The following is a 71681-nucleotide window of genomic DNA, read 5'->3' as shown; positions in this document are numbered from 1 at the left end:
TTCGGCTTCTCCCATCAGGGGTCGCCACAGCGAACAAGTCGCATGGTAAACTTGGCAATGTTTTACGCCGGATGCCCTTCCTGACGCAACCTTCTCAAACCGGGCTTGGAACCGGCACAGAGGTAGAGAAGGGAACAGGGAGCAGCCCGGAGTCAAACCCTGGTGTCACGGACGGAAGGCGCCGCAAACCAGCACGAGCTAAACCGGCTCCCACGAGCTAAACCGGCTCATATTTTACTTTAACAAGAGGGGTTATTAATCTTCATACAAACCAAAGGTATGTCTGAATAAACCCCTTTTGTAATTGAGGCCAAACTTTATTCATTTCAACCATGATTGAAAATCTTTGGTGTTGGACCGGACGGAAAAGGAAAGGAGGGAAGAAGAGAGAGGGATGTCAGGGGGGGGGGGGGTGATAGTGAGAGGGGGGGGTAAGACCAAGAAGCAGCATAGAGCAGACAGGTTTACTGGTTGTTTATCGTTACGGTACAGTTCAAATGTAGTACAAAAAGGGCGGGGCCTGTTCACACACACTCAAATATTATCAACACACCTGCTAGCTGCAAAAAATGTTCACATGTCAACATGTACACAAAACAGATAGTGTTCACGAACGCATACCTATGCCTTTAAACCAACTAGTATGAAATCTTTCATTCATTCAATCATGCAAACTATAAGTGCAAAGGTGAGCTAACACCTGTGCTCAGGTGAGTGTTTATGTTCTTCTAAAATAGATGGTGGAATGTGAAAAGAAGGAGGAGGAGCGCCCAGCCACCCCCACACCCAGACCCCCGCCGCAGCAGCAGCGGCAGCCGGAATTCCCCCAACGCCACACAGGAACAGGCAGGGAACAGCCGCCCCCCGGGCGACCAAGACCGCCACCCAGGCCAGGGCCAGCAGGACCGCAGAGGCCCCCAGAGCCAGAGAGCAGGGAGGCGCGGAGGGAAAGAGAGCGCCGCCCCAGCCCAGCCAGGAAAGCAGCCCCCCCGCCGAAAGAGCCCAACGCAGGGCCCCACCGGAGAAAGACGCCCACAGCCCCAGACGAGCACCCCACCACCACCCAGGAGTTCCGGGCATCCCCCCGCCCCAACCCCAGGTACGAGCCAGGACCCCCCAAGGGAGACCCGCTCCGCACTCCAGGCAGCCACCCACCCGGCCCACGGTTGGTCCAGGGAGGAGCAAGGCAGGGGCCCGCCGCCCCCGCCCAGGAGGGGGGAACCCTGGGGAAAAAAGGGTGGCCTACAAAGGGTGTTATAAATATGGCCGACCAGGCTCGGCCATGTTGGAAGTTTGGCGGGGCCCAGCGCTCAGGGGCAAGGACCAGGACCCACCCCCAGGGACACGAACACCCCCGGCTCAGGTGTAATATGAACCCCCCCCACCGTGCGGAGAGAGCACCGCCGGGCCCAGGGAGCCGGCACCCAAGGGACACGGCCGCCATCGCCAAGGGGCCCGCACCCCCCACCAGGGAAGGGGTAGGGGACAGATGGACCCAGGTCCCACCTTCCTTGCAAAATGTGTGTGCGTGTATGTGTGTTTGAGAGGGTGTGTGTGTGCATGTGTGTGTGTTTATGTTGGAATGTATATATTGAGGGGGGAGGGGTGTGTGTACTAAGGGGGGTGCAGTTAAAATTGGCGAGTAGGGCACTAAGGGGACATCTCCTGATTACTCACAGTGATGTCCCCTCACCCTCCCCACCAAGGGGCCCTAAATGTCTAAGGTGCGGTTAAAATTGGCGGGTAGGGTGCCAGGAGGACATCTGCTGCTTGCTTGCAGTGATGTCCAAGCACCCCCCCTACCAAGGACCCTACATGTCTAAGGTGCAAATAAAACCGAAAGAGGGGGGGCCCACTCCATACGGCAACTTGGAAAAAATAATTTTTTTTTTGATTAAATTGGCTCAATTCAAAGTCTAAAAGACTTAACAACTTTGATGAGACACTATTTAATGGAGTTTTCAAAATAAAAGCTGTTTTTAGGAGTGTGTTTAGAGAAGTCAATATCTGCAGAAACAATGATCATGGTTTGTTATTTTTGTCTCATTTGTGTATTAAAAAAACAAACTGAAAAAGGAATAAGTTCCAATCTTACAGCAGGATTCTTAATGCTCCTCAACACAGGAAACACAGCCTCTAAAGCAGATCTCTGAAGGCTTTTCCTAAGACCTCCATGGTCCTTAAACTTCACATGATCAAATCTTTTCAAAATAAACTTTAAGAGAGCAGCTTTTTTTGTCTTTTGACCTAATTTTAGACTAAAACAGAAGAACTTAAATAAAAATGAAAAGAAAACTAGTCGACCAAGTCCATAAAAACTGTCCGTATTGAAAAAAATGAGGATGTTACTGTAGAGATCCATCCGTCCGTCCGTCCGTCCGTCCGTCCCCTGTTTCTGTACAGGGCCATGGGGTTGTTGGACCCTATCCCGGCTCCTCTCAAGGAAAAGGCGTGGTCCAGATGTGATCAGGTGACTTCAACTGGTTACCTTCAGTTACAGTAGCTCCGCCTCCTTACAGCCGATAGGCCACCCTATCGTCTCCCAGACACGATAGAGTATTTTACTCCAGCTCTGTTCTTGTCTTTATCTTTTGCGGATTTTCATTATATTCATTATATAGAAACGTTTTTCTATTTGAATTGTTCTAAAACTAATCACCTTGAACATTTTCAACAAATTTGAAACTCCACCTTGGGATTTCAAGCTATCGCCTCCTAGCTCCTTGAACATCATCAGGAAGCCATCTGGAAGTTTGTAGATTTTGAACGGCGTCAGTGTGGCGAGCTCGTAAAAGTGGCGTTTCCCTGTTGCTCGCACATTTTTTACAGGAATATTGCGAAAATATAATTCTTAATATTGTTTGCTCAAGCTGAATGAGACGATATGACATACAATACAAACATATGAGAAGTGTGGACGTGGTTAACAGAAAACCTTGTTGCTAAGGAAATCCCAAAATTTGCTTTTGCGGATTCTTCTAAAAATTACATCGAGCCGTTCGTCACCCCCAGGGGACCAAAAAATGAAATAGTTGCTATGGAGATAAAGGCAACAGAAAACCCCCATATTTAAAATAGTGTTTGTTCTTTTTCATGAATTTGCCCCATGCAGCTCTGAACAAGGTGGCAGAGGCAAAAGGGTAAACCGAGAGGCATGTAGCACCCGCTCGGCCAGTAAGAGCGCCTGTGGGCCTCACAACACTGTTCGCTGCTTACATTTGACTTCTCTATTGATACTTGGGGTCTCCATGTTGGCCCAGAGGGAGACGAAAGAAGAGGTAGTGATGGAGGTATAGGTGGTTAGATGTTTTCTAAAGGCTGGAAGACAAAGAGGGTCTCCATGTTGGCCTCTGAACAGTTCAGATGTGGTGTTGTGAAGAACAGCAGCCCTTTTTCTCCCTGCAGAAGTGCTACGGTGGTCAAACGGATTGAATCTGCTGATTTCCTGTTCTCATTTTAACCTTTTTTTGCCGTCTGCTTCGCATCCAGATCCCGCAGAGTCAGAAGGTTCCACACTTTTGTCAACTTCCTGGTGAGATCAGCTTTACTGTATTAAGCTCTGAGAGAAGACCAATACTTCCCTCTACTCTTTATTCCACAGTTCATCAGACTCTGGATAAGAGGTTGTTCATCTGAAAACTGGATCAAGTAAATATTCTGCCGTTTTTCAGAAGCTGCACTGACTTCTCTGTTCCTCTTGACCTCCTCAGCTGTTCAATGCAGCTGCAGTCCCACGTCTCTGACACCTTCCCATCCTCCACATGGAACCAAAACACTCAGAGTGCTTCATCTGCACTTCTTGCTTTGTTTCTTTTTCCCTTCAAAGGTCTTCTCTGCCAGGACTTTCCCAGATACAAGAGTCTGCAGACTGTAACCGATATGAACCTTTCTCCCCCGCTCTGTCTTTTGGCCAGCACAGTCTACGCCAACATTTTCCTTTCTCTCATCCAGCATTCCTTCTTTCTCTTCTCTCAGCAGCACAACTTTTCCGTTGGACATCAGCTGACTGTCAAACCCACCCAGCTCTCCAGCCTCTCCTTGCGGTCCCACTGTTAACTTTAAACCATTTTCACAAACTTTGCCGAATTTGTCCCTTACCCCTACGACTTCTACCCACCCCTCCAATTGTAGGGGCATTTTGAGGGGTAGGGTCATCCGAAATAACCAAGAGCTTGGGATGCCGAGCCCTCCGCCGCGAGGTTGTTCCGCGTCTCGCAGAGAAACGCTTTTCTTCCCGTGGGCGTGCTATGATGACCAGAAATTCACATTTAAATGGAGGTAGTGACCTTCTGTTTTAGCGTGACCTCTTTGAAGTTATTTTAAAAAAATGTCAGGCATTTCCAGGTGCTAGCTCAGCGGTAACGTAGCTGACTGGCGACTGTTGATGACATCATCGAGCGGGAGTAACGTCCGAATTCGAAGACGCTATTTTTCAGTTATTTTCCATATCTCTAGGACCACATGTAGGGGTAGGAAGAGGTCTTGGATTTGTTTCTGGCTGTTTTACTTCACTCTGTCTATGCAAACAAAGAAAAAAATATTGAACTTTGTGGTTTCATGAATAATAAAATATAAGAAACATCCAGAACAGCTGACAGGAAGAGCTGAAAGAGTCAACAGTCCTGGAGTTCAGCCACGTGGAACGTCGTTGTCATCATGGTTCTCGAAAACATGCTCAAACTGGGATTTAAAAATGAGCTTGTTTGCATTTGTAAATGAACCCTGCAGGTGAAACCGGGCCAGCATCGGTGCTCCGTCTTTGGCTTTTCTAAATCTGGGTGCTCAAACATTCCCATGCCATCCCAGGCTACTGGATGGGTGGTCTCAGCTGGAGGCCAAACCCGACAGTACGCCACTGTGCTTCTCTGTGACCCTTTATTAGACTCCATCCCTCTCCTGGTCATTGTGAGGATGTGAAGAAATAAGTGAATACATTTGGATTTGGACCTCCCCTTGCAGTGACGCCATCCCGGGCTCCGGCGGGGCCTCCGTGTTTTCTGACACACGTGTAAGCAAATGTTTGTTTACCTCGCGGTGTCACTTCTGCTCCACAGCAGGACACTTCCCCTTCGCTGCTGAATCTGTGAGGCTTTGCAGGGATGGAGGGAACGACACGGGTTCCTGTAAGCGCATGAACCCTCAGAAGGGTGACGGTGTTTTGGTGGGGAGGATGGCTTGCGGCCAGAGGAGCTGCTCCTGCGCCCTCTACCCTGCTCTGCTGAGAAGAAATGTGCCGTTGTGCAGCTGGACCCGAGCGCAGAACCGCGGTCCAACACAACGTGGAAGTGCCAAGAAGCTGAATGCTGGAAACTGGATGTCAGAGCTCTGCTGATGCCTCCTCAGCGTGCGCCGCAGCCAAAAGTTTCTCCTGCCTGACGTTACTGTTGGTGACAGCGAAAGGCCTGAAACGCTCCTCCTCCTCTGCAGAAAAGGAAAAAGTCATTCTGGTTCATCCAGGTCAGAAGGGAACGTTTCTGTCATAAACCAACATGTCTCCAGTCTTTCTCATCCGATTTTCTCCGTGTCAGTAGCAGCCGGTAAACATCCTGATCCTAAAGAAAAAAACACATTTAAAGGAAATCTTAGAGTTTTAGAAAAGAAAAACAAGAATAAAAACTAGAAGGTCTGAAATGACCTTTTTTTCATTGTACTTCTAAAAGTCAGCCGACTTTTTACTTTTTTACCTTCAAGTAAGAAATTACTTGAAAAATTAATATTTTTGTTGACTTATAACCAAGACGGGAGGTTCGGGGGGGGGGGGGGGGGGTACTCTTTGACTCGAGGGCCACAATGGTTTCCAAAACCTGACAGACCAGGAGCAGATGCATGGAGTCCACCCCACTTGAGAAAGAAATAACATTGCAATCTGGATGAAAATATAATATATGTACGTTAAAACAGAACATTTTAGAGGTTTTGTTTAAAAATGGGAGGCTTTTGTTTGCATTTTAGTCCCAATTTCACCAATGAGTTGATGTCTGTAAGTGGAAACGTCAGAAAATGTCAGAAAAACAACAATGTGTATGTCGTCCATCATCTATGGGGAGACACCAGAATTAGAGAGAAAATAAAACATTAAAAAAGGATTATCAATATTTTTCATTCCAGTTTTGGCGGGCCAGATTAAATAGATTAACATATGGAGCCCAGGGTTAGTTTGCACACCTCTGCCCATGACTTAATTAAAATGTAAAACATGTCAAAACCACCCGCACATTCTACATTAAACACACCAAACGTCCGGTGTTGGAGTGATATTTGCTGAAAAATATACAAAACAAATATTGATCCAATAATTACGTTTCAAAAAAGAACAATAAAATTAATAAGTGCAGTCATTATTTTGTGAATCCACAAATGCAGTATTATAAAGAGTTCAAAATTTGTGGATATTTTGCACATAAAAATGCTGGGAATGTTTTTTTGTGCCTTGAACGTGGAGCCATTTTTTAAAAGAAGAGAAAAACATCATAATTTCAGTTTTATGTTTGAATCGTGCAGAATAAGAGCAAATGTGACATGGAGACATCCTTCATTTCCTATTTCTTTCTTTATTTTTCCACATTGCACAAGATGCTTTGCAAGAGAAACGAAAGGGAACAGAATGAAGGAGACTTCATTTAACCCTTGTTCTATGCTAGGCACTTTAACATTGGGAGTTGGGTCATCTAGACCCACTAGACAGTGCTCTGAACCTTTTTTCTTCAATGATTTGTGATCTTCACTGGTGTCCATGGATTGCATGAAATCTTTCCACCTTTATCCACCTTTGTCATGGTAGGGAGAACACGTCAATGGAAGGGGGAGGGTCATCTAAGATAGCACAAGGGTTATGTAATTTAAAGTAAGTACATGCACATACACACAGTATACACATACATTTAATTGTTACATACAAAAGAGATAAAAAGATTCAAATAAGAAGAAGAAGTACTGTATCTAAACGTACATTTCAGCTCTGTGACCTTTAGGTTTATTTGTCTGTTGTTTACTTCATGCTATTTGTTCAGAACGACCCTGACGGAGGGGATTTTGTGTCTTTTTTCTGAGTTTCTAGGTTGTACCTTTAGTTCAGCTACACAGTTCTTTGTTATATTTTTGAAGGAAGTTTTTTTGGTTTCTTTAAATGTTTGTTTTTGAATGTTTCATATGTGACTCCTTGAATTGAAACACGTTTCTTTTGTTTTTGTTTGGAGTTTTTGGCAAAGAGAAAAATCTTGCATCCTTTCAAACTATAAGTATTTTTCTTTTCTTTTTTTTTTTTAAATCGTCCTTTTGTTTTTGGAACAAAACTGGTTTGGATAGAGATCTTTTTTTTGGAAAGATCTTTGGTGTGGATGGAGATCCTTAATTAGTTATTAGTGTAAAACAATTTAGGTTAACATTAAAATATCAGAGAATTGGTCAATACTTGTGAAGATTAGTTATATACTAGTGTCATTTATGTACATATGTGTGTTTATGTGTATGCATATGAATATCTATCTATCTGTCTGTCTGGAACAAAGAGCTGGTGATGATTGCGAAAGCAAGACTTCTGGCTTCAGAGGCGGACTAGTGGCGGTCTATAACAGCTGGAGAAAAACAACAACGTGCAGCTTCTGCAGGCATTTTAATTGCTGGAACCCAGAGCCAAGTTAAAAATGTCTCTGCTGGCTTCTAGCATGAGAGGGACGGACAAAAGGGTTCTGTCTTTCATGATGAATTCGTTTAAAGAAAGATTTTGAAATTGAGACAAAGATGTCAAAAACTCTTCTGCTATTTGCAAAAAAGTATCTGGGAAAGAATGAAAGACTTTTCTAATCCTGCTGCGACTCTTTACCTCAATACCTCATACCATGTTTAGTCTTATTCTGTACATGTTTGTACACTAGATTATTGTTCTTCTTATTATTTTTCTTGGCTGTTTATACCATGGGTTGATAGGGAGGGGAACATCGTATATCATGTGTATACAACATATTTGACAATAAAGATGACTTGAATTGGCTAAATTAACCATTCAAGACTTTTGTTTTTTACTCTCGTCTGCTCATGTCTTGGGAAACCGAACAAGCACTGACTGTAGTGCAAAAGTCTGAGAACTCATCCTTCACAATGAGGGATTTGTTCTATCTCGCTGTTTAAGTCTCAGTCCCAGCTGTCCTGCAGTCGTATCACATGGATTTTTCCTTTTTTCAACCCCCCCAAAGCCCTTGGAATGCACAAGGAACCCGTTGGTGCTGCTCAGGCGATAAATGGACGCCACTTGGGTGCAGTCTGACTTTTGGAATTCAGGAAATTAGACAATCAGATTGTAGTTTGTGTGGACATCCTGCAGGCACTTACATAGCACGTGCACACCACATGCGCGGTCAGTGAGGGGCCACTCACACCGTATGCCGCGGGTTTTCAGGTTGTCCGGGCTCGTGGAGGGTCGTAGAGAGCAGCAGCTGCGTCTTGCACTTCCCTTGAAGCTCATGCAGGCACCTTAAGAGATGCCTTGAAAATGGAACGTACCATTGTCGCGCGTATGGTTAGAGTATCTTCATGCATTTCATGCTATCGTACGCTGTTCTTACACCACACTGTAGTTGTTGGTACTGTGCGATTACTGGCTCCTTGCTAATCGCACACAGACGCTGCACACATGCACGTCATAATAAAGCTGTGACTAAAGCAGTGCGTCGTGAGGACACGTACAACAGCATCCTCCATAGGTCATATGTGAGTGAAACATCCGTTATCTTTACAAATGCTTCATGATACACTTACCCCACGCACAACAATGGTACATTCCACTTTCATGATGTCCCTGGATGTGGCTGTATGAGCCTCAAGGGAACTGCAAGACACGCCTGCGCTCCTCATATGTTGAAGCCGCTCCTTTCTACGACCCTCAACAGGCCCGGACGATCCACAAACCAGCAGAGCCCCTGACTGAGACTTAAGGGGTTAATCTCGCAAAAACAGCGAAATATTAATGTAATTTTTATGTGCCACAGTTTGCAATCAGGCTAAAAGATCCTGCATTTCACACGTCTTTGGTCGTAAATGGTAACTAAAAACATTTTCATTTAAAGTTCGGTCCTTTTCTTTTGTATGTTCTCTCCTCATGTGGGTTTTCTCCAGCTTCCTCTGAAAACATGCTCCACCGGTTTATTGTGGAATCTAATGCGTGTTGATGCTTGAGGGACTGGCAAGCCATCCAGCATTTACCCGACTTTGCTCAACAGTAGCTGGGATAGGCTCCAGCAACTCCATGACCCTAAAAGGGAAAAAAAGCTAGTTTATTTTTTATTTTTTATTTTTAAAAAATTTTTTTTAACTTGTCCTGTCCAACAGCTGGGCAGGCAGATGAGAAGTGGGGGCCTCTTGTGTTGGACATATTTTACTTTAACAATAGGGGTTATGAATCTTCATACAAACCAGAAGTATGTCTGAATAAACCCCTTTTGTAATTGAGGCCAAACTTTATTAATCTCAACCATGTTTGAAAATCTTTGGTGTTGGACCGGACGGAAAAAGAAAGATGGGAAGAAGAGAGAGGGATGTTAGAGAGAGGGGGGGGGGTAGGAGGGTGATAATAGGAGGGGAGGGGGGGGGTAAGACCATGAAGCAGCATAAAGCAACAAGTTTACTGGTTGTTTATCATTACGGTAAGGTTCAAATGTAGTACAAAAAGGGCGGGGCCCGTCCACACACACACACTGAAATGTTATCAACACACCTGCTAGCTGCAAAAATGTCCAGATGTCAACATGCACACAAAACAGATAGTGTTCACGAACGCATACCTATGCCTTTAAACCAACTAGTGTGAAATCTTTCATTCATTCTATCATGCAAACTATTAGTGCAAAGGTGAGCTAACACCTGTGCTCAGGTGAGTGTTTATGTTCTTCTAAAATGGACGGAGGAATGTGAAAAGAATTTTTATGTGCCACAGTTTGCAATCAGGCTAAAAGATCCTGCATTTCACACGTCTTTGGTCGTAAATGGTAACTAAAAACATTTTCATTTAAAGTTCGGTCCTTTTCTTTTGTATGTTCTCTCCTCATGTGGGTTTTCTCCAGCTTCCTCTGAAAACATGCTTCACCGGTTTATTGTGGAATCTAATGCGTGTTGCTGCGTGAGGGACTGGCAAGCCATCCAGCATTTACCCGACTTTGCTCAACAGTAGCTGGGATAGGCTCCAGCAACTCCATGACCCCAAAAGGGAAAAAAGCTAGTTTAGAAAATAGATGAATGGATGGATTTTCCATTTCAGTGGGAACACTAAACAGTCCCTACTGATCTTTCTGTCAGTTGGATCTCCTCTACACAGGATAACATCTATCATCACACATTTGAGCTTTTTCCAGATACAAACCCTCAGAGGTTCAGGCCACAAAGAGGCGTCTGGAAACACAAAGACGCAGAATCTCCGTCCTCAGCAGCACTGAACAAAGTGGATTTAATGCTATCACGGCTTCAGATACTCGAAATGGTTTTCTCAACTTCTTTTTACCTTTCAGTCTGCAGTTTTGTTAAAACCTCTTATCTCAGGGCCCACTTCCTCTGTGATTTATCCACAGAGATCCATCCTGGCGCTCCTGACCACCATGACAGCTGATCAGTTGGTGGAGGTGAAGATACGAGTCCTTTAATGTTTCTGCTTCAGCAGCTTTGAGGGAAAATCTGAGGACAGTTGTGACATAAAGGCCGTGTCGCACAGCCACCACGTACATTTTTGCGCATATTGCACGGATGAAAATTGGTCGAACATGAACATTTGTGGAAAAAGTGAGAAAAGTTGTGGTCTTTATGTGAAATTTTCACAGATGTATCATGAATGAACCACGTTAAAACTATGGAAGAAGTAAGGATACACCAAACCAAAGAACCCATCAACATGTAGGACATGAACTGTGCGTGATCACTGCGCTGTTAGTGTGAAATACATCAGGGATTTCTGCATCAATTAAGTAACTTGAAGGTTATAACGTTGAAAGTGGTTTAAAAATCGTAGAAAGCCACAAATTTGCGTATGCGTCTCGCAAAAACCACGCACAACTGCGTGTGATTTACATAATAATTGTGTATAAAATAAACAGCTTAATTCTGCCAAATGGACCTAATGGACCAAAAATGTTGAATGTTGAATGTATCTAAACGTACATGTTGAATGCTGCTGTTTTGGCATAAAAATCATTTGTGCGTACGCCTGGGTCAGAGCTTGCGTGAAGGACCGCACATTTTCCCGTCAAGTTTGCTTTTTATAAATCTCAACTATTGCGTAGAGAGTGGCGTACCCCTTCTTTTGTGCATACGCAACGTTTATAAATGAGGCCCCTGGGGGCCTCATTTATAAAACTTTGCGTAGGATTTGCGTCAGAAGTGGCGTACGGATGAAACATAGGATGTGCGTACGCACAGAAATATTCGGAGTTATAAAACCGTGCGCACGCACATCCTACGCATCTTTCCCTTAATAAATCACAACCAATTCTAAATGCTGCGCAGCTTTTGCAGCCTCATGACACGCCCATAGTTTCCCATAAATAGTCCGTGAAACGCCCACAAATGAATATTCATTGATTGCGAAACCATGGCAAACACGGAGAGAAAAATCAAAAAAACGTAACTTCACTCAATGTGAAGTAGAAGTTATCGTTGGCGAGGTGGAAAAGAGGAGAATAATGTTGTTTGGAGGGCACAGTGTGGGCATTACTAATGCCAAAAAGGCACGTGAGTGGCAGACGGCGGCAGACGACGAAAATGCTGCAGCCTCACAACCTCAGACCGTGGCCGAAATAAAAAAGAAAAGGTCGGACATCAAAGTCAAGGCAAAAAAACGTCTAGCGCTGACACCCCCCCCCCCCCCCACGCACACACCCGTGTCTGCCACGGGTGTGGGGGGGGGGGGGACACCGGAGCTGACCCCTCCTGATGAGAGACTGGCGGCAATAATTGGGGAATCCCTTTTAAGGGGAGTGGTGACTGAGGCGCAGGGGGACACCGACGCGCCAGATGCACCGGGTGACACACCCCCAAAAGCCCGCAGAGGAAGTCGGAACCGGCTCATAAGCCACTCGTCCTCGTTTGCCAACAAGTCTCCTTGCTGTCTAAAGATGCGTTCACTCCGAATTCTTCCATTTGCCACATCTTCTAAGAGCGCAAGGTCAGCCATTGTGCGTCATTACGCATTGTGATGGGGCATTTTATTTCCCTCCATTTAATTACATCTGACAAGCTACAGATGTCGGGAATAATCGACGTGGAAATGGGAAATTGATCAGCGCAAATGTAATTTCTTGTTGCTTTCTGAATGGTCGAGACATACGCCATACATTGTTTCATCAAGAATAAGCAAACTAAAGGCATATGCATGAATACCATAATTCTGTAGCTTATGAAGAAATGTTTTACTATGAAAACAACTTTCCCCAGTGGACAATTAATTAATACGTTTGTCTGTCTGTCTGTCTGTCTGTCTAATTGCACCTATGTCTGCTCCGCCAGACGGACACATTGAGGAGAATATCAGTTTTGTACATTATTTCGTTCTGTTAACTATATTATTTATGAGGATGAATTGCACAACATGCCAATATTGCAGAACATATTTCACTTTTCTTTTTGGAAATATGTGTTCATTTGAATTTCTGTTGTAATTTTCGTTTGATTTTTTTTGTTTGTTTCACTGCTGATTGATCAAACGGGTGTTGGTGTAGCTGTTAATTGTAAGACTTGCTTTGTGAAGTCGTCATGTTATTTCTGAGAGGCAGTATTGTCATTTTCACTTTCACGTGTTTCTTCCATCTGCCGACGGTGTCGCCGTTTCTCATTTCACCCGTTTTTGTGCGTACGCCTGGGTCAGAGCTTGCGTGAAGGACCGCACATTTTCCCGTCAAGTTTGCTTTTTATAAATCTCAACTATTGCGTAGAGAGTGGCGTACGCCTTCTTTTGTGCGTACGCAACGTTTATAAATGAGGCCCCAGGGGCCTCATTTATAAAACTTTGCGTAGGATTTGCGTCATAAGTGGCGCACGGATGAAACATAGGACGTGCGTACGCACAGAAATATTCGGAGTTATAAAACCGTGCGCACGCACATCCTACGCATCTTTCCCTTTATAAATCACAACCGATTCTAAATGCAGCGCAGCTTTTGCGGCTACATGACACGCCCATAGTTGCCCATAAATAGTCCGTGAAACGCCCACATATTAATATTCATGGCTTGCTAAATCATGGCAAACACAGAGGGGAAATCAAAAAAACGTAACTTCACTCAATGTGAAGTAGAAGTTATCGTTGGCGAGGTGGAAAAGAGGAGAAAAGTGTTGTTTGGAGGGCACAGTGTGGGCATTACTAATGCCAAAAAGGCACGTGAGCGGCAAATGGTGGCAGACGCCGAAAATGCTGTAGCCTCACAACCTCGGACGTGGCCGAAATAAAAAAGAAATGAAAGAAATGATCGGACATCAAAGTCGAGGCAAAAAAACGTCTAGCGCTGCATTGGCAGAGTGTGTCCGCCACGGGGGGGGGGGGGGGGGGGGGGCTTGCCCCTCTTGATGAGAAACTGGCCGCTATTATTGGGGAATCCCTATTAAGTCCCCCTTATCGGCGTCCTCCTCCGCCTCAGTCACCTGACTGAGACGGAGGGGACGCCGACGCGCCAGGGTCAGGGTGACACAGGTAAGAGAAATAATTCAAATGAACGCAGTCAAGTCACATGTATGCAGGCTACACAATTACAGATTATTAATATAGAACAATTTTATTTTAGTTGCTGGGTGTTCCAGCGGGGCCAGTGGTTACGATGCTGCAGCTGAGCAGCCGTCTGGCCCCAGCGTCTCCACGGCACGCGGCTCTCAACCCTCCAGCAGTGGGCGTGTCCTCACCGATGCAGTCCTTGAAATGCAGAGGGAAGTCAGTAGTTCAATCAGAGAGGTGGCCAAGGAGTTGGGCGAAATCAAGATCGCCCTGACTGAAATAAACTGCACGATGAGGGAATTCTTAAATAAATAATATTTTCCACACCTCTTTTTCTTTATAAGCGACGCATCACTTCCAAACGCTGGCGCACAGCAGCAGCATTTGGCTCAAATGCGTGGGGATGGGGTTCAGGGTCGGGGCCAACACAGCAATCAGCGCCAGGGGGTAGAGGCACGTTTTTAAGCTGTGCCACATTGTGTAGCACAGCACATGCCAGCACGATTTGGCACACACTGTCACTTTCACGTGTTTCTTCCATCTGCCAACGGTGTCGCCATTTCTCATTTCACCCGTTTTTGTGCGTACGCCTGGGTCAGAGCTTGCGTGGAGGACCGCACATTTTCCCGTCAAGTTTGCTTTTTATAAATCTCAACTATTGCGTAGAGAGAGGCGTACGCCTTCTTTTGTGCGTACGCAACGTTTATAAATGAGGCCCCTGGTCTCCAGGCAGTTAGAGGAGTCTGGATGAATCTTTCCCATTTGGTTTCCATTTTTAGTTGTTTCAGACATGTGCCGGAAGTCAGGAACGTGTCAGCATCTTTCCAAAGGTAAACGATGAATCTTTAAGGAGAGCATGGAAAGTTTGATTCCACATGTCATCAGCCTTCAGATGCACGCCGAGTCTGCTGTCATGCTTTACTGCGTCTTCAGTGAGATGAAGAAGAATGGAAAATGGAAATGACTTTGTCAAATTATTTCATCAAACAGCGTCTGAGGGAACATTTAGCAACATGTTGCTTTCTTCTCAAGTCAGCTAGAGGCTTTTCTGCAATCGTGAACCGCCGGCGGCCTGCCACCTCTGTGTTGGTGTCATGATGCTGAAAGAGCAGCTTCTGCTAATTCAGACCAATCAACAGATCCCATTATTCATGGTTGGAAATGAGCCTTTATTAAAACTTCTATAGTTTGAAAACTGTACAATCTCAGGGGATAAACACAGAAGCAGAAATGGATCACAGATCTCCAATCCTCCACAGCACGCAGTGCCCCGTCATCTGCTGAAAACGTTTATTTTAGTGACATTTATCCGCAATAAAAACATTAACAGACGAAGAAGCAAAGCTGCAGAACGCAGCTCCTCCCTGCAGTCAGTTCCAGCTGCTTTAAGGGTTTTAACAGCAAGGTCGACCCCGGGGTCATCATACCCCACCGCCACTTCAACAGCTCTCTTCTCTGGCGCTCCAGGGAACCTCAAACCTCTTCCAGGCCGGATTCCTTCTCGATTTTCCAGCTCGACTCCGGAGCTTTGCAGGTTCTCTCTGATTTATGGCCGGTCCTCCTGAGTGCTGAAGAGATGGATCCCATCTAGCAGCCAGCAGGGAGGAAAAGTACCGTCTGATCCTGTATGTGGGAGCAGTACTGCGTTGGCACTTAAGGACAAAGGCAGATCATTCATTATGGAGCGGTACAGAGTCCCCTGGTTCAGGCTTGGACCAGGAACCGGACCTCTTTGGTCGGCAAATCCCAAAACTGCGAACATGTGGAATACAACACATCACACAAATGAAATGAGAACATGAAAAAATGAAGCAGGGGGCGGCCACTCCACAGGTGGAGGTGTCACCTTTCTTCCACAATCTTCCTACCGATCAGCCAAACAAAAGCTGAATGGGGCGAAGGCAGAACAGAGGCGTACGCCTGCGTTCATCTGTACATACAAACACACATGTGGGAAAGCATCGCTTGTGGCTCATAGTGCCAAGAAGGAATGGCTGCACAAAGACCTGAACAGAGCTGGGATATGAAAGCAACAGAAGGAACAGAAGCCTTTATAAATATATTAAACACCATTTTCACACAGAGTTCTGGTCGTTCGTCAAATAAAACTAAACTGAACACATTTCTACTAAATGTAGTGGTTTTAGCATGACATCAAGTCAAGGAGAAATTAAAGTTACTTAACATTTTACCCACATTTTTCCACTCTATGCAAAAAAAACAAAAAATCTCAACGGCTGGCATAAAAAACAGCTGATTCTAAAAAAAGCTGAGCTAATGAGTCGTAATTTCAGACACTTCCAAGCAGTTTTGTCCAACGTCAGACGCAATTGTGCAGTAAGCTGATCCACTGAGGACATCCCCATCCACAGTCACCAAGGAGCAGCTTTTCATGCAGGATTTGACTTTTAGGCAAACATGTCAGTCATGAAAACAATGAAAGTCTGATAAAAACTTCCTCTGAGGTGCCGCCCGTCATCCTCAATGTTTGCAGGTTCTTTCAGGCTTATCGCTTCAGCAAACAGTCAAAAAAAGACCTTGGGACACATCCATGCTGAGGATGGGGAGGAAGGGGGGGGGGGGGGGCAGAAAACCCAGCTTTTCTGAAAACCCACTCCGATGCAAATGGTGTCTTTAACGTGTTCCTGTAGCATTTTTCTGAAGATGGAGAGCACATACTAAGAAATTTGAGTTTAAAATCACATTGCTGAGTATTTCTTTATTTAGATCTTTGTGAATCAGGAGCAGATGAAAAAAGATCGTAGAAAAAAAAAAAAAGCTGGGCGGCCCATAAGCTCCCTGCTCTGAGCTCTCAGCAACAGCGAGGGGAAGAGGGGGCGGGGTTGCCCGCAGCTCAGAGGTGAATTTCTAACGAATTGCCTAAACACCTCATAATTGAAAGACCTTTGGATAAAAAAGAACTTTGGAAATGGATCAGCAGACGATCGGAGTGGGACTTTAAACACACAATCCTGTTGCTTGGACAGCCAGCTCCTGCTTTTCATGACCATCAGGAACAAGCAGAGAGGTGGACCCCAGCTTGACCCCCGTTGACCCAACAGGACATCTTTAAGGGGGAAAATAAGCCTCCCATTTCTCCTTAAAGAACTCTTCGGCTCGCCTCTTCTTTTGGTCACTTTTGTGTTTTTGCACAGACGTTCATGTTCACTGCTCTACCATCAAAAAGTGCAGATTCTTTTAGTGACACGAGTCTAAAGTCTAATCATGAACCCAAACTGGATTACATTCAGACACACTGTTAGCCAAGTCTGTTTTTAAATTAACCTCTTCTTCTAAACTAAGACAAAAACTGGAAAAATTCTGGCAAAGTAATTCTGATTAACATTCAGAAATAAATGGGAACATTTTCTTGCTTTCGTTGATGTCCCACCTTCAAATAGTGCTTCAAAAAAGACTTTATTGAGCAAAAAAAATTTAAAACCTAAGGAAATCTGATTCTTTGGGGAAAATGTTGCACTTTTTTACAAAACCCTTCCTGTTGTCATGTGCTGCAGAGGGTGGATCACATAATTTAAAAAGAGTCTTTACACAAAGGCGCTCCCCTCCTCCCTACATAAGAACAGAAGGTCGTCGTCATCTCCCAGGGCAGCAGGTGAAGTGTGAGTGGTTGACGTGGAGCCGATGGAGGCTGAAGCTTCACAGAAGAACAAGCAGAGCCTGCTTTTAAACACAGATGTGAAGGCCGAACTCCAACGTGGGACTGTGTCAGGACAGGAAGCAGTCTGCAGAGTCCAGTGGAGAAGACCTCCGACCGCTCAGCTTTGGCTGCAGTGTCTGCGTCCGCCAGAACCTCAGCGCCCCATCACAAAGGCCCCGGACTGCTGTGACAGTTGAGATGTTTGCTGTGCTCGTTGTCTCGGAGCTGCAGGCTGGGCTTCCTCTCCAGCTCCTCCGAGTCCGTCTTGGCGCCGCACGCCGGGCGCTCCTTGAAGAAGTCCGACACAAAGACGACCTGCAGAAGGAGAGGAGAGTATGAGAGACACGAGAGCTGACCGCAGTTCAGACACCGGAGACGGGAAGGATCTGGTGGTTCCATTTGTGTGGAGGGCCGAGCGCACAGCTGTTGGGGGACAAAGGCGTCAGCGGGGAACACACACAGAGAGCGAGGCTGTAAAACGGCCTGCCCCCCCCGGGAGGGTCTCTGTGCTGAAGGCCAGAGCCAATCCACATGGAGAAACCCAGCTGGAGGAAAACTGGATGCTTGAAGACCAGATGGAAAAGTAATGAAAAGTTCAGACTCCCAAAGCTAAATCTAAAAGTAAATAAAGCTAAGAGGAAGACTAAAAGAAAGCACCTTCATAAGTGATTGTTCTGCTTTGAAGATCCCAGACGTCCGGATTTCTAATCTGTATATAATTAGTGGTGCTGAGACAGACGCACTCATATTTGCTTTCCCAAGGACTCCAAAACCACAGAGTTTTTGAAGTTGAGATGTCATCAGGTACAAGAAGAGGTTTTGAGCCACTTTGGGCTTAGGAAAAGGCGTTGGGAGGATCTACCAACTGCTCCGTGGTGGGAGTTTTTAACTGTTGCAGCGTTTCCTCGGAGACTCACATTGAGCACGGCAACGAGAGCTCCCTGCAGCAGCCCCAGCAGCGCGTCGCTCCAGTGATGGTGGTAATCCGAGACTCGGGTGTAACCCACATAAACCGCGAAGACCACCAGGAAGAACTGGATGGTGGGCCGGACGAGTCTGGCCCTCTTCGCCACGAGTCTGGCCTGCACGTACAGCTGTGGAGGGAGGAAGAGGAGGAGGAGGAGAGGAGATGATCACACTACCAACCGCCATACGGTGTGGAAAAAACATGCACCCGAATGCTAAAGGTCAATGTTTGGCATCTGTTTTTTAAAGTCCCACTCCCATCCTCTTTTGATCCAGTTTTCCCATGTGCATGAAAATGAAACTTAAAGGGTAATAATTGGCAAAAAAAAGAAAAAAAAGAAAGAAAGAAAGAAATGATCAAAGTTGACCATAAATAAAATTAAAACACCACAATAACAAAAAAGATATTTTTGTGAAAAATGCCAGAGCCGGGTATCGAACCAGCGAGCTTCTGCTCCAAGGATTCCCCATTTATTTCAATGGAGGCAGAAATCCTGGAATATCTGGAAAAGTTCAAGGATTTGAAGAACTAAAAGTCATAGCTGGAAAAAGCGGAAAGAGCTGAACATTTGGATAGTGGAATGGTTCAAATAGCTGAATAATTGTAGAAGGAGTTAAGCACAAAAAACGGTGGAAGATAATAAAGAAAGAGAAACAGGAAAACAATGACTGAAGGATTTATAGCATCCAACCAACGAACTCCTTCCGCTCTGTAGAAACTATGTCCTAGAGAACGACACGGGTTTTTAGATTTTGGCTAAATCATAATAATGATAATTCAAAGACCACTGGGAACGCTTTGAAAATAGATCAGAAGATGATCGGAGCGGGACTTTAAACGCTGAAAACTTTCCTGGAAACCAAAACAAACCGAACGGCTGCTCAAAATAGACTCAACATTTAATTTCCTCTGAGGCTGAAAAAAGCCGACGCTCATGTGCGTCTCATGAAACAGGACAAGAACAACAAAGCGACACAAACAGAGAAGGTGAGAGCAGATCTAAAGGCACCGGCAGGCTGTCGTGTGACGGCGTGGAGAAGCTCGCTTTCACCGTGTTGGGAGGGTGCACTTACTGCGAGGAAGACCATGCAGTACATTCCAAACGAAGAGTGACCGGAGTAGAAGGACAGTCTGGAGATAAAGCAGACAAAGTTGGTGATTCAGTGGCGTCGTTGTCATCTCACATGAAGGGAAATCCCCAAAAGATGACTTCCTCTTTGTTTTCCAAATCTAGGTTCTCTAAACTGACAACCAAATCCCCAAATACTAGATTTGTTTTATTTACCTCAATGCCTGGATATATTATCTTCTGATTTATTCTAAAGATAAAAATATTTGTTTTTGCAGGATATTTTATCTTTGCTCCATTTTAAGCCGCAGTCTGCAGAAACGGGGAGCGAGTTTAAAAGCTACTGTATTGTTTTCTTTTAACGCATGTATTCTATCCATTATCAGAATGAAATTGGATGCTCGCTGCCTCTTATTTTTTGGTTTTTTGCTCAGACTGCATGCAGGAACGGTCCCCACCTGGCCTCCGTGACCTTGTGCAGCTCGCCAGTGCAGTTGACCACCTGCATGTTTGCCCCGCACTGCTTTGGGGAGCACACGGTCATGAAGTGAGGCCGCGGGCGGCCGATCGTGTACTTGGCGATGTCCGTCAGCGACTGGCTTGCCACTGCGCCGAACAGAAAGGTGCCCACCACCTTGTAGACCGCAGCCACATACTGGTTGAAGTCGGAATTTGAGTAAATCCTTCGGATGTAGACCAGATAAGCTTCACCAGACGAGATCTGAGGAAAATTATTTTTAGAATCCACAAAAAAAAAGGAAAAATTAAAGCTGGGGTTCAGACGATGCTGTAAACGTACAATGATGACAGAGCAGGGAATGGTGACAGCCGCCAGGATGCCGCGGGGGATGGTTTCGGGTTTGACGGGGTACTTGATGCTCTCGTCGTTGCAGAAAATGTCCCTCATATACGGCTTCTTACGGATGTTCAGAATAATGGAGGGCAGCGCCACTGGAAAGAAAAACACAAGAGAGCAACTGGATTAGTGACACTTTAACGTCAAATACTTGGTTAAAACTGAATGATGACATCACATCCTGCCCTGGGAACTCTAAAGAAAGCCGAGTTGTTTCCCTTCTCTCTGGACTTTGGCTTCTAAACTCACATTGATGGAAACAACCCACAAAAAACAGGAAAAGAAAATGCATTAAACGGTTAAACGTCAGGGGCAGGAATGCACGGCAAGAAAAATAAACCGGGGGAAAAGTTCTTGGATCGGCCCGTCTGTAAAAGGAAAACAGAATTGCACACAAAATGATGAGTTACACACACCAACCCAACACAACACAACACACACACACATGCAGGGAAAACTCTCACACTCGTTCAAGACATCAGTAGCTTACCATTTTCAAGTGTTAATGAATAAAGGAAATGTGGCGGGATGGTATGACAACTATAATAAAATAAAATACATTTTTAGGATGAAAACATGTTCTCTCTGCTTAGATCCATGGAGAAATTATATGAAAATTATAATTATTCCCCCAAAACTTTCTAGATTTTGATTGGTTATTATAAAAAATGACTCGCTGCAAGGACAAAGTGGTTTTCTTCTCAGATTAGTGCTCTTTCCCTGTTTTTAGGCCACCTCCTTTAGCTGTGTACAGTCTGCTTCTGTGTCTCAAAGGAGGCGGAGCTTCCTCCAGCTCTTGATGGATGGTTATGAAAAAAATAAAATAAAAGTGTCAGTCGAAGAATTGGCCGGCGCAAAGGAGAAACCTTCATTTCTGCCGTTCAACACAGCAGAGTGAATAATTAAACCGCTGAAAAGAAGAGGTGCAGACTGAGGAATGTGCTCTCCACCCTCATGACTCCAACCGAGGCAGTTTCAGAGTCGCAACGGAAACTCCAGGCAGCCAGAGTCGAACACACGTTAAAAACGGGAAAACCTGGGAGCGTGCTCTATGTGGCTACGTCTCATGTCATATGAGGGTCTCCAGCTGACAAATATCACTCAACTGGAGAGGAGATCCAAACTTGATGGACATGATGATGGACGTTCAGACCAACTTAAAAAAATGTGGCATAAAAAGTAGAGAAGAAAAATGGTTTAAGTTAAACCAGACTTAAAGGGCTTTAAATATTGTCTTTGTTGGGGACTTTGAATGGGTTTTAATGACTATTTCTCACTTCTAAGATGCCATCTAATCTAGAAGCATACAACAGGAAACCAGGACTTTGTCATTCGTGGAAACAGGTTTTTGGGTAGAACTCGGCTTCGTAAACAATCATTGAGCGTAAAAGCTTTGTTTATATTAAAACACGTCTCTCTTGTGACGTGGAAATGACAGACCGGCTTATTTGAGCCTGAACAGGCCGTGTCACACAGACATTACATTTTCCACGTAGGACATTTCTGTCTTTTGTGATACATGTGTGATCTCCATAATTCAGAAGTGTTTTGTCATTCGTTGATGTGCGCAGATGTCCGTCGAGGGTTATTACATGAATTCGGCTGTAGGTTGTTAAAAAATTTTGGGTTAAAATTACGGAGTTTATGCAAATTTGATGTCTAATTTTCATGAACCACCCATGTTTAACTTTTATATCGCGTATGCGGCGCACATATCATGTATAAATGATCATCTAAACAGCACAATAATCATGTTCTACATTGATTTATGTGTTCTTTGAGTATTTTATTCTTCCTTTCTTTGGTTTTAACGTGGTTCATTTATGCTACATCTATGAACATTTCATGTGCAGACCACAACTGTTCTCACTTTTTCCATGTACATTCATGTATGACCAATTTTCATCCGCGCACCATGCGTATGAAATGTACGTAGTGGCTGTGCGACACGGCCTTAAGGAGTAAAAAAACAATCAAAATGTTTCTCTAACTTGACTTTTATTAACAGGATTATTCAATCTGAACCTGTTGGAAGCTTTTACTGTGTTCACGTGATGTTTTCTGTCCCACAGCTGTCCTAGACTGCAAGAACCAAATTGTTTTCACACTTCTTCGAGCCTAAGCTTTGGTCCCGCTACGTACTGAGAAAACTCAGAAAAACTCACAAGCACCGGTAGACGAAAAAAACAAAAAGATGACATCACGACTTGAGAAACCGGCAAAAAAAAAGGAATGGGGACAAATTTTCCAATGGGCCTCCAAAACTAGTTCACAATCCATTCAACAAGTTTTGAAGTTATTATGGGATGGCCCGAGGATCCACGGCTTAGCGACAAGTTTTTTTAGCAAAGTGTGAAACGTGGCAATTTTCCAATTTTCCTACAATAATAAAACAAAATGCCACACACACACCATAAGGTTAAGTCTACTACCGCAACTGAAGTCTTACTGACCTTTGACCTTGGGAAATCTCAATTTTTTTTTTAAACGCCCTATAAGACCCACCTACAATTTTAAATGCCACATAGGGATTTTGATCTCTCACTTCCTATCCTCGAGCATCATGGGAAGCTACTTTAAAAAAATTGTTGAAATTAGAAGTCGCAGATTTTAGCAAGCTTGGAAAAGTGGCGTCTCCCTGTCGCTCGCAAGTTTTTTTTTACCATAATATTGATAAAACTTATTACATGAATCGTTGGCTCAAGCTGAACAAAATGACAAAACGATCATATTAGGAATGTGGGCGTGGTTAACAAAAAACCTCTGTTGCCATGGAAATGCAAAAGGTTACTTTTGCTGATTCTTCTAAACATTGCATAGATCTATTCGTCACCCTCAGGCGACCAAGATATAGCATGGTTGCTATGGACACGTATGTAACACTGTTTACTTCCGCATTGGTGTTCGGATGACAGGTTCATGACGTAATGAGACTTAGGGGTTCTGTGAATGAAAAGGAGAATAAAGGCTGCAGCGGTTCTCTACACCCAAACGTGTCTCTGAGCTCCTTATTTTACAGATGAAACTCCACTTTACAGACACCGAACCCCGGAAAGCTGACTACAATGACAATAATCTGATTTTGAGTCGCCAAAAGGTTCAGAATCTCTTTGTTTTAAACCTATAATAATCCGGAAATAAAGTTTCACAAAAGGCTCCACATATTTCATCTTCAAGCTAGGCTCCGATAAAAAGACAACTTCTGCGTTTTCTCCTTGTTAATCTATGACTTTTTTCTTGCAAAATTACGAGTTTTTATCTCCTAAATTTACGAGATAAAATCTCGTAATTTTACTTTTTTTGTTTTTTCCGTCGTAACATGCAGCTCTGACCAAGGTGGCCGGGGCAGAAGGATTTTTTTTACCCAGGTTGCTAACTCAGTCCTTCAGCTTTTTCAAAATCTAATCTTTGTAACGGGAACAAAAATTAAAAGACTACTGTAGAAAATTCACAAACAATAAAAGTAAGAAAAGCCTCCTGAGAGGATCTGATGTATCCAGACATGAGTTGGTGCCACGGCAGCCGCACACTTGCTGTTCACTCACGCCTTGAAACTAAGACTCTTCTTGGTTCTGTGCAGAAGGAACGCAGTAAAAAAACAGCAGAAGCTTTGTGCTTTCAGGAGAACGGACAACAGAGACATAACACCTTCAGGCGATGCAGACGGTCGGTGCTTCCTCACAGAAACTCGCTGTTCTCTTTCCAAACAGCAGCTGAACAGCACAAAGCCGGTCTGCACCTGAGGACGGCACCATTGTTTGGACATGGAACGGCCATGGCCGCCGTGCTGAGGTCGTGATGTGCCGGCTCCAGATGTTGGAACGATAACCACGAAGCCCAGTTTTCATCTGCACTCGAACTTGAACATAGTTTGCAGACCATTTGCTATTTTATTTAATTTTTTTGTTTAAATGCAAACCCTGACATATTCTTGTTGTCTCAACTTTTAGGGAGTAAGGTTTCAGTTTCTTTAAAAACAGATGAAAACATCTGAAATTTTTCATAATTTATGGAAATTTATAAAAGAAAACCCATCGCTAAAAAAGTAATTTCTGCTTTGGTGCAAGTATTTCACAATAAGGCACAAATGTGGGGAAATTTTCATCAGAATCCAGATATTTTCTCTAAAAACCAGATTCCTGCTCCTTAAAAACACAAACATCCGCCCTCCAACGGGAGCCTGAGGGAGATGTTTGGGCGGCAGACGGTCCATCTGCATCCTGCTGCTGATAACGAAGCAGCAGTTTGTCTTGTTTTAGTCAGAGGATCACAATCAGAGAGGAAAATACCAAAGATAGTGTTCTCTGCACTGTCCCTGAATACAACTTCTCCAGGGCAGATTTACAAATGTTTTTTTTATTTATTTCAAGTTGTGAGCACAACAGGTTCTGGCACAATCTAAAGTTTAAAGTTGTACAGTGAAGAAAAAATAAAAGTTGCTTTTTTTTAAATGTAGTTGTCAGTTTGAGCGCTGCAGATTTTCCTGGTGACATCTTTTCATTTAAATGCATGTATCTGCTGTGATTTTAGAAAAGATGAGATGATGTGACTGATGACCGTTTTTCTAGTGTTTTTCATCTGCTTCCATTAAAGTCCCGCTCCAATAAAAATGGTGCTTTTACCATGAAATTGAGGAACTTTGATGATGCAGGACTTTTATCAGAAGATTAAGCTTAAAACTGCATTTCTGGGTATACCTTTATCCAAATTGTTGTGAATCAGGAGCAGATGGACAAAAAAAATGTCGTTTGAAAAAGCTTGTAGGTGTGAGGTAGAAGCTAGTAGCTCCGCTCCATTCTGACGCATCCGCTTGCAGACAAATAGATCCATGAACGGCTTTGTTTTTGGGGAGGCTGTAAGCTAGTGGGAGAGTGTAAAGAAATGGATTCTGGGAAGGGAGCAGGCTCACTCGGCACAAACAGTCCCGCCCACAACTGAATTCCTGCCGCTCTGCAGAAACGATGTCCTAGAAAACGGCTAAAATGACAGAATTACACTCAAAAGACCGCTGAGAACGCTTTGAAAATAGATCAAAAGATGATCTGAGTGTGTTTTTAAGTCCTGTACAGATTTGATTTACCTTCCTTAGCGTCGTCTATAATATCAGCAAATAAGAACTGCCCCAATAAACAAGGAGAACAGCTTCAGCTGAGCTCCGACAGACGGATCTCTGACCAGATAAAGTCAAACTGATCATCATTAACCATCATTACATTAGCAATTGTCAACCTTTGTTGCCTGAAACGGCTTCAAGTATTTGTGCCACATTATAATGGCTGTTGTGCTTTATGAATAGTCACTTTGGTTTGGCCAAATGTGGATTTTGTCTGTTTGCCATAAAGTGTTTAGATTGAGGCAAAACATCTGGCTCGAGACGGCTCCTTAAATGTGAATGACACCGAATGACGGAAAGACTGTAGGGACCGATTTTCCAGACAGGATTAAAAGTGTGTGCGCATGCTCCCGTGTTTCATGACTGAGGATCATTTCTTCTGCGAGAAACAAGCAGCCAGTCTCCTGGAAAGCAGACAGACTCGGCTCACAGACGTAAATAGAGCCGGCGGCACACAGAAAAGGGCCTGCGGGACTCCAGGAGACAATCCCACAACCCAAACGCTGCTAAAAGGGTCTCTGGGACACCTGCTTTGACGGAGTGAAGGAGGGAAAGCAGGTTCCTCTGCCAGTCAGAGCACTTTGATGGGAAACTCTTTGAAGGGACCGAGTCCGTCCATCCCAGGTTCAGGAAAAGCTGTGGTCCCTCAAAGAAAGCCTGAATTATTCTGGTTTAGTTGACTGTAAACAAGCTTTTATGCTCTCTGGCATCAGAGCTGGACGCCGCTTAGGGCTGAGCATCACTACTTAAATACTCAACCGATTGGATTCAATAGTTCACCGTTTGCTCAAAACTCTACTTATTCTGTTCCGCAGTAGTCCTGGACTCCAAAGACCGGATTGTTTTCACGCTTTTTCCTTTTTTTTTTTTTTTTTTTTAACTTGTCCTGTCCAACAGCTAGGCAGACAGATGAGAGCTGAGGGCCTCTTGGGTTGGACATATTTTACTTTAACAAGAGGGGTTATTAATCTTCAGACAAACGCTTTTTCCTTTTTAATGCCCCCTTTGATTGCTCCACCACGAAGACAGCAAAAACAGAATCTTAAAAGGTAAAAGTCACTTTCTAAAAGAAAAAAGAAAAAAAAAAAAATCACATTTTTTGTCTAGGAAGAAAAATAATCTTTTTAAGAAAGTTGTTCAATAGCAAAATAATCTTTGTTTGAGAATCCTTTTAAAAAAAAAAATCTTGGTAAAACATTTTTTTTTTTTTTACCTAACTGGTCGAATTTTTGCTTATTTAAAACATATTTTTAAGTTTTTTTTTGCAGTGTACTCAAAAATCAAAAAAATTGCACACCCCTGCCAGTTAAAAAAATGAATTTTGGACATAATAAATGAACCCCCCCCCCCCCCCCCCATCCCCCATGATAACAGTACAATGGGAGAAACTGGCAAAAACAATAAATGGGGCCAAATTCTCCTGTGGGGCTCATTTATTTTTCTCTCTTCAAATTCCACAACTGAAACCAAAACCCAGATGTTGGTGATGTCCATAGGAAGTTTTGAAATTATTATGGGATGGCAACAGGACCTATGGCAAGGTGGCCATTTTGTGGCAAAGTATGAAATATGGCGATTTTCACATTTTTGCACAACATGGGAAAAAGAACACTTTTGTTCAATCGATCTTCACACAATTGCACACACATACCACCAGTTACAACCACACCTTAAGTTTTATTGATGTTTGACCTCAGGAAGAAGCTGCCATCTTCAATTTAAAAAAGAAAATCCCCTTTAGTACCAGCTACAAATTTAACTGCTGGGATTTCGATCTATCGTCCCCTAACTCCTCGAGCATCATTGGAAGGCTACTTGGGAGAAAATGTTTGAAATGCGAGCTCGCAAAAGTGGTGTTTCCCTGTTGCCTCACACATTGTTTTTTGGTTGTTTCCATCGAGACGACTGTTGTTGTGATTTTGGGCTATACAAATAAAATTTAATTGAAAATGGATTTAATTAGAATAATGTTAAAAACTTAATACATGAATCCCTGGCTAATGTTGAATGAGATGATATGATATACGATATGAGAATTTTAGTAATGTGGGGGTGGTTGACATAAAACCTCTGTTGCCAAGGAAATCCAAAAATGTACTTTTCCCGATTCTTGTAAAAATTATATTGACCTGTCCGTCACCCTCAGGTGACCAAAAATAAAATGGTTGCTATGGAGATTGACCAACAGAAAAGCTGCCATTTTGAAAAAACAGGGGCGGAGAGAGAGGGTGGGCCTGGTTTGTGCCTGCGGGCCATAGAACGTCGCTCGTGGCTTAAATCTTTATTTGGGTTTTTAATTCAAATCAATTTTATTTGGTTATGAAACCATTTTTGCATAACATCAATAATTCTTACATTAAAAACAATTGTAAGACATTTTAGCCTGAAGAAAAAAAAAAGGACAGGGATTCACTTAAAACTACAATCCATTCATGGATTTTATTTTCTGAGATCGACTGGATTTCCGGTAATTGATTTAAACCCATCCCAAAAACTAATAATCGTTTCCTGCAGCTTTTGTTTCTCCAACGTTCTGCTGCAGGGTTCTTGTCTAGGCGTCTCTGTCTTGTGAATGTAGAGGCCTGAGTGGTGAGGCTTTCTTTAGATGGCTGATGTGTGATTACGCAGGACCATGTGGACCACAGCCCCACTGACCGTGGGTTTGTCACATCCTCTTTCCATTTATATTTCGCTCCGTCTCCGCCTCTTTCCCATTCTTTTTTTCCGGCGCTGTCTGCCCACCCCGCTTGCTTTTCCATCCCCCAGAGATGCGCATCCTGAACGGAGCTGCAGTGTTTGTCTGGAAGCGACTCCAGTGATTTCTTTGACACGGCGAGCAACACCTGCAGAACCGCACAGACACACAAGGACTTCCCTGAATGTAAAACAAAACATACAGTCTGAGTTTTCAGTCTGCATACTTTAACAGTCCTAAACCTCTTTTGCCCACTGCTGCCCTGCTTGGTCTTCTCTTCAGGGTCACAGCTGGAACATTTGCCCCTCCATCTACCTTCATTCACTCTTGTTTCCTGTCTTTTCAGCACTAAGGTCACACAGCCAGGATCAACTTCCCTGAAATTTCCTGGGTTTTCTGCTGATCTCTATCTTCTGGCAGCAGATCTCGTTTCCTCTCATGCCTCAGCATTCATTCAGCGTTCAGCCCCAATCTTCCAGTTTCCACTTGTTTTTTTCTCTGGTTTCTGTTGTTGGTCATCAGCTGATGTTGCAAATCTTTAGAGAGCAGCTTTCAGCAACAAAACAAAACAAAGTAAAATAAAAAAAATTAAAAAAAAAAATCCCCCTCTCTGGTCGTCTCATCTCAGACTAGGCTGACTAATGTGGAAGGAATGTGCTGAGTCTACAGCTTCCGTCGCCGCTGGCTTCTGGAATTCCGACTGAAACGAGGAACGCCCAGCTCCACTGGTCCCCACCAAATCCTCCAAATCCTGCTGCGGCCAGGGGCCCATTCTCTCGTTCTAATCCCACTGTTCCTCTCCGTTCATCCCTCACGCATGCCGAGCTTGAAGCAGAGCAGAAGGAGGCGGCCTGGAAGGTGAGGCTGAGCCAGCTGAATGTGGGCAGACCATCAGAGAGTCTGGGTTCAGGGGGGATCAAAAAGACCACACCGCTCAGAATGTCAACCTGGAAGAGAAAAACTCCAATATTTTCTTTAAAGGTTAAATGAACTTCCTGAAGACTTTCTTCTAAACCCACTGTGGCTCATTATCATTTTGAGCAATCAGATCAGATATTGGGATCTGTAGGTTTATTTTATAACTATTGACTACTCAGTAAACTAAGTCCTGTTATCTGACAGACTTCAAATTCTCATCCTTTTTCAAAGATTCTTTTAATAAAAGTGATGCCGTCAAGTGGTTCTTTAAGAGCTGAGCTAAATTTTTGTTCTGTTTGATATAAATTGTCCTGACGGGACAGAGATTTGAACTATATAAGATTGAAAAAAGTTCTGAATGTTTCAGTCAAAAATCATTTCACACTCAGCTGTTTGATTTGTTCTTCTGTCTGTTTTCCCTAAATAGTCAGCATTGATTGGGCTAAACTCTGGTGTGGACCATTGACTGTATAGGAGAACTGGAATGAGTGACTCCTCCCCCTGGTGTCCCAAACAGGAAGTACCTGCTGGCTCCAAGAAGTTAAAATCCCATAGACTTCTATAGAGAAATAAACAACTGTTACTCAGTCATTCTATTGGTCAGAATAAACATTCTTGCTCCAATACATTTTTTTTGTTCTTGATAATCCACACCTTTTTCATGATTTTCTTTTTTGTTTAATGTATTCATAAAAAAACAATCAGATGCCTCAATAGAAGTAGGTGGAGCCTGCTGGACCCCAAGTCTGATGTTCAAAACGTTAGAATTTCATGTAAGGGTGTGACCTTCCAACAATCTCACTCCTGATTGGTGGGAGTGGTTGCCATACAAACGTTGACCAACTCGGACCAATCACTTTGTACTGACAACATCTGGCTCCAACATGGCGGTGTCTATTTTGTGAAAAAATGGCGACTGAATTGAAACTGGAAGTCATTTTCTATGACTAAGGTCACACTCACTCGCTCCAGTTCTCTGATACAGTCAATTGTTTGGACTAATGTAGTTTATGTCCCTTAGTTTGGCCCGCCCCTGATCAGAACATACACCGATGGTTTGAATAATGCTTCTGGACCAGATCGAAGGGGCATTGGAGCAGCTAAACAGCCCCAGTGGTGACATCACGCTGGTCTCATGGACTTTTAGTTAAACCATCATTTTTGCTGGAGCTTTAGGGGAGAGCTGCCTTCTTCTTTCAGATCTTTTTCTCCTGTTTCTTTCAATTTCTGATGTGAGATTCTGTTCCGAGGCTTGTGCTGAATAGAGAAGAAGCATTTCCACAGTTTTTTAGGGGCGAAGTGGAAAATATTTACGTACGAAACTTCGGTGCACGGCTGTCCTACGCCACTTAGTTAGGAAATGGTTCGGACTTTGCTGTGAGTTTCGACAGTTCATTCAAAATGTGGCTGGTTGACAGAGATTTACACTCGGAGAGAGTTTGAAGACAATTTGGAGACTGTTTGGAGACAGATTGGAGACAGTTGGAAGACAGATTAGTGACAGATTGGAGACAATTTGGAGACAGATTGGAGACAGTTGGAAGACAGATTGGAGACAGTTGGAAGACAGATTGGAGACACTTGGAAGACAGATTGGAGACAGTTGGAGACAGATTGGAAGACAGATTGGAGACAGTTGGAAGACAGATTGGAGACAATTTGGAGACAGATTGGAGACAGTTGGAAGACAGATTGGAGACAGTTTGGAGACAGTTGGAAGACAGATTGGAGACAGCTTGGAAGACAGTTTGGAGACAGTTGGAAGACAGTTTGGAGACAGTTGGAAGAAAGATTGGAGACAGTTGGAAGACAGATTGGAGACAGTTGGAAGACAGATTGGAGACAGTTGGAGACAGATTGGAGACAGTTTGGAGACAGTTGGAAGACAGATTGGAGACAGCTTGGAAGACAGATTGTAAACAGTTGGAAGACAGATTGGAGACAGATGGAAAACAGATGGAAGACAGATTGGAGACAGTTGGAGACAGATTGGAGACAGTTTGGAGACAGATTGTAAACAGTTGGAAGACAGATTGGAGACAGATGGAAGACAGATTGGAGACAGTTGGAGACAGTTGGAAGACAGATTGGAGACAGCTTGGAAGACAGATTGTAAACAGTTGGAAGACAGATTGGAGACAGATGGAAGACAGATTGGAGACAGTTGGAGACAGATTGGAGACAGTTTGGAGACAGTTGGAAGACAGATTGGAGACAGCTTGGAAGACAGATTGTAAACAGTTGGAAGACAGATTGGAGACAGATGGAAGACAGATTGGAGACAGTTGGAGACAGATTGGAGACAGTTTGGAGACAGTTGGAAGACAGATTGGAGACAGCTTGGAAGACAGATTGTAAACAGTTGGAAGACAGATTGGAGACAGATGGAAGACAGATGGAAGACAGATGGAAGACAGATTGGAGACAGTTGGAGACAGATTGGAGACAGTTTGGAGACAGTTTGAAGCGGTTTGCACAGTGAATCAATTGGAAGAAAGGCTCCAATGCTTTATGAAGCTTCAAGTAACCATCACTATTTTCAGTGGCCAGGAACTAAGAATTTATGTTTTTAACTTTTATTTTGTTGACTTTGAGGGAAGTCTGATTCCTGTTTTATACTGCAGGCATGTTTTTTGTTGCATTGGCCTTGGCTAACCCTACATTTTGGATGCTCTTAAATTTTGATAATACACCTAAGTTGTTTTTTATCTTCTGCTCTTTATTCTTTATTATTTTGCACATCTTTGTTGCTTTCATGACGTAGTCAAGTGCAAGGGTAACAACCAAACAAGAAAAACTCTGGTCTAAGATGTACATGAAGCAATCAAGTCAACCTTAGCTGCTGTGCTGCACAAAGGCAGAAGCAGTTTTTTAAGGATATCAACTTTAACCCAACTTTACTCCACCTTTCAGGTCAAACTGCAAACTTTTTTACGATCCTTTTCTTTCACCGGCTGTTCCAGCCGAATTAAATGACCATGGTTGGCATAAACCTAAAGGTTTACAGGACATCTATCATCGGAGGTCACACCCATAAATCTGTTGTTTCTACAAACTATAAATTAGTTATGTTAAACTCAATATTTTTATTGACTACAGATACTTCTAATCATTTACTGAGTCAGTTGCACCACAAACACATCTTTACTACACATTAACACAAGTTTAATTATTTATCTTTTTTTACAGGGTAAGGTAATTTCACCAAGCCAGTTATTTTCCCTTAACTCTCTTTCCCTCTCCCTCTCTTACCCTTAGCTCAAAAGATTGATAGAGGAATCCCGCAAACAACACTAACAAAGACAAAAAAGTTGTCCCATCTTTTTTTTTTTTAGAAGACCTGTAAAGGCTTATTTTGCAGGGTGTGGTGGTTATAACCCCCCCCCCACACACACACACACACACACAAGAAGATAAAGTGTCATAAAACATGGATGGTGAAATGTTCAGTCAGTGCAATCCTCCACCTCTCCCTCGAGTCCGCTCATCTATGTCACAATCTTCCTACGTTGTACCCAAAGCTCCACCCGTGAGGACAGCACCTGCTTGTTATAAAGGATTCAGTCTCCATGACAGAGCTCCGAGCGGGGATACAATTCCCATGATCCACCTTCTCTGAGTTCAATCAATCTTCCCAACTGAGCGTGGGAGGCGGAGCTCCCTGGAGACGCAGCAGCATGGCAACACCAGCAAAGCACAGGCCTTTACTCCAACAATGCACGAACAGGAGGAGAGTGATCCCAGCGGCTCCTCAACAGTTTGACGACCTGGGAGAAAATGATTGTTCCTGTGATGCGTTTGGAGAGGAATAAGCAGACCCTCTGGCCACTTCACCAACCCATACCCGAGGCGTTCTGGAGATTGCAACGCCTCAATGTTGCATCAAGTCTTAATGGATTATGGTGTTGGTTTAACAAAGAAACGAACAAACCTTGAGCTGCAGGCAACTTCACATGCAATTTAATCAGTTTGCAGAAGAAAAAAAAAGGTTTGCCAAGATGGAAGCAAAAGCGATAGAGCGAGCGCACCTCCCTTCATCAGGACTGTTTCTACTCAAACTACCTTTTCTATAAAACAGTGAAGATTTGGTTTTCAACCTGCCTCACTGCCCCTATGTGCCCATGAGCCTCGCATCTGCCCTCTGGGTCAACGCCCTCGCCTGTCTTTGCAGAGTACCAACTTACAGACACCTGAAAAGTATTGGGAGTAAGAAATGAGAACTGAGGGATCAGAAAGAATAAACCTTTCAAAACAATCAGCAGAGAAACAAAAAGATTTGGACCAACATTTTTGCAAAAGATTTAGAATTTCATATTTTTTGGAGTTTAATGGTGTATTTCGACTGGAAAAGTCTGTTGGTCCAGAGTGCAATACTTTGCGTTTGGTCTGTGTTCAGACCGCCTTTCAACCGGACATTTCTGTTTTGAGACAAAGCTTGTAAACAAAAGCACGAGCCTAAAGATCTCTTCATTCATTGGCCAGGAATTACCAGGGCGGGGCAAAGCAACATGACAAAGAACAATGGAAGTCCTACGCTTTGCAGTCCTTATCAGGACAGTTCACTTATTCAAACGTTATATTTCGTTGATCTATTTTGCACGTCTGTATCAATGCCAGGTACAACACTTTTTACTCGCTCTTTTTTGTCCGGTGGAGGTTTGCTGCAAGGTGGTTACTGAGGTGATGGCTAAGAAGGTACGCTGATTATTGTTAATGACATATAGATTGTCAGAAAAATGGTGTAAGAAGCAATATGTTCGTCACGATGAGTTTGCACTCATCTGATCAAATTTCAATAAGTTGTTGTGTCTCATCGTCATGGTTGCTTCCTTCCTACTCTATTTACATTCCATAATGCCCGGCTACGGTGGCCGTTTTGGTCCGGTTGTTCCGCTCCGAGCACAGAGCCTATTCAGACTGAGGAGACTCAGAGCGAACCGAAGCTCAATCCGATTGGAAACGAACCGAGACCACCTCGAGATCGCTCCCAGATTTTTGGAGGAAGGTAGCTTAAAGCAAACCAAATGTGTCCAGTCTGAATACAGCCTGAGTCCAGTTTTTTGTGTGCATGGTTTGGTCAGGGGTGCGACTTCTACTGAGGAGTAGGGATGGGTACCAAGCCCCGGTGTTGACCGAGCTCCAGGGCAACATTCTTCAAGACCGCAGTATCGGTAAAATCTGACCTCAACGAAGAAGTCGCATTTGTTTTTGTGTCCCACAAGATATAAACGTTATCTGCCATGTTTAACTCACCAAGTCAGTCAAATTTCCTTTAATTAAAGATGATATTAATTTAGCTATCTTCGCTGAAGAGGAGAGGTCTGTCTGGTTATTTGTGTGCACCGGGGGCGGGGCTGTTGTTCAGACAGTATGCGGCGCGCACATACATGAACGCTAGCAATGAGATACAATGGCGAAAGGGCTAAACGGTCCAAAATGCTGCGGCTCTCCGTGGTTTAGTAAAATAACTATCGTGTTCTTCCTCAGATTGTCGTGGTGCCTTTAACCCCGTCAGAGCAGAGCAAGAGGGCAGGATGAAGAGAGCAGCATGAGCACGCGGAGGGGGCGTGTCTGCAGCTGTGACCGCTGTGAACAGTCAGTGGTGATCTCGTAGGGGACACATGAACGCTGCCCCAAAAAAAAAAAAACCCTTTATCCCCCTAGACTAAAACTACCCATTTCCACGTAAAATTAATTAAATTTGCGTCAGGGCGCCCCCACTATCCTGTCACCTTGCTGCTATGATGCGCTGTCTGTGTAGAACACGCTGGAGGGGGGGTGGCACCCAGGGGGAAACAACGAACAGGTAGAGAGGAGGGGGCGGGGCTTAGACTCACCGCTTATGATTCCAGACAAACTAACAGCTGCTTCATAATAAAAAAATAGTTGTCATCCAGGAAATCAATATAATTTATTGGGTTTACTGGATTTAAAGAAAAAAATAAATAGAAAGGAGTCTGCATCAAAGTGAATCATCTTCTTCATCTTAACTCTGGGTGTTTGACAGATGGAAAAGTCTATTCAAGGTTGTGGAAAATGGACAAAAGATCAAGGGAAACATCACGCTGTTAAAGAATCAAAATAACTACCGTACATTAAATAATTAAAATAAATATCCTGACAGCATTTTGAATCAATGCAAGCACTAAATGAACTATCGCGATATATTAGCAAAAAACATTTTTACTAACACGTCTAGTGTTGCGGCTCCCTGTGCTTTCATCTCAGTGGGAAACTGATCCAAATGTCTCTTTGAGAGGTTCAGGTTGCAGACCCCTGGTCTAGCACATCCATGTGCATTCCAGGTTTGTATTGTAACATTATCATGTATAAAGTAAAATGTTTTGTTAAAAAACAATGTTGCTCCAAAATAAGGAAATAAAACACTTTATGTTCTTAATTTGTTATTTAATTTCTTTATTTTTCGTCCTCAAAGTATCGATAAGAGTATCGTTAAAATACCGGATCGATAAGCAGTGTCAATAGGAGTAGTAGTACCATTAAAACCGTAACGATACCCATCCCTACTGAGGAGCGTCTTATATGTGATATTTTAAAAATAAACATTAGCTCATTTATTCAGTATGTTTCCACTAACAACAGCTAGAGGGCACTGTAGGTGTGTGTATCGGTATTTGCAACTGACAGCAACATAGAAGAAGAAGCGTCGTCCAAAACAAACAGGAGAATCTGATCAATCTTCTGAACTTTATATTTTTCATGTTTGCTTGGAGACATTATTTTTCTTATTTTCTCCCTCCTTGGACAGCAAGTCATCAAACTGGGTCACAGAAAGACGGAAGTACCGCTGAAAGCGCCGTCATTAAGACGCAGCTTCTGCAGTAGATGGCGAAGCTCACAGGGGAAAAAAAAGACAGTAAATGATGTCATGAAGCCAGACATGGAGACGTGATTACTGATCCTTTTGTAAACCTCTTCAAAATAAATAAGCCTGGTCTCTCAACATCATCCATGTCTTCCATGCATTGTTAATAACATGCACAACTAATGTTTCCATGTAGCAATGGCGCTAAAAGCTTTTGGTGGTAGCTCCTCCCACATGCGTCGAGAGGGTGTGGTTTATGGACACATTTTTGGAAAAGCTCTGAACATCGAATCTGATGCATGTATGGCGTTCAGTGTGAACGCAGCACATTACCGGGCTTGTCGGATTTGATCAGAATCTCACTTTTCTCCCAAAAGTGCGATTTATGGGACTTTTTTCTTCCTTATTATGCATTTTTGGCAACTTATAGTCTGGAAAATACAGTAATCAATCGCATTTTACGTACAAATTCAATGCTAGCTTCTTCTACATGTTGGACATTGTTAGAAAAACAGATGCAGAAAGTAGGAAATCCATTCAGAAAACAGTGCGACGTTGGTGAGGCAGACGTTGATGCACAGAAATCTCCATGTTATTGTAGCCGATGTTGTAATTTGGCCTCTTGGATTACTTAACAAAAGATCCCAAAAGAACTGTTGACACAAAGAGTCAGATTTAAGGTCCGGTCAATCAGAGATAATGAAATGTAAGTAGCTCCAAAATACAGCGAAACTCCTTTTCTAAACACACTTTGTGTTTGTGCTAATGGTCTGCATGATTACAGCCCTATCCTGCACTTATTACATGGCTGGGGGAACCTCATGTAAGCCTGGGGTTGACTTGATGATTATTTGGGTGGATGACGTGGGCGGTGGCGGCCAAACGCAGGAGTAATGCGACCCTGAAACACTGCAACTCCGCTCAGACTTTAATCTACAACTCGTGCCAGCAAAACGTCTGTTATTGTTCCCACCAGCGGGGGGAGTAAAAGCCTCCAAAAAAAAAAAAAAAATCTAATTTCATCATGAAGCCTCCAACCGCAGCACCATCATGCTGCAGACAGGGACAAAAACACAGACAAACCAGCTGGCTGCACAGCAAACTCCTAAACTTCTACCACGGAAAAAAAAAACCAACATTCCACCACAGTGCTACAAATTCCACATCCACACTGTGAACGACAAGCTTGTTTTTTTATGCCCCAATTGTAAGATTTTAAGCTGAGAAAGCCACTCTCTTACTAATCTTATTGAAATGATGAAATCTAAGCCCTTCAAAATGTTCTCCACATTTTACACCGCTTTTTATTTGGCGTCTTTGAAGCTGAGCTGAGTCACTTTCAGCGTCTAAAGTCTCCTCCAAAGGGTCATTCCGAGTTTCTTTTATGAGACATTCTTATCATAACGATAATCTGACTAAAGAGCCGATGTTTGCTGACAGCTCCTTTCATCTCCTCTTTAAGGTTTCTGAACAAACTAGAAAATGAAGAAAATAATCCCAGGACAAAGACATGTTCCTGATTCTTGGTCAACTTTTTTCTGCACCAAATGCAACGTTTTGTGTGTGTGTGTGTTTTTTAATGTAGGCTGCAGGGAAAATAAAACGTTTGCAGCAGCAGCACCTCCCTGAAAAATGACATCAGTATGAGTTTGTTGTGGAAGTCAGAGGTTTGCAGGTGTTTGTGGAGAGTGGAAACATTCTTCAGAGAATTCCTGGCAGAACAAATAATAAAACATGTGGAATATGCAGCCCAGATTAAAGTCCATGAACAGACACGTCCAGCTTCCTGGAGATCTGCAAAGTTACCAAATGTGACCGTGAAGGAAGGAACGGCTCGCCTCTTTTAAGTTCTTGACAGTCCAGGCAGAGTTCGGACCCAGTAAAACAGATGGAACGGCATCCAAGTAAGATCAAAAACGGACTTTACGCACAAAATACGCGCGCACGCCGCCTGTTTCCAAAAATCCCGAGCCACAGTTCTGACTTTAAAGCCCAAACGCGCGGATTTACTGGAAAACCAAGCAGCTGCTCACGGCGGTGACGGACGCGCAATTCGGAGATAAGAGAAAACGCACGGCTTAGTGTTTAACGTCCCAAACTTACCAACTGTGACGCACAGCAGATCTATCAAGATGCACAGGTTCTTCTTCCTCATGGTGTTCATTTCCCTTCAGTTAGGAAGACTGTCTTCTCCTCCGGGAGGAAACGGCGGATTGTGTTGTTTGAATAGGCGCGCAGGTCAAACCAGCACGCTGGAAACCTGCATGAATTTAGAGTCCTTCCTTCCGGGATCCTCCACTCTACGACCTGTGCAACCATCGACTGTCGTGGTATCGAAAGGATTCGGACCCGACAAACCAAGTTTCTGCTTTCCAAGACTGTAGATCCCCCGACTTCCCGAACTCCTGGTCACAGTGCGCCACTACCACCGCTGGTCCCTCCTCCCCACTTCCTCGTTTGGCTGCAGGGTGGCTTTACGCATGGGCGCACACGGAGAGGGAAGCAAACCTCGCAGTGGCGCGCTGACATCCATCAGAGAGGCAGCAGGAAGGATAGGAACCGCAGAAAGGAGGAGCCAGGAAGACCTGAAACCAACAGAGAAGAAAACAAGTGAATACAAAACAAATAGAGGCAACATTTATATAAAAATAGAATTAAATATGTTTCAGGAAGTCAAAACAACGCGTGTGTTTATGTTTCAGGTGTTTTTTGTGTTCCATTTATGAACAAATAAAACTACAAATTTAGTTTATGAAAAGGATTTTGTGCAGTATTGAAGACTCTCTAAGCTATTTTTTTGTAAAAAGTAGTTTTAAATAAAATATTTTTAAAAAGTCTCATTGGTCCATAAATGATCATTAGACAGATCCCCATAATGCTCATTGAGATGACTATTGTGATTTGGGGCTATACAAATAAACTGATTTGATTTTTTGTAATTTCTTCACTTCAGCATCAAGCCTACTTTGTCTACATTCATATTCTGATTATTGTTTGGGGTCCAGAGAATTTAGTCTCATCTCTGAGCAAAACGTTGAACATTTTATTACTTTATAAGTATATAAGTAGGACATATGTGCTATAGACCGAGAATGTGTAGAGTAGGAAGAAACTGAATACTTCCTAGTAATAGTACACTTCCACAGACTACTTTTCGCATGGATATTTTTTTTGAAGGTCTGTGTTTTGTTTGGAAGTTTTAAAATTGTTTTGATGTAAAACATGTTGTGCTATAAATGTCTAAATGCAGTTTTGATTTGATTTGAAGAGACCAGGAGGCCAAAACCCACATCCTAGCTGAAGATGCTATCTGCTGTGATGCTTCTACTTGGTTGACTGTGTTAAAAAAGAAGAAGTTGCAAACAAGTAAAAAACTGCAGCTTCAAATTTTGGAATTCAATTCAGTTTTATTTGTATGGCCCAAATTCATAACAACCGGCGTCTCGATGGGCTTTGTTGAACCAAACATAATCGATAGTTTTGACGCTGGAACCAGGCCTCACACGTCTGACGTCTCCTGGTCAGAAAGCTGGTTCCTCCGCTGGTGCTGGTTCCAGGTCAGAACAAGCATCCATCCGGAGGTTTGGGAGCTCCTGATGCTGCTGAGCATCTTCATGAAGAGGCTGATTTCATTCAGTTAGTTTGTTTGGAACACCTACCCTGCATTTGGGTTTTGATATTCTAAAGACAAGTGAGGAAGATTGCTGTAAATAAGAGGATCCAGTTGAAATCTGTGACTCTTCTGCCCCCTCCTGGTGGTCATTGTTGTTGTTTTTTTCATTGTTTCTTTCATGAAACTTGTTGATTGTCAAATATGTTACATGCATGTTGTTTGTTGGAAGTCTGATTTAGCAGCAGTCAGACACCTGAATCTCCTCTACTGTCAAGTAAAGTCCTTCATGTGATCTCTAGCATGACACAAACCCACAGGTTCCACCAACATAGTTTTAGTTCTCAGCCAAACTGTGGCCATGAACAAGGTTGTCATATCTTTTTATTTTATCTTGAAGCACAAAAACAAAGAAAATAAAAGTCTTTGGTGTTTTGTTTAATCTCAGAATAAATTTCCACTTCTGTTTTTTCTCATCTGATCAAAAAGTGATGAAATTCTCCATTTTAGTCAAATCCCCTAAAAAAACATCCAGTCATCTGTGCAGGTGGTATAAAGCCCAAACCATCATTCTTCCACCACCGTGTTTGACCTCTACCAATGTGTCAGTGCATTTCCACTTTGGTCTTTAAAATTGTTAGAGATTAACCTCAAAATGGGAATTGTCTTGAAGATTGACACGGCTGCAAAATTCTGATGTGAAAAAAAAAAATCAAATAAGCTAAAACGTTTCCAGCAAAACCAACAGAAACCGAGTTTCTTCACAAATGCAGAAGCAGATAAAAAAATATCAAACATTTTCTTCACAGTTTTAATTTGACGTCATTCATTATATGAAAACACGAGTTTGTTCAAACTAAAAGCTGGAGAAAGTGAGTAAATGAAGGAGAATTGATTCACAACACAATAATATTTTCACATTTGTATTTAATTTATTTTATTTTACAAAATATAATAATTAGAAAGAAACATAATGGAAGCCATACAATATATATATATTGCTAAAAAAAGGCATAAAGAGCCATCATTGCTGCTCATTTTCCTGCCTTTGTGGTCTTTCCTGCCCCCCCCACACATGTAAACAAAGACCATGAAGAAAATTGATCTGAAACAGATTTACACAAAGAGAGACAACAGGACGAGTGTTTTAAACAAGAGCAGAGATCCATGGAGGGCTTAAAAGTCGTTTTCTGTGTGTGGGTGGGGGGGGGGGGGTCCTTCTTTACCTCATAAAAATGTATATAGATTCACAAATAGAAACAATTACGGAATCAATGACCATAAAATCACAGAAATGAGTGAAAATGCTTGAGCTGGAGGCATTTCAATGTCAATAGATAGGCTGAAGGGTTTCATCACAGTCGTCATCTGTCCAAATCTGACGGTAAAAAGTCCAAATCTTCATGAACTCTTGGAGGTTTTCTGAATCTGTAGCTTTTCTTAAGTCTGTGACTGCAGAGAAACTGGAACAACGAGAACATTCCGGATGTTTCCCAGCATCAAATGAGCAGAAACGGAGAATTCCAGGTCTGAAAGCTTCGAGCAGCAGATGGGTGGAGGCAAGAAAACACCAAACAAGAAACCGACTTCCCTAAAGGCGGGACGGCGTCTGACTCATTCAGACGGAGCTGAATGTGGATTTTTTTGGTCTTATGGAACTCCTTTTAAAAAATAGTTTTGATCATTTTTGAGGTTTTGTAAATCTCAGACAAAACTCCCCAAAGAAGAACAGAATTTAAATGTTTTACATGTATGGAAACAAACAACCCCCCTGAAAGAACTGCAGCAGAAAATAAGAAAAAAATAAAAATGAAAAATCATATTTGGTTGCAGAGTCCAAAACCGGATCCGAGTCAATCATCTGTCAAAGAGCGGCTGGACTGCAGCATTCACCGCTAAGTTTTTGACATTTGTATGAAAAAAAACCTTTGAAGGTCCAAGTCTGGCTCTGATGGACAGACCCCAGTCCTCCAAACGCAGACATCCTCTCAGATCTTCCCCGTTACTTCATGAGAGGGTGGGAGTCCTGGACAGGTAAAGGGTACAGGACACTTCCAAAAGTCTGAAAGTGTGACGAGAAACCAGCCGGCGAGGAAGGCGGGGCTAACGGCAGGTCATATTCCACCTGCAGCCTATGGGGGGCGCCAGCCCCATCGCCCGCTGCACCATAGCTGAGCTCCTCGGGTGCAAAAGCCCTCTGCTGCATGTGCAGCTGGTAGAAGCAGGAGTTTTGGAGGCCGTGGTCCTCACGGGGGCAGGCTGAGGCCCCGCAGGCCCACGGAGGACTCGGAGTCTGGTCCGGAGCGGAGGCGCAGCAGCCGTCCGGGCCGGGATCCCTCGGGTCGGCCAAGAATTCAGAGAAGGGACGGTCAAACAGCTGAGGGGGACACTCCTCCCCACAGAGCTCTGACAGGCTCATCACCAGCTCGCCGTCTACCCGGAGAACACGGGACGACAGATGAGACACGTGTGGAAAACGGCACATGTTGAAAAAAAATCTGAACACAATCATTTATCAAAGATTCAGGAAAAACTAAAATAAAACTGAAAATATCTGTGAAAACGGTAGAATCCTGTCAAAATAAAACACACTCTACTTTGTAAAGACCCACTCCGAGGAAAACGAGGTTTTAAACATGATCTTGTGTCATTTTTCATGGATGACGGGGAGCATTTATAAAGAAATTTAAGCTTAAACGTAGAATTTCTCTTTGTTTTCCTCGTCTGAGCTGGAATCTGGATCAGAACTGTCCAAGCTCTGATGTTTGCTCGCCATTTTTGTTGCACGTGTAATGTCAGGTTGGGGGTGTTAGGCGTATAAAACAAGAGATGGGAAGTGGGGGCAGGCTTACTCTACACCAACCTTCCCGTCCACAGCTCAGAGGTGAATTTCTAATGAACCCCTGCCGCTCTGCAGGAACTATGTCCTAGAAAACAACCTTTTTTTTAAAAATGTTGGTTAATGAACGGCATCATTATAATTAAAATAAAAAAGAAAACATGAGGAACACTTTGGAAATAGACCAACAGATGATCGGAGTGGGACTTGAAAACAGCAAATCATTGACAAAGGTCAACTCAAAGGTCAACTGTCACGTCTGTTGCACTTCCTCCCTGACCACAGATGAACACCACAGTTTCCTGGTGAAATCCATTGACTGCATAAGACAACTGGACTGAGTGGCTCCTCCCCCCCTGGCGTTCCAAACAGGAAGTGACTGACTAACAGCTGTTAGTCAGTCATTCTATTGGTCAGAAGAACCAATCTGGATCTGATACCTTCTTTTAAAAACATGTTCTTGATAATCCCCCCCCCCCCCCCCCTATAGTTTAAGGTATTGACGTTATAAACTGACCAATCAGATGCATTAATAACAGTAGGAGGGGCCTGCTGTCCCCCTCACTACCAACGTTGTAGATGTCTGACAGGTGATGTCTAGCTCGCTTTCAAGTGGTAGGGGTGTGGCCTTCCAACAAGCTCACCCCTGATTGGTGAGAGTGGTTGCCATAGAAACGTTAACCGAGACCAAATCTGTCCAATCACTGCTTACTGACGACACATCTGGCCCCAACATGGCGGTGGCCGTGTGGCGAACAAATTGGATTGACGTCAATTGGTTGGAGGTGGAAGGAAACCACTTTTTACGGGTGACGTCACACCCACTCACTCCAGCTCTCAGATACAGTCGATGGTGAAAGCCCGGTTCTCCGTCCTGATTAGTTTACCTGCAGGCCCAGCCTGCTTTGGCGCTGCCTGTGTGGAGCGAGGTCATGGCTTTAAGAGAAAGCGGGGAGTGGCTCGTCTGCGCCTCGGGCGGCCATCTTCCTCTGGAGCACCGAGTCAACATGCACACCATGTACGAGCACACAAGCACACACACGAAAAGATGCACACATGCATGGAAAACAAACAAACAACAAAACAAATGCATCATAAAAGTGGGGGAAAAACAATTGGAAGACACAAAAGTGCTTTATGAGAGAACATAAAAGGAAAATGATCCAAATCCATCGAAATGACTGCATGTAAAGCATGGCTTACAGGAAGTTTACATTCTGGAGACGACTGAGGACAGATGGGACCCTGAACATTTGTGGAAGCCGTCAGCCCCTTTTTACGTGTCCAACCCCCCCCCATCACCACAGCAGCTGTGGGGCTCACCCTGTTTGTTCAGGTCCATGTTGGAGTGTGGAGGAAGCGGACTCTCCAGCTGACCAGAGGCGTGGGACAGCAACCCCGAAGAGGTGTGGCTTCCATCAAGGTCTCCTGCTTCCCCGTCCGGATCTCCGTCCTCACTGAAGCAGAGCGGGAGAACAGAGAGCTGGAGGACAGCTGGAAGGACAGGGGACGGGGCTCGCTGCTGTCCAAGCCAGGACTCTGCTCCCACCTCCACTATGCCAGCCATGCATGTCTTTATTCTGTTTTACTGTCACTTTATGTTGTTTTGAACTTGGAGCGCCAATCTGATGCTGCTATAATTTGGATTTACTCTGTTCATTGATGATAAAGGATTCGGATTCCTTTTGTTAAAACGTTTAAATTCAGCTGAATAATCACAAAGAGTTTATTTATTATCAAGAAAATCTGAAGTAATTTAGATTCAATTCAATGCGATCCAGTTTTATTTAGAACAAGAACAGTCGTCTCAATGGGCTTTCTAATAAACATGAAATCATAAAGAACATGAAGTCATACAATTCAATAGGTAGACAATTCCTGCATAAAACGTGGATAAAATGGAGCGTACCATTGTAGTGTGTGGTAAGGGGGTATTGTGAAGTGTCACGTCCTCACGCCGCCGCACTCTAGTCGTTGGTAAAGTGCAAGTACTGCCTGAGTGTGCACTAGGGCTGCACGATATCAGGAAAACTGGCGATTTGCGGTAAAGTGCCGTATTTTCCGGACTATAAGTCGCTGCAGAGTATAAGTCGCACCAGCCCAAAAATGCATTATAAAGTAGAAAAAAACACAGATAAGTCGCACTGGACTATAAGTCACATTTTGACAGGAAATTTATTTGACAAAATCTGAGACCAAGATATAATAACTTGCACAAACTCATATGACACAATCATAGCAGAATGTTTATCTCATAATTTCAAAGTAATTCTTTCTCATATTTATTTATTCCTTTCATGAAGCATCATTGGCCAACTAATACTCTGTTTTCATCCTGTATTTGTAGAAACAGTTGTCATTTTTATTGCATTTCTGAATCTATGAAATCATTGGAAAATAGAATATTATGTTGTTAGCCTTCAAGAACTTACTGTAAAAAAAGTTTGCTGATTCTCTGAGTCACTTAACATACTCTTAACACTTAACATACCTCATACATCAAATTGACCCAGGAACATCATCTCTGTTCCTCACAAATGAACATAACAGGAGGGTTAACAATGTATTTATTTCAATTTATTTCTAATATAAGTCGCACCCCTTGCCAAACTATGAAAAAAAGGGCGACTTATAGTCCGGAAAATACGGTACTTGAAGCTGCCATTAGATTGCTTTGGTTAAGATTGTTACGGTAACCATTTAATGCAGTTTTCGCCGTCTTTTGCGAAGTCCACTCAAACTAGGGTTGTGCCGATGGACGATACCATCGTCCATCGTGATGGGTGACTGAAATCCCGATGGAGAGACACCATCGTGATGCCACGCCCCCGCCACGCTGCGAGTCGACACCATAAGCCGCGGTTACATGTGAATAATATCTTGACCAGATCAACGGTCGGATTAGAATCCAACCGTGTACATGGTTCCAGAAAAATGTTTTCAGAATATAAAAAACGTTCACATGGCTCACACTTTTGGTCGGAATAAATCATTCGCACATGCGCAGTAGGGTTTGAAAAACCGGAAGCGGATATCAGTTCCGCCGAGCGGCTATTTTTTTCTCAAACTTTATTGAATGTAACAATTCAATACAAAACAATGTTGCCGAGCGGCTATATACATTGATATGTCAGCTCGGTAACAAGACGATCTTCTAAACGTGCTTTTAATAATGTTACGATTATTATGAAACGCCTGTTCGCTCATCGTTTTAATTTTAATCCGTGTGGTCATTGATTTTTCTGTTGAAAAACGGAGCCGGAAAGAAGCCAGAATTAGCAGTATGCTAACACGGGCTAACAACATTAGCTTTGGGTGGCGCTGCAATCTGCATCTTGGCTGCATGTAAACATGTGGGAATAACATCAGCCTTTACTTAGTCGGGACACGACTCGAAACACAAATCCACGTGATTGTTTGAACGATTTCTAAGGACTGAGCGGCCTTTCTGCTTTGAAGCTTACACCGCCCCAAAGCGCTGTGTGTGTGCTGACGATCCTCTGCTCCGACACACACTTTTAGACCCGGTTCTGAGTTCGGTTGCTTGTACCCCTAGAGCTGCGGAACGGATCGCAGTTCTAAATCTCCCACATACCGCTCATGTAACAAAGCACCCCCCCCCCCCTCCCCTCAAACACAAAGCTGTAAGTCCGCGCTCCGCCGGTCCACTTGACTAGTTAAGTGCGAGAGCAAACCATTTCTTTTCTAGTTTGCTTGTTACTTTTTTTGTTAAAGTTATTTCCCTCAGTACTGCGGATGAGTCATTAGTTGGGAAATAAAATAAATAAAGTAATAAAGTAAAATAATGAATAGCAATTATATAAGACCGAAATATTAAAAATAGCCCCCCCACGACGATATCATCGTCCATCCCGATGGTTGACAGCAAACATCGTCAACGGCCAATTTAAGGGACATCGCCCAACCCTAACTCAAACTACACGTCTAATTTCCTTATTTTTAACAGTCGGGCTGCAGCAAGGAGCGCGCACGGATCACTTGAAAAGCACTAATGGGATCTTTGCACACGACACAGGATTTGGGGCGGTTGAATAAAAGGTTCTACCCCTACGACACGCCTGCGTCTCACCTACTCCCCCCTTACTTCCCCTTGCGTGTTGCATAATGCTATGTTCACATCGGGCTCAGAAATGCGCGTTCGACCAGCCGCTTCCGATGCAAGTGTAACCCTGACATGCATTGCAGCTTCGGCCCATCCACTGCTATGATGTAAAGCTCTCGTGAGAGTTTGTGCGATTATCGCACTAGGCTTTATAAAGGGGCCTGCGCAGTCAGTTTTGTTGACGGAGGTCAGACGAAGGGGGCTGTCACTGCCTGCATGAGACGCGAGCGGGTGATGAGTAACTTGGGAACTGGTGAGTGTTTTTGTATATATTGGGGTGTCATTCTTATTGAACACTCTCGGTTGTGTGCCCAGGCGGATCAGCTGATGCTAGCGTTAGCTGAGCTCGTCTTGTTGAACGGGTTATGTGTGTTTTGTTGTTTTGTGCACACGGTGGTTTTGTGCACACAGACGTGTTGTCACTGATGTTTGGGATTTGATTCACTCTTTATTGGTTTCTATTCACTGAATTTATTGGTTATGTTTGATTTGGAGTACTCTTTTTGAACTTTAGTTGTTCATTTGTTGGAATTTGTGTTTTACTTCCATTACAAAAAAGTTAGTTATTGCTGGTTCTGTGCAGGCCAGGTTCCACCGAGGATGGAGGCTGTTCGGCCTTCAATTCAGGCCTTTCCAAGATGGCAACATTGGACTGGGCGGTAGGAAACATCTACACCCCCATGTGTGGATGTAATGGATTTATGCTATGAACTTGGCTTACACTGAACTTCTTGGACTGGATTTATGAACATTATTGGCGGATGGACAGCAGATGCACTGCCTTGAACTGTTTATGTTGTTTTGCTTGATGATATATGAATATATATATACCTATTCTGCATCTAATGCCGCTTGTCATCATTTAGCACTTCCTCTGAGACGAACTTTGGCCCTTATAACTAGCTTTAACTAGAGTCTTGTGGTTTCTAGTTAACCGGCTACACAAAAACGCGTAGTTGCACATTTCAGGCTTCTGCATTCAACACTTGTGGACACACATCGTCACGTAAGGTTATGGTCCGTTTTGCATTTAAAAGTTGTCTTTGACCAATCAGGGACTCGGATTCGGTAGTGATGTACAGCTAGTGTCCTTTCTTAAGTAACAAAAGTGCCAACGGTCTGAAATGTGATCATAGAGGAGAAGCGAACAATTACAGTTTGTGTTTCTACGACACCAAGTCTGTCATCTATCAGAATAGAGCTGTGAAAGGAAAAGCCTGGAGATGGATTCACCAGATTTGAACCGCTTCGACATTTCACACCAAGACTCTTCCATCTTTAGATTCACGTGCTAGTATTGGGTAGCAACAGTTCAGAGTGAACACCGTATGCTAATTGTGCGTTCTAGAATGTGCGAGACATGCAGGTACGTGGCATAAATGTTCACTACGACCCCCGCTTGCAGTAACATTTTTGCTCTTTTTGGAGCAGTCTACGACCTTGATATTTCACAAGGTTTGCCCGTTTTTACTAGCAGACAGCCTGAATCCAACCGAAAGGCCGGTAGGGACAAAGGCTTAAGCCGAGTGAAAGCGAACACGGAGGACTCACGTGCCCCCCGACTGCAGACTGAACTTCTTCCGGCTCAGCCTGGTGGCCTGCTGGGTGAAGTACATATGCCGCTCGGACTTCTTCCACATGTAGTAATACTCCACACACTCGCCCACGGAGCGAGTTCGTACCTGGGGACAAGGATGAGGAGATCTTTTTCTGATTGGAACGCCATTTGAAGCATCTGACACACTAGAGGGCACGATGACAGAAAAAAAAGACCTTTTTCAGTGCAGAGTTTACCTTATTAGCTTGGATAAGGTGGAAGTTCTTCCCGTAAACTCGGTAACCCTGCTCAAAGTTTCTACATTCCTCTTCGCTCCAGGAACACAGCTCCTCTGAGGAGAAAACGCAGAAAGTTGATCGAGGAATGACTTACAAAAAACATGACTTATTTTCATTCTTTATTATATTTGAATGAACATTTATCCATAAACTTAATTTAGATTTTTTCCTACAGTTTGGTTTTGTTTTCTAAACCAAAAACCTCTGGAAACATGCAGCTTCAGCACTTCAAAAGGGACTTTTTAGGTTTTTGAAGTCCTAGCCCGTCTTTCCTTTGTGTGTTCTTCAAATGACAACAGAGGGTGTGATCGCGTCGGATGGCTGATTTCCGGAAAAGTCTGTTCATTTCTGATAATAAGCGCCTGAAAGGACATTGTCCCGCTTATATAGTGTTCACTCAACAAAAAAACAAAATATTTAATTAAACATTAATACTTTTCACATTTTTTTTCTACGTTTATATAGTTGACGTTTATTTCCTGTTTGATATGCAGTGCATGCGTTGCCATGGTAACAGAGAATGCCCGGATATAGTGCAGCAGCAGCAGCAGCAGAGGAAGGGGATGTAGTCATGTCTTTGCTACCGTCATGCTGTTCATACAAACTATGCAATAAGAAATGTTAACGCGATATTAATAAGCAGATGTCGGCGCTCAGAGCCACTCCTGCCACATTCATTGAGCGCTACGGGATAATATGACGACACAAAATGAATTCACCGTGTCAAAAGGCGCTCAGACGCTCAATTCATGGCATAGAATGGAGCGTCTTGGAGCAGAGACTTGAGTCGTGGCTCACAGACATGAGCCACCGGAAGAAGTTTGGAGCCGTTCACAGCGCCGGCTCCTGCTACTTTTCAGACAGTTTGGAAAGGATCGTTTTCTTTATTGAAACCCTCCAAACACCATCTTGTGTGTGATTAACGTCCTATAAGCACACAGAGCCTGGACAACTGCCTTTTACCCGGTGGATCGTAAAACTTTAGCTTAAAAGTAGATTCAAACAGATTAAACGCTCTTTGTCCACCTGGGGGCGCACTCATCAGCTGTATCTCTTCTAAGTTGTGGAGTACCTCAAGGTTCAATCCTGGGCCCCAGTTCATTTTCACCATATCTTCTTCCTCTTGGCTCTAGTTTGAGATGGCTTTTCATTTCTATGCAGATGATTTGCTAATGTTCTTGCCTCTAAAGGCAACAGTTGCTTCAGTCCTGATGTCATATAGATGTGCAGGGATGGTTGGAACAGATATTTCCTGATCCAGAAACCAGTTTTGGTCAGTCTAACCCTCTGGAGTACGCCTCTGTCCTTTGGCTTCCGGCTTATTTCGGTCTCCAGTTCAAGATTTGATTGTTTTAAAGTCTTAAGGAGATGACGCTTCATTTCCGAATTTATTTGCATCCGGATGTCCACCAGAGAACTGAGGTCAGCCGACCAGATGCTCCCGGCTGTTCTTCCAGAGGAAAAATAAAAAGTAGCAGCAAACCAACTATTTCAATATTGTTTGGGACGGCCAAGTTTTTCTCAACATTTGTCTAGAATTCATGAACGAACACAGAATGTCTTTAATTCACTTTTCTTTTTGACTTTGACCAGATTGACTGGACCAGAAGAATAAGACACTCTTGGTAGCAAGAAAAAAAGGGGTAAATGGTTCAAACCTGAACCACCAATAATCAAAGTCTGGTTATACAATAAGCAAGAAGTGTATGCAATTTTTCCTCAAAGTGCAGAGGGACACCCTTTATAGGATAAGTTACAAGTATACGGAGTACGTCTGGCCAGTTAGATCTGCTATTGGGTTGATCAATGCTGGTTCTCACAAATGACTGGGATTTGATTTGTAAGTTTTTGTGATTTAAAAAAAAAGGTGGAAGTCATTTGTCCATCCTGCCGCCTACGTCAAAGTTCTGATGTTCTAGTAAAAATAGGTTTAAAATGGTAGAGCCACACTTTGTACACCATTGGTTGGTTAATTGGAAATTTTTTTGAAAACGAGACCAAACCAGTGGAATGAACCGCTTCAACATAGTTAGATCTGCACAGAATATTCAGCATTTGAAATCCCAGATAAAGACTTTTTTAAATTTACTTTTTTAAACATCTAATGATTTGAATTTTTTACTGTAGTTCTGTCTTTTAAATCCTGATGTTTTAATTTTAATCTGTCCAGGTCCTGACTTTTCAATGAAAAGTAAACGTAAACGCGCGTTTCGAGCTTCTGCTATCTGATTTCTCGCATTCTTGCGTCCCTACCCAACTTTTTATGACCTTTTTCCAGCTGTAGGTACAAAACACGCTGCCGCTGAATGTGCGTCGAAAGTTAAACCAGTTTCAATCAATCAAGGACTTGGATTCGGTAGTGACGTATGGATGGCCCCCTTTGATTCACGGAAGTGCCAAATGTTGGAAATTGATCATGGAGAAGAACTTAATAGTTGTGGTTTGTGGCCGAACAGAATTCTACGACCCCAAGTCATTCATAAATTGGAATAGAGCTTTTTTAACAATTACAGTTTGTGTCCGGTGCCTAGAATCAGACAGCGACAGTCCAGTTTGAACAACGATTGCTAAACGTGCGTTCAGGAACGTTCCTAGCAGGTGTCTGGACCCGCGTCACATGACCAAACGCAGTCTAAATGATGTCCCAGCATGTGATATGTTTTTATTGGGATCTAGTGTCTGAACCAATGTCTCATATCCTGTCTAGGGACTACGAATGTAAATGAACATTATTGCTATAATCTGGCATTATTACACCTATCACTGTCTGGATGGATGTTCACTAATTTGCATTGTTCCAATCAAATAAATTGATAAATGACCTGAGGCTGGTTTTAAATGTGCAGGATGTATAACCAGATTCAATCTTACCGGTGAAAACCTTCACGTTGAAGCGCAACCGTCTCAGTGCCTCTTCTGCATTAAAATTGCATTTCACTAGTTCATACAGTGCCTGAAAGTCAAGCCAAAGGAGGAGAAAAGGTCAAAAAGATGAAAACAGTTTAATATTTTTTATGAAGGCTAAAACTAAACACAGAGAAGAAAAATGAAGTTGAGGGGTGAGAGCCTCATTCACCAAACATTGGCTAAACTATTCAAGTGCTATAGTGAAATTAAGAGCAACATTTCACTGATTTCAGGCCACTGAATGTGGAGAACCGCAACACTCGGGGGGTAAAATCTACAAATGACAGCAGCGCCTTAATGTTCACCACCTGTTCATTATCTTTGATGGTGGCTTCTTGTGTCCACACTGCCCCCTGTTGGTCACAAAGCCTTTGTGCATTCAGCAGGAAAGCCTCCACTTCATCAGCAGGCAGAACGGCAGGAGTCCACAGCAGCTGGTCTTCCCCGCTGTACGCTGAAGGAGACAAAACGTTCAGACGCGGCTAAGACTGCATGACTGCCCTGGAGACTGGAGACGGGAGCGCCTCACCTTTCTCGTGGCTAGAGTGCGGGGCCACTGGAGGGATTTTGGCTTGATACATGGAGCCCACCATGATCTCCTGAGGAAGCAAGCGGGGAAGCATCAGCGTGAGCTCGACTGGAGTAGCTGGTTGAATGCTATACAGCATGACAACTCATGTGAAATTTGCATCTGAAGTTAGAAGGATGAGTTTGTTGGAGCATTTATGTGAGCATAAAAAAAACTCAGGGGACAGAGGAGAGGAGAAAAGAAGGAAATGCAGTCGCGCCGCTGCCCGACCGTCGCGCCGCGCCCGTCGTTCAAAGACCTGTTGTTCAGGACCTCAGAACGCGTCCGTACCATTGACTCGACATTAAAACTGGTCACCTCCCGTTTGCAGTTTAACAGTTACCCGTAATCCTAAACTAACCAAGAACACAGTTTAGCGCTGGCTGCACGCATTTCAAAAATGACATGCGAATAGTCACTTTCTTTATGGCGTTTTATTTTATTTGCTGCTTGGAGGTGAGAATGCATACTTTAAAGGCATTTATCCCGCTTATACCATGGTCACTTACAAAGAGAAAGAAATATTCACTTGTTAGTACTTTATTCTACAAAAACGTCTTAGTGAGGGATGAATATCATGAATGCTGTACTTTTTTTGCTGTACTTTACTTTGTATTTTACTTTGTTGTAAAGTAAATAAAGATTTTCAACAACCAGCAGAAGAAAAATTACTGCAGAAAAGAACCTTTTTAAAAAAAACATCTTGCTTATTTTTTAAACTGAAGAGTTTAGAACAACAAATTGGTTTCTGAAAATACACTGGAGCTCATCAAACTTTACCTTGTGCTCTTCATTGGAAGGAACAGAAGCATCATCAGAGTCTTCGTCCGATGAGTGGATGGATGCCACTTTGTCTCTGCCTTCAGGAGACAAAGCAACAAACACATAAACAACCAACAAACCTGAAACCAATAAAGGCATCAATTTCAAAAATATATGCAATTACTTTGCAGAGAAATTACAAAGCTGTGCAAAAAAAAAAAACGGTTTAATACTGATAAAAAATCAGGATTACAAGGATTTGTTTCTACCGAATCAAAATAGGTCAAATGAACAATCTCTCAATAAAATACACAGAAAAAAAAATAGTATTTGACTACTTTTATAAGGAAGTCAGTTTGTGAATGAACCTTGGATTCATTTTCAGACAAAACGTTTGAGAGTAAAACTCATTAAAGCTTAAATCTGCTTTTGGTAAAACTGTTTTGTAATTTTTCTGTCTTTTATATGAAGCCACAACTTGCAGAAAGCCCCAACAATAAACAGCAAAAAAAGGTTTATGCTTTTCTGAAGCAGATGCCCTTTTCTTGTTAACAAGCTGCAGATAAGAGGATTTAAAAATGCAAAATGTTTGTTCATTACAGATCAGAAGAACCACAATGTGCAAGAAAATGTTCCATAGAAAGACATCAGACAACTATTTTCTGTGCCCCTCGTGTCCAGCTCAGCCGCAGCGATAACTAATGATTCTGCGGTGAACTTTTGTGCGTTAACAAGTCGTGTGATCAAATGTTTTGGACTGTAACCTTGGAGGCAGCGAAGCAGCTCTGAGGCGTTTGAAGAGCTGCAGTCGTAAGAGGCCGGATCAGGATCTTCCTCCTCCCTACAGAAGACTTCTGCAGCCCTCTTGTTCTGCACAAAAACAAGACATTATTTTTTTATACAAGAGGAAACAAATGCAGAGAATCAGCTACCCCCATCCTAAACATCCCATTAAAGTGATAAACCATTTTTTTTAGTGTAAAACATCCTCAGTGTAGCTGCTGGTTCTGCTGTGGTCACGACTATGTGGTCAGATCAGCTTAAAGAGAAGGAAAAACAGATTTTACATTGGAAATATGGACATTAAACATGTGAAAACAGCTTTAAATTCAAAAGGACAGAAAAATATAAGTTAAGGTGAAGAAATACTGAAAAGTTGAAGTAAAAAAAAAACCTGCAAACCTAAAACTGAAAATCTGTGCACAAAATGCACAATAAGGATCCGTAAGTTTTCTCTTTTTTTTGTTTTTGGCAACAGTAAAATCAACTTCTAAGCTGTACTTTTTATTATATTTTAAGAGAAAATCTGGAACGGAAGTGACGTCACCAGAACCTCTGTCGCCCCCTGTCAATCATGTCCCCTGTCGCCCCCTGTCAATCATGTCCCGGTAGCCAAAGGGCCGAAAGCCACGCCCCCACGGAAATTTAGGCTCAACTCCAAAATCAAAAAGTCCAACTTGAAACTAACTTTTAAACTTGAAACTAATTTTTCCTAATATACTTTTTTTAACTTCCAATATTGCTTTGAGATTTGTCATGTTAGCTTTCAAGTTTAAAACATTTTTTTTATTTTATATTTTATCAGTGAACAAACTGGTTATTCCCTCCCTTCAGGTTGATCCTGACTTGATCCCATTCAAGACAGAAAAAAGGAATTTCTCCTAAAATTTTGAACAAAACTCCATGTATTTTTTTTTACAGAAAATCTGTTCCATTCCAATAACAGACAGCACACAAAAGTGAAGAAAACTCCTCCCAAGTGAGGCTGCAGGCTGGTGGCAAACCTTTTTCCGCGTCACATCGGGCATCCTGGCCGTCATCAGACACGTCTCCTTCTCCGGGTCTGAGACGGTGTAGCCGTACAACGCCAGCAGCTCCTCCAGAGGAAGCTCACCGGCCTGAACAGCAGAAGAGGAAAACACGGAGGCGAAACGACTAAAACTTCAGTTTCCTTTACAAACCCTACCAGCGAAACAGAAAGAATTATGGGAATTATGGTGAATCCAGTATGTCTGTACACGCGTACGTGTTTGTGAGTGGATGACTGTGGGCAGATGTTGATTATACATTTAAAACTTAAGCTATATTGTTAGAGGTAGCATTAAAAAAGTATTAAACTCTTCCTGCTCTATTTCAAAATATACATTGATGTCATTTATTGGTTAATGCGATAAAGTATTCAACCATTGTTTTCCTGTTTCTCTTTCTTTATTCTAGTATCTTCCTCAATTTTTTGCTGCTTAACTCCTTCTACAATTGTTCAGCTATTTCAACCATTCAACTATTCAAATGTTCAGCTCTTTCAGCTTTTTCCAGCTTTGACTTTTAGTTCTTCAAATCCTTGAACTTTTCCAGATATTCCAGGATTTCCAGGATTTCTGCCTCCATTGAAATCCATGGGGAATCCTTAGAGCAGAAGCTCGCTGGTTCGATACCCGGCTCTGGCATTTTTCACCAACATATTTTTTTGTTATTGTGCTGTTTTCTCACTTCATTTATGGTCAACTTTGATCATTTCTTAAATTACATTTTTTTGACCAGTTATTACCCTTTAAGTTTCATTTTCATTCTGCAATAGAACCCTCAACCCTGGATTTTCTCCTGGATATGCAACTAGTTTTTATTTATAATCTATATAAGATGTTCCTTCACTGTTTTCTTTCTGTTTTCTTTTGTTGTTTTCTATGTATTCTTCTAAATAAAACTTACAAACTCCAGTTTTATTTTTCCATCTTCTATAATAACTCAGTTTGTAATTTTTATTTTATTTTTAACATACATTTTATTTTTTTATTTTATTTTAACAATTTTAGAAACTTTATGAAGCCCCGACACAAAACAGCATCAGCACAGAACGGTGTCTCTGTCATGAGAAGATCTGGGAGGAAGTTCATGAACGCTGATCTCTAATTTTTAACTTCTGCCAACAGTCAACATGTGACAGAAACATAAACTGCCTCATTCAAAGCAGGAAATAAAACAATCGGCAATTTTACCGTTTTAAGATGCTTTGATAGCCTAACAATGTTAAATATCTGACTTTTGATGGCTACTACTCTACATTAACCATTTGTTTTCATTTGGATGCTTTTTTTAATAACATCAAAGGATTATTATTATTATAAAGAAGGAGCTGATCGTAAAATATCGATAAAACAAACATATTGTGTGCAAAAACAAGAAGGATCGTACAGGGTGGGATTGTGCTGTCATCTTCATGGAACGATGGCGCCGCTCCAAGTCCTCTAAGGCCTGGAAGGAGACCTGCTTCTCCTGCAGGAGGCCTTCATGGCTGCAGTCTCTACAAGGCCACAGCTCCTGCGCGCCTGTGCAGGTGCTTCCTCCTCACCTGCAGACACACACGGGGCATCACAGCCGTCAGCCACGTGAACGGAAACATGTCATCGTATGACGGCTGATCCCGACTCATCTCATCACAGATCAGCTGACCGCAAAACCCCCCAAACAAACCAGTTTTTACTGAAGACCCTGGTTTATCCAAGGGACTTAAATCAGGTGGTTAGGCGGGTCAGTTCTGCACCATTTAAAGACCCACTGCAATGAAAATGGTGTTTTTAACATGTTCCTGAAGCCTTTTTCCTCATGAAGGAGGACAAATATAAAGAAATGTAAGCTTGAGGGTGTATTCAGGCTGGAAAACAAAAAAAAAAAAAAATCAGACCCGGTCCTGAACCCTGCGTTTGGCCTGTTTTCAGACAGCCGTCTAGAAAACAGAAAAAAGCGCGTAAACAAAAACCACGTGACTCAAGGTCTCCTCAGTCATTGGCCAGGACTTACAAGGGCGGGGCAAAGCGACTAGAGGCAGAAAATATGGAAAATACGGAATTTCTGCGCTTTGCGGTCTTGGTTCACTTCTTCAAACTGACCAGTTTTGAACATCTGTGTCAACGTCAGGCTCAACACTGTTTACTAGTTTTTTTTTCTTCGTCTGATGGAAGGACACTGCAAGGCCGGGCCATTAATCGCTTAGTTAGAATTTTATTGTTTTAGACCAGGGGTGGCGAACAAGTTTGTCACCAAGGGCCGAATTTTTTCACTGTGAGAGTCAAAGAGCCACACCACACACTGACCTGCCAAGACGCACACACACAAACACACAATTAAAGCCGTATTATTTTCTATAACACACTCCTCTCCCTACAACAGAACAGCAAGTATTGTACTTCTGTTTATTTCAAGGAAAGTGTCCACCTTCAATACACACATCAAATACAGCTTAGCCAGAGTTAACACAGCAACTACCCTGGAGGTCAGATACCCCCTCCACACACACAGGCACCTCTCTCTCATCTCACACACACACACACACACACACACACACACACACACACACACACACACACACACACACACACACACACACACACACACACACACACACACACACACACACACACACACACACACACACACACACACACACACACACACACACACACACACTCTCTCTCTCTAACTCTTTTCTCTGCCTCTCTCTGACACACACTAGTGACGTGCAGTGAGGTTGATGGCTGGTGAGGCACCGACTCCTCTTGGGGACTCCTCTGAAGTCAGATTTACAATGATAAAAACTGAATATTTCACCATTCATCATTTAACTGGTAATTCTTTGTATCTCAACATTCCTCTTTCAATGACCCTTACACCAACAAATACACAAACATCTGGACAGAGCATCCTTCTGGTGTCTAAGTCATTCATATTCACAATGAACACATTAAATACATTACATTTCAGTTGTGTGCAATTTACCTTCATTAGAATATCTTGCTTTAATATATTTTTTTTATTTAAAATTGAATGACTGACTTTTTGCATCAAAAGCAAATAATTTATTAGATGTTAATATATTGCAATGACTCAGTTCATTCTTCAACGTAGTAAGCAAACATGTGCTAAATTACCATTAAACTGCCTTCGTTATCCGCGCCCCTCTTCCACGAGACTGAGAAGACGCGCCCCCACCTCTGAAAGGTCTGCTAGTCGCTTCTGTATAGCTTCAGTTTAGGCTGATGAAGTAGAACAGGGGATTAACCTGTTGGACTTCCAGTAGCAACTGAACGTTTCATAAAAAGTCTTGACACACGGATGCTACCATGCTAAATGCTAGGATGCTACCATGCTATGATGCTAAATGGGGTATACTTATGTAGCGCTTTCTACCCTCTTTTGAAGGCCCAAAGCGCCTTAAAGTCACAGTCCCATTCACCCATGCACACAGACATTCACAAACTGGTGGCGGCTCCGCTGCTGAACACTGGCGCCAACCTCCCACCAGAGCCAAAGTGGGGTTCAGTGTCTTGCCCAAGGACACTTCGACACACGGGCTAGCAAAGCGGGAATTAAACCTGCAATATTACGACCATGGGATGACCGCTCTATCGTTGCACCTCGGCCGCCTAAATGCTACGATGCTACCATGCTATGATGCTGCGATGCTATGACTATGCTAACGAGTTGTTCCGTGTGGCGCCTACATTTGATCACAAACTGGCTTAAAGTCAGACTATATTTTCCCGGAGCGGATTACCTTGTGCTATCCTATGGGGTCCAGATGACCCGATCCTAACATTGACGTGTTCTCCCTGACAAAGGTGGAAAAAGGTGGAGAGGATTTCATGTAATCCATGGACACCAGTGAAGATCACAAATCATTGAAGAAAAAAAGGTTCAGAGCACTGTCTAGTGGGTCTAGATGACCCAACTCCCAATGCTAAAGTACCTAGGATAGCACAAGGGTTACGACGTGGCAGATAAATGCAAAAAAAAAGTATTCATATAACATTTATGAAAACTGTATTTTATGAATATGATAAGAGGCACTTTGTATGGAACTTTATTAGAAATGCCTTTGCAACACTCAAGAGCCGACGTTGAACTGCCCCCCCCCCCCCCCCCCCCGTGAGAGCGCTGCATCTTTACTGCCTATGGCTAGAAGCCATCATGTGTAATGAAGAAAATTTGGACATAGCCATCGTGATCATGTTTTTAGGCCGTTTTTGTTGTGATTTCATGTAAAAATGAATCATCTGGAGGCAAAATTAGGAAAAAAGGTGTTTTTCTGTCAATCTGCTTCCCTTTAGTAAATCTGTCCTTGTTTTCTCAGCAGCTTTGAATCTTTACAGCTGGTTCAGACTGCAGGTGACGGACAAGCCCCTCTTCTCAAAAAACGCCTTTGTGATTTAAAAATCAAGCATTTCATAGACGGCGTGAAAACGCCAAATTACACCTCTAGTTTTTCTTTGTAAAATAATGGAATCATTTAGTTTTTTTTTGTCTGGTGAGTCAAATATTCAATTTTGGTCTCTGGCGTTGTGACTTCCAACTTGGAGCGTCAAACAACAAATCCGTTTTAAGGCTGTTGCTCCCAAAAAAGCTGTGTCGAGTGCATTCTAGTATTTAGTATGCCAAGTTCAAGCTAGCGGTGCTAAAAGGTAGCTTTAAGGATGAGATCACAAAAGCGGCAGGTGCGCGTCAGAAAAGCATTTTATGAATTTGTTCAAATAAATGTCTAACAAATAAACAGGTGTACCCTTTTTTCAGTTTGACAACACGACAACCAGTGCTTTACATTTGTCTACGGCTCATTCTTTGCTTCTTTCCTACTTTGTTACATCACATGACCACTGGCCACGGTGGCCGTTTGGTCCAGTTGTTCTGCTTCGAGGACGGATTGTATTCAGACTGAGGAATCTTAGAGCGAACCAAAGCTCAGTTCGATTGGAAACGAACCAAGACCACCTCGAGAGATAGGGTCCGAGGGCGGTTCCCGGTCCTATACCAGGGTGCATTCAGACTGAAAATTAGTTCCGGATTATTGGGGGGACAGGAACTCTGATTCACTTTAAACGAATCAAATGTCACCCTAAATCAGACCTCAAAGCTGTGGAGCAGTTTCTGCCTTACAGTAGAAAACATTCTAATAACCAGACACACTTGGAGACTTTAGGTTAAGCAATCTTTAAAGAAGTTATTACTCTGACTTTTTGCTACTAAAGCAGTAACATGGATTGCAGAATTCAGGTGTAGGTAGTTTTTTAAAACTTCTGGTGCTTTCTTTAATTTTCATACAGTTAAACGGTAAATGGCGTTTACCTTCCTTTAAGGCCCAAAGCGTTCTTACGGTCACAGTCCCATTCACCCACACATTCACACTGATGAATGTACCAACTTATAACCACCAGGAGCAAAGTGGGGTTCAGTGTCTCACCCAAAGACTCTTCGACACATCGGAGGGGGAGGCAGGAACCGAACCTGCAACCTCCTATCAATTGTTGACACTCTTCCGCTGCACCACAGCCACCCCCTACAGCAGGGGTCGGGAACCTTTTTGGCCGAGAGAGCCATAAACGCCACATATTTTGAAATGCAATTTCGAAAGAGCCATACAATAATGTAGTGTCCCTTTCCCACACTGAGGCACGGAGACTTAACCTCTTTTAAGGTTCTTTATTCTGGTTACTGTAAACCGCAACAAACGCCGTACAATTAATTCAGCAACTCCTGAATCTCTCCCACTGAGACGAGACGAGAGCGCTTCTACCAACTTTATATTCCCCTGCTCCCGCTCCAGTCCTCCCATTTCCCTTATTCGGCCCATAGCTGAACCCCATTGGTCCAAACTACCTAACAACAGGCTGAGCGACAGAACTGAGAGCCAATCAGATCTCTGCTTGATCGATGCGTTCCATGAACTCCAGAACTTTTAACGTGGCCCGACAGTCGTCCAACTCAGTCCGCGACAATATGTTTAAAACTAAAATACAAGTGAATGTGTGCATTTGATGTAATTTCAACATTTTTAAAGTACGATAAGTCTGTGGATTCTTTTTAATAACATTGTTATGCTGTTTCTAATAAATGATGAGTATTTCTCGTGGTAGTTCTGCTGATGGTCTAGTCTGGTTGATACGTGGTGAGTTTCTGCTTCATGCAGGCGTTGAGACTTTAAACGTGATCTTAGGTTGGTATGAATGTTTTGTAGATGTGAGACAGACTGATCACATGCAGACCTGGAGTCAAACACACACTCACACGCTGCAGTGACAGGCAGCGGGTTTTACGTTTTTACAATCCCTGCGCGATTCACCTGCTGCCTGTCCCCACAACCCCTCACCCCCACCCTCTGCTTTCTTCCTCACACATCCCGTCCCCGCATCTGCGCGCTCTTTCTCAGAGACGGGAGCGCGCCGTTTTAGGCACGTCAATTCACAGGTTTCCGGGTGGTACAAACTCTGTGAATTAATAGACAATTTTAAACTTATACTAGTGCTGGCGCAGATTTGTCTCTCTAAGCACCGCTACTACTGCGCGCCTCTGGCATCGCATCGCGCACGAGAAGGACTGGTCTAATGGAAAAAAAAAATTAGAATTAAAGATTTGTCTGCGAGCCACATGTGACCATCAAAAGAGCCATATATGGCTCGCGAGCCATAGGTTCCCGACCCCTGCCCTACAGTTAAAGCCTTGGTCATAACTCCCCTTACATATGGACAAAGGCTGTCTGTGGGGGGGAAAATGGTCAAACCTGTACGGACCACGCAAACATTAAGGTCGTAGAACGCTCTGTGAACCCGTAGAGCAAAAATGTTCATGCACGAGCATCGACGCACGCTGGTTTTTCGCAGAGACTTCTGGGTAATTTTCGGGAGGGGGGCACACTATTTTGGAATTGTAGGTTTGGACAGCCCTATTAAAATGGTGACCGCACTATATGGTGAGTAGTGAAGAAGATGTGGACATAGCCTCTGAGAAAGAGACAGGAAGCAGAGGTGGAGGTGAAGATGTCGAGGTCCTCTTTGGGAGCGACCAGGACGGATCCCCCATCGGTGGAACAGATCATGGTAGATGTTTTTGGAGATCAATGTGGGGAGGCAGATGGAGACAGTTTGAGAGGAAGGAGCGCGTTGGTGAAAAGGCGCTGAGGGTTGGAACTACCAGGAAAGAAGAGGAAGGTTCATGGGTGTAGAGAAGGAGGATGGTGACCCAGAAGATCTACCAGAACTGGAAGTACAGAATTTACACACACACAAAAACACCAAAATGGAGAAAAACATAAAAAAACTTTATGTATATATCTTAATCTTCCAGGTTTTTCTTTCTTATATTATCAAAAGAAGTATGAGTGAATACTGTGAAGTACTTGAATATAATTAGTAAAACTTTAGGGTGCACTGACATCTGAAGGACCCACAAACGGGAAGTTGTGAGGATCCAAACGTGTGGTTTCCCCTCAGCGAAGAGTCTGACCAGGGGCGCTTTCCTGTGATTTGGTGCTGAACGGCTCTTCCTCTCCGGCTCGAGGAGGAAATACCGACTTTTCAGCGTTTACGGGAAAGTGCGTCGGACTTTACCGCCGCCGACTCGTGTCCTGTCCCAAAAACTTTCCAACTCCCCCCGCCCGCCCGGCCCCGGCCGGAGGGACACACCTGGAGTCATTCAGCACCACCGTGACACAGCCCGCCCGCCCGCGCGCCCCATTGTCTCGCGCGGCCGTGCCGTCGCGCAGCCGGAATGGCTCTCGAAAGGCAGGAACGCGGAGGAGCGAGCGAGATACGCCGTCGTCTCTCCCTCCGCCGCCCGCCCTCAAACGCCGTCGTAACCGGGTTTCACCCGCCGCTCAGCCGCCGGAGGAACCGGCGCTAACACCACGCACAGCACACGATGTCAAAAGTCCCGGATTAGGTCCAATTTCTATCGTATTTAGGCCAATTCACTCCTCCTTTTCGCTGACTTACCTCCGCCATTCCGTCTCTGCGCAGGCTTGCTATTGCCCGGATGTTGTAGGTCTGCTCTGCTGCACAGCTCCGTTTATCGTCCCTCCAGCGTTACTCCGACCTTTACTGGAGGGATCTCATTTAAATAGATCCTAAATGTTGTTGTTTATTCTATTTTTTTTTGTTTGTTTGTTTTTTAAGGAGCGGGGAGGGAGGGACCACCTCAATTTACAGTATCACTTTGCAAAGCTGAGGATTTATTTTAAAATTAATCCCTAAAGCCTAAGTAAATAGCCTGTTTCGCTTAAAAAAACAAACCAATTAAGATTTTTTTAAATAAAAAAAAAGGTTTGATTTGTTCTCAATGTCAAAGAAGAAACAACTTTTTTTATTGGACCTGTTGATCATGTCAAAGTAGGATCATGTTCCAGCAACCTCTTGGTCTCTGCTGTGATGTTTGAGCAGCAACAGAAATGACACCAAATCCTCCCATAACCTACCTTACAGTATCCCCTTCACTGATTAAGACCAGATAATTAAATATTAAAAAAAATCTAACATTATTTATTTACCATGGGGTAATTCCTGCGTTAGGGCAGCTTTTGTATAAAAAAAAACAAAAAAACTCTAACTACTAAATATACGATCCATACAAACTGAAAAAAATAATCATTTTGGGAAAATTACGAGATTCCCATTTCTGGGTCACTGCAGTGATGTGCTGCTGTTAAGATGAATGATTTATGGTGCTCGCGACACTTCTTGCCCTGTGGGTGTAACTGTTTTGAATAGAATAGAATAGAATAGAATAGAATAGAATAGAATAGAATAGAATAGAATAGAATAGAATAGAATAGAATAGACTGTATTGCCATTGGGACATGTTACATGGACAACAAAATTCTAGAAAATGTCATTCAGTCGCATTGTTATAAATTGTACACAGGTAAATTAGTTTGATTTGATTTGAAATGGTTTATTTCATTGAATCAAGTAAAAATAATACACAAAAAACATTACAATCAGCAGTTATACATTCACACAAGGACATATCAAACTTTGGATAATTAGACATAAAATTAAGTATTGCTTGAAAGGGAGTGGAAGGAAGCAAACTCATATAATCCCACCCCTGCTCTACCGTAACCCTTTTATTACATGATTTATCATTATCCGGTTCGTGACTTGTTTGTGTTCTGATCGCTTTGTTCCGCTGTCCTGAAGGGAACAGTTCAAAAAGAGTGTGTCCTGGATGTAATGTGTCCCTGAGTGGAGAGAGGACAGCCATTGATCTTCTGCGATTAGTCCATGACGCTTTGGAGAACTTTTTCCTGAGCTGCTGTGCAACTGGCGAACCAACCGGTCTTCTTCTTAGCAGCCTAAAGTAGAGTCCCTGCTGGGCCTTTTTCAGCAGCTCACAGGTGTTTGTACCCTAAGATAGGCTTTCCTCAATCTGGACTTCTAGGAATCTGAAGTCTGCAACCCTCTCTACACTTTCCCCATTGATGGAAATTGGAGATATGACAATTTCTTCCTCCTGCAGTTGATGATCAGCTCCTACACACCACATTGTGGAAGTTCTGAGCCTCCACAGTGGCTGGGAGGGTCATGTACGATGGATGTCACCAATGTCCTTCTGTCTGCCACCTCCACACGTGTGCCCATGAGGAGTTCAAGATGGAACCACATCTTTTCATGACTCACTCTGATAAAAATGGGGTTTCTAATATGTTCTTGTGGCATCTGTCTGACGATGGGGAGCATATAGAAAGAAATTTAAGCCTAAAATTGCATTTGTGAGTATTTCCTTATTCAAATTGTTGTGAACAGTCAAAGAAATGTCTTTTGAAAAAGATCGTCTTTTGGACGTAGAAAATACACTGGGGAGGACACAAGCTCCCCGCTCCGCTCCATTCTGATGTATCTACTGTCAGACAAATAAATCCATGAACGTCGTCTGAGCTAGAATCTGGCTTAAAACTTTAAGGCTGGATAGCTATGATATCACTCGCCATTTTTGTTCCAGTGATAAGACTTTATTTATTCCACGATGGGGAAATTCTTTAATGTAAGCTAATGGGACAAAGTGTAAACAGATAGTTATGGGTGACAGGAAGGGAGGCGGGGTTGCTCCACGCCAACAACTACCCACAACTCAGAGGTGAATTTGCAATGAACTACTACTGCTCTGCAGAAACCAGGTCCTAGAAAACGACACAGATTTTTTAATTTTGGCTAAAAATGGCATCGTCGTAATTTAGAGACCACTGGTAACAATGTGAAAAATAGATCAGAAGATGATTGGACTGGGACTTTTAGGACCTTGTCTCTTCTGTTTCCCCCTCTGAACAAGGGGAGTGGCATTTAGACCAAAGAGTTCCAGTTTGGTGTCATTTGGCCTCATGACATTCTTCCATTCTTCTTCGATGGACTCTGGAGAACTTTAGATGGGATGGACCTTGAAAAGGAGATTGTTGTTCATTTTAGGAGAGAGCACACCCTCCAGTCATCTATGGTGCTGAAAAGAGCCATCATCACCAGCATACTTATTGATGAAGCACCACAACACAACACTGTTGCTTATATTGCTGCGGGGAACTTAGCATGTCCTGCTACAGACTAGCAACCTGTCCAGGATGAACCCTGCCTTCGCCCACGAGTGGGCGGGATACTCCGGCAGCCCCGTGACCCCGAAAGGGACAAAATGGCTTTGAATATGAAAGATGAAATGAACTTAGCAACTTGAGGGATAAACAAACTTGTGCCAGTCATATCAGTAAACACCTAAATATCATATAAGCATAAAAGACAAAAATAAATTATGTAAGACTCCAAACTGAAGTACTACTGCAAAAAAAAAAAAAAAAGGTTACTTTTTCCATTTGGATCTAAAATCAGTCAGTTCAGAGGAAGACCTGAATTTTTCAGGTAAGGTTCCAAGTACTTGTTTGGTGGGAAGGATCTTTTAAGGATCTTCTGGGGGTGGTATACAGAAGGGGGGGGGGCAGTTCTATGATCCATGGGCTGTCTTGAAAGCAAACAATAAAATCTTAAACTGGATATAAAAAATCAACCAGCAACCAATGCAGAGAGCGAAGTACAGAGGTTACATGACTACACTTTTCAGATTTGCTGAATCTGGACTGACTTGTTAATGTCAGCTCATTGGATGGTGCAATGGTACAGTCTAGAGCTTGTGAGATGATACTTCCAAGAACGTCCTTGTGCCCAAGAAACAGATGGATTTTTATTTTGGCTGTCATGATAATTGGTGAAAAGAAGCTCCTAGAACAGTTTACCCCTTCATGACTGAAGAATACCTCAAGGTTTCTGGAAGTGTGAGGATTTATGAGAGACTGACAAAGCCTTCAGTGCAATGGTTTGTGCAAAATGTAATGAGCTCACATTTTTATTGCCATTCAGGAGGAAGAAATTAATAGTGAGACAGGATTTGATAAAACCAGTGCATTCTGGGTGGGAAAGGAGAGATGACTTTGCCACGTAGCGGAACAACTGAACCAAACAGCCACCGTAGGTAGTGGTCATGTGATGTAAACAGTGTAGGAATGAAGGAACGGGTGAGGTGTGGACAAATGTAAAGCAACAATTGTCATATTATTGAACAGAAAAAAAGGGTTTAACTGCTTACTTGTTGCGTATAATGTAACACAGCTGAAAATGCTTTCTACATGCTTTTCTGTGTCTTTTTATGCGACACGCACCCATCACTGCTGTGATTTTCATCCTAAAAGCTACCATGTGGTTCCTTAATAGAATTCTCACAACAATGAGACAAAGAACTAAAATAATTTTTAACTTGATCCACATTGCTTCTTACTGTTTTCCAGACAATCTATATTTCATAAACACTAATCAGCGTACCTGCTTAGCTGTTTTCTTGCCAGTAACCGTCTTGCAGCATGCGCGTCTACTGGACCAAAAAGGAGAGTAGAAAGTGTTGAGCCTCACATTGATACAGATGTTCAATATTTGTGAGCAAAATATAAAGTTTGAATGAACATGGACTGAAAAGCGCAGGACTTCCATAATTTATGTCTCTAGTTGCTTTGCCCTGCCCTTGTAATTCGTGACCAATGAGTGAAGAGATCTGTAGTCATGTGGTTTTATTTACAAGCTTCAGTCCAGAACAGGAAAGTCCTCTTGATGGCAGTCGGAAAATACACGAAACACAAGATTCAGGACTCAATACGAATTAAATTAAGCAGACTGGGTCTGAACACCTATAGATTTTTCCAGTCTGAATACAGCCTTAGTCACAGCTACCCTCACGGGTGGATACCCGCTGTCTGCAGGGGGCCTGAATGAAATGTCAAGGTCGCTTGGTGAACCTGTAGAGAGAAAATGTTCATGCTAATTTTGAAATGTTGTTTGTGACGGGTCGTAATGACCTCCCTGAATCCTGCAGAATGTACAAACAGCCCCTTACGGCTGTTTACGTTCGTTGGTGCTGTTCACGACTGTTTGAAATAATGAAATTAGACAATCAGAGTGTAGCTTGTGTGGACATCCTCCGGGCACTATTGTATCAGGTATCAGGTGTGTGGCCAGGTGTGTGGCCAGTCCGTACGGAGCCAGTACTTACACTTTGCTAATGACTACATAGTGGCGTAAAGACACCGTATGACAGCATGAAGTGCGTGCAACTTTTTATCCTTACAAATACTTTACAATACAGTTTCCACACGCACGGCAATGGTATATTCCATTTTCATGATGTCCCTTGAGGTGGTCGTACGAGCCCAAAGGGAACTATAAGACACACATGTGCTCCCCTGAAGATGCAGCCGTTCCTCTCTACTGACCCGGATAACCCAAAAACCCACTAGTACAGGTCAACCCCCATACGGGTGCATGTGTCTAAGGCTGAAGATATGTGGAATATTTGTAACATCTTACCTAAGGGCAAACTAACTTAATGAAAAAAAGTGGTCTTAAAGTGTATCCCTGGTGCACCCTACTGTTAAAAGGAATTGGTTTTGAGAAGCAGTCATTCCAGGACAAACTTGTTTGTAAAATATATATGGAGTCCACGTAGAACAGAGTCACAAAGTCAACCAGTGTCTTCTGCTTAGTACTGAGGGATCAATACTAGATCCAGTAGCAGAGGAACAACTGGTGTTGTGTTGTGTTTGTCAAAGCCCAATAGTATTGTAGACTTTTAGGTGAACAGGCTCAGCTGGCAGCTGTTCAGACAAGTTCAAAAACTCTTTTTTGATCATGACTCTTTGTAGAAAATAATCAGAGACAGTTTGATTCATCAAAGCTGGCTAATTATTTTCTAAAATAAAGATAGATTAAAACATTGTGATTTCAAAATCAATTTTTCCCAAATAATTGTTTTCTGCGCATAAATAGAAGAAGCAGTTGGTTTTCTAGGGAGAAAATATAGATTTGTATTCCACTTGGCAGAAACACAGAGGAGTTAAATTGTGACAAACTGCATCCACTAAGCAGTTCTGAAATTTCCTTCAATGATTTTAAAGTCTTGGCTCCCGATTTCCTCACAAGAAGAAAAGAATCAACCTCTGATATGAGAAGCCCCTGAAGACGGGTGCCTCAGTCACGGAACTCGGCTTTTGGGACTCTTTAGAGAGCTGGGGGATTTGAGGGAGTTCACTCATCCAGTCCATATGTGTTTCGTGGATTTGGAGAACGTGTTCGACCATGACCCTGTGGTATCCTCTGGAGGGTGCTCTGGGAGTATGGGGCCCCCTTACTGAGGGCTGTTTGGTCTCTGTATGAATGGAGCAGGAGCTTGGTTTGCATGGCCGGCAGTAAGCCAAACCTGTTCACGGTGCACATTGGACTGTGGCATGGCTGCCCTTTATCACCGGTTCTCTTCATCATTTTATGGACAGAATATTTAGGTGCAGCTAGGGGCTGGAGGGGGTCTAGTTTGATTACCACAGGATTTCCTCTCTGCTCTTTGCAGACGATGTGGTCCTGTTGGGTTCATTGAGCCAGGACCTCCAGCGAGTGTTGAGTGGAAGAAGATAGATGGATGGATGGATGGATTTGAAAATATGCATTTATTTTAAATAGAATAGAATAGGTCTTTAATAATCCCTTTGGAAATTTAAAAATGGCCATCTGCTCACACTCATAAAACACACACACACACATTAAAAACAATAAAAATAGAAAAAATAGCAATAGACTGAAAATATTAATAGATAAAAAAAAAATTAAAATCAGTGAGTAAAAAAAATGAAATAAAAGATAAATAAAAATAAAAAATTACAAGAAATTACTTTTAAGATGCTGTGCCATAGAATTGGATTGCCTGATGCCACGAGGAACAAAAGATTTCTTCAGTCTTTTTGTGGAGCAGCACTGGGACAGCAGTCTGTTGCTGAATGTGCTCCTGCTGTTGGTGAAGGCCTCATGTAGGGGATGTGAGATATTCCTCATGATGGCCCTGAACCTCCTCAGAGTTTTCTGCTCTGCCACCTCGTCCACAAGATCCAGCTTCAGTCCCACCACAGATCTTGCCCTCTTGATGATCTTTTTGAGCCTGAAGATATTCTTCTTGCTGGTATTGCACCAGCACACAGCAGCATAGAGGAGAGCACTCTCCACCACTGATTGATAAAACATGTGGAGCAGTTTAGTGCAGATGTTAAAGGAGCGCAGCCTTCGGAGAAAGTACAGCCTGGACTGGGTCTTCTTGTAAAGCTGGTCCGTGTTGGTAGTCCAGTCCAGCTTGTGGGTCAACACAACCCCCAGGTACTCGTAGATCTGTACCATCTCCACACTTTCTCCTTCTATGTGCACGGGCTGAGGTGTTCGGGCTTTCCTTCTGAAATCCAGAACCATCTCCTTGGTCTTCTGGATGTTCAGCTGCAGCTGATTCTCCCCGCGCCAGTCCTCCACCCTGTACTCCCTCTCCTCTTCTCCTTTGATGTATGCCACAACAGCTGTGTCGTCAGAGAACTTCTGCATGTGGCAGGTTGAGGTGTTATAGTCGGACGTATACGGCGCGAAAAGAAGAGGGGACAGCACTGTCCCCTGTGGTGCTCCTACACTGCAGCTGAGGGTACTGGAGACAGACCCCCCCATGCGGACATATTGCTGCCTGTTGGTCAGATAGTGCATGATCCAAGACACCAAGAATGGTTGTACAGTCATCTTGGTGAGCTTCTCCTGCAGCAGGTGAGGATGGATGGTGTTAAAGGCACAGGAGAAATCAAAGAAAAGCATTCTCACAGCGCCGCCTCCTTCATCCAGGTGGGAATAGGTGTGGTGTAGCAAGTAGAGGATTTGGTCCTCCACCCCTACTCTCTCCCTGAATGCGAACTGCAGTGGATCTTGGACATGCTGCACCTGTGGCTACAGCTGCTGAAGCACTAACCTCTCAATGGTCTTCATCACATGTGAGGTCAGTGCTACAGGCCGATAGTCCTTGTTTTCTATACACGAGGTCTTCCAGAGGGATGGAACATGTCCCACATTTAGGTTGCAAAGGTGCTGAAGAGGAGATCCAAGCTCATTTGCACACGTTTTCAACAGCCTGCGAAACTCTCTGTCTGGACCTGCTGCTTTCCTGATGTTCAGTCTCTGCAGTTCCCTGCTTACCTGATGTTCTGTGACGTGGTGGGGGGCACATTCTGCAGGTGGAGGGTTGACATGAGAAGAGAGAGATCATGGCTGATTAATGATGAAGGAGCAGCCTGAGCAGCTGGGCCCTCTTCTGGCTGAGGGGTGAGGACATGCAGTGGGAAGGGCGCCGTGGTGGGTGTAGTGCGTACCGGGCTGGTATTGGAAGTGGGGGGAGTGGCGGGTGAAATGTCAAACCTATTAAAAAAGGTATTCAGCTCATTGGCTTTTTCTGCACGTTCCCCCTCTACCTTTGTCACCTTCTTGCACCCTGTGATGGATTTCATGCCTTCCCAGAATTCCCTGATGTTATTTTTCTCCAGTTTCCTGTCCACCCGTCCTTGTAGGTATTTTTTGCCTCCTTCAAGCAGCTCCTCAGTTCTGTCTGCACCTTTTTCATTTCCTCCTGATCCTTTTTGTTGAAAGCTCTCTTCTTTTTACTTAGAATCACTTTCACTTTCCTCGTTATCTATGGTTTGCTATTTGCAAAGCAATTAACTGTTTTTGTGGGCACAACAGTCTCCATACAGCAGTTCATATATGCTAAATTTTAATGTCCTCCTTAGTCTTAAAAAGCCTTTTGGTAAAACACCTTCAACATTTCAACTCTTAGCATTTCACTGTCTTTCTTTTTACCAACAATACGTAAAAAGTTGTCAGTGGATGATGAGTATATGATTAGCCCTGTAACTGTTTCATCATGTGTTTTCTGTGGTTTTGCAGCTCACATCGTGATTGAAATGAATAAAAGTCCTCAGTGATAAAAGACTCTTCTATGAAACTTTACGTTTCTCAATCTGAATTCTTTGTGAAGGACACTTCACCTATCACATCTCACACCTTTGTTCTCAGTTTGATGCTATTCAGAAAGATTTGGAAGTGAAATCCTTGACGTTTTTTTATTGTTTTTATTAATTAAATGAAACGTCTTGAATTTCTTTGAATTTCTTTGTTTCTTTGCATCTGTGTAAAATCAGAACCCCTATAGAAATAAGTTTAAGAATAAGTTCTTAAAATGAGACAGATTTTCTTTAACCCTTGTGCTATCCTATGACCCAACCCTTACATTTACGTGTTATCCCTACCATCACAAAGGCTACGTTCACACCGCAGGCTGAAATTCCGATTTTTTTGCCCAGTATCTGATCTTTTCATGACAGTCTGAATGACACTGATCCGATCTTATCAAATGCGACCCAGGCCACTTGGGTATGTTGTCCTGAATCCAACACGTATCCGATCTTTTGAAATGCGACCTCCGTCTGAACGGCCAGTCCACATGAATCCGACCCGTATGTCATTGATACGCTACAAACGTTATAATTCTGCGTTGAAGTAGGCGGGAACGAGAACATAAACACCAACCATGGTGGACGATGCTGCTGAGACCAGTCAGTGGAAGGGAAGCGAGGTCACCGATTGGAATAATATTTAGGGTGACAGCTCTATTCAGGCCAAACTCCAGGGCTCTTATCGCAACCGGGCGGTTTTTGAAAACATTTCCAGCAAAATGGCTGAGTGTGGTGTTGAACCTTTCCCGCCATAAATTTTTTTACTTTCCGACTGTGGTCTGAAGCGTGGGGGAGACCTTCTCCAGGACCGAAGGCGGATCCTCTTTAGGGGTTCATTTCCCCGTTCGGACCCTCAGATTCTCTAGAGCGGGTTAATAAAGAGTCAATTATAGCATTCATTCTGGGGGGAGCCTTCTTTTATTACCGTTCTCCTTCCTCCGTAACACACAACATGAATGCGCTGCACTGCCCCCCCCCATTCCCTACCTTGCTACATGTGCTCAGCACATCAGCTGGATTCAGGTTCAGCTCTATGCTGCTTTAGACCTCCACAGCCAGAAAAAGGAAAAGAGATTTCAAACTTCAGGAATCCCTCATGTCCTGACTC

At 43.2% G+C, this 71681-nt stretch overlaps 2 protein-coding genes across 3 annotated transcripts; both read right to left on the bottom strand.

The window, feature by feature from the left end:
- Positions 1-14826: 14826 nt before the first annotated feature.
- plpp2b (phospholipid phosphatase 2b) lies at positions 14827-38335 on the bottom strand. Its single transcript, XM_011474515.4, has 6 exons — positions 37887-38335; positions 20175-20326; positions 19834-20096; positions 19380-19437; positions 18257-18433; positions 14827-17654 (listed from the first exon to the last, which is right to left on the bottom strand). The coding sequence occupies exons 1-6, from the start codon at positions 37945-37947 to the stop codon at positions 17505-17507; spliced, it is 861 nt and encodes a 286-aa protein (XP_011472817.1). The 5' UTR covers positions 37948-38335; the 3' UTR covers positions 14827-17504.
- A 1968-nt stretch (positions 38336-40303) lies between these two features.
- Positions 40304-62340, bottom strand: mier2 (mesoderm induction early response 1, family member 2). Of its 2 annotated transcripts, XM_023954559.2 has the most exons (13): positions 62187-62340; positions 55621-55777; positions 54213-54326; positions 53193-53298; positions 52447-52526; positions 51628-51697; positions 51407-51552; positions 51063-51144; positions 48150-48244; positions 47907-48037; positions 43556-43689; positions 43120-43221; positions 40304-41826 (listed from the first exon to the last, which is right to left on the bottom strand). In XM_023954559.2, the coding sequence occupies exons 2-12, from the start codon at positions 55645-55647 to the stop codon at positions 43163-43165; spliced, it is 1044 nt and encodes a 347-aa protein (XP_023810327.1). In that variant the 5' UTR covers positions 55648-55777; positions 62187-62340; the 3' UTR covers positions 40304-41826; positions 43120-43162. The 2 variants fall into 2 exon arrangements, with proteins under 2 accessions (XP_023810327.1, XP_020558382.1); XM_020702723.3 differs by lacking the exon at positions 43120-43221 and having other exon boundaries at positions 62187-62331.
- Between the last annotated feature and the right edge of the window lie 9341 nt (positions 62341-71681).

The sequence above is a fragment of the Oryzias latipes genome, chromosome 4, assembly GCF_053564925.1.
Source record: "Oryzias latipes strain Hd-rR chromosome 4, Olatipes_Hd-rR_3.1".
Lineage (NCBI taxonomy): Eukaryota > Metazoa > Chordata > Actinopteri > Beloniformes > Adrianichthyidae > Oryzias > Oryzias latipes.
This window is presented reverse-complemented; position numbering and strand designations above follow the sequence as displayed.

What these genes read in the sequence shown, in the direction of transcription:
- plpp2b (XM_011474515.4), bottom strand. Translation starts at nt 37,947, where the DNA reads ATGAACACCATGAGGAAGAAGAACCTGTGCATCTTGATAGATCTGCTG. An exon ending in CACAAGGTCACGGAGGCCAG is followed by an intron (nt 19,438 to 19,833) that starts GTGGGGACCGTT and finishes CTTTATCTCCAG; the next exon opens with ACTGTCCTTCTACTCCGGTC. An exon ending in CTCTCGTTGCCGTGCTCAAT is followed by an intron (nt 17,655 to 18,256) that starts GTGAGTCTCCGA and finishes CTCCTTCTGCAG; the next exon opens with GTCGTCTTTGTGTCGGACTT.
- mier2 (XM_020702723.3), bottom strand. Translation starts at nt 55,647, where the DNA reads ATGAAGATGACAGCACAATCCCACCCT. An exon ending in TGACAGCACAATCCCACCCT is followed by an intron (nt 54,327 to 55,620) that starts GTACGATCCTTC and finishes TCTGCTGTTCAG; the next exon opens with GCCGGTGAGCTTCCTCTGGA. An exon ending in ACCTTATCCAAGCTAATAAG is followed by an intron (nt 48,038 to 48,149) that starts GTAAACTCTGCA and finishes CCTTGTCCCCAG; the next exon opens with GTACGAACTCGCTCCGTGGG.